The sequence below is a fragment of the Nuphar pumila genome, chromosome 13, assembly GCF_984573655.1.
Source record: "Nuphar pumila chromosome 13, dmNupPumi1.hap1.1, whole genome shotgun sequence".
Classification (NCBI taxonomy): Eukaryota; Viridiplantae; Streptophyta; class Magnoliopsida; order Nymphaeales; family Nymphaeaceae; genus Nuphar; species Nuphar pumila.
This window is the reverse complement of record NC_143261.1, coordinates 92,640,506-92,710,879: the sequence shown is the minus strand read 5'-3', so window position 1 is coordinate 92,710,879 and position 70,374 is coordinate 92,640,506. Positions and strand designations below refer to the sequence as shown.

At 36.2% G+C, this 70,374-nt stretch overlaps 2 protein-coding genes across 4 annotated transcripts in view; both read left to right on the top strand.

Moving 5' to 3' along the window:
* Window positions 1-11,465: 11,465 nt before the first annotated feature.
* Window positions 11,466-58,281, top strand: LOC149819202 (ran guanine nucleotide release factor, putative (Mog1/PsbP/DUF1795-like photosystem II reaction center PsbP family protein)). Of its 3 annotated transcripts, none has more exons than XM_089986441.1 (9): window positions 11,466-11,798; window positions 12,683-12,769; window positions 13,964-14,074; window positions 14,173-14,208; window positions 14,564-14,701; window positions 38,297-38,383; window positions 39,856-39,903; window positions 39,993-40,069; window positions 57,941-58,281. In XM_089986441.1, exons 3-9 carry the CDS (start codon window positions 14,000-14,002, stop codon window positions 58,077-58,079), a joined length of 600 nt encoding a protein of 199 aa, XP_089842567.1. In that variant the 5' UTR covers window positions 11,466-11,798; window positions 12,683-12,769; window positions 13,964-13,999; the 3' UTR covers window positions 58,080-58,281. The 3 variants fall into 3 exon arrangements, with proteins under 3 accessions (XP_089842567.1, XP_089842566.1, XP_089842565.1); XM_089986440.1 differs by having other exon boundaries at window positions 12,623-12,769; XM_089986439.1 differs by lacking the exon at window positions 12,683-12,769.
* Window positions 58,282-70,358: 12,077 nt separating this feature from the next.
* The window catches only part of LOC149819201 (glycine cleavage system H protein, mitochondrial-like), a 2,883-nt gene continuing 2,867 nt past the window's right edge, over window positions 70,359-70,374 (top strand). The window contains exon 1 of the mRNA XM_089984806.1: window positions 70,359-70,374. This exon is cut by the window's right edge and continues 164 nt beyond it. The gene's annotated coding sequence lies outside the window, so the exon portion shown is untranslated.

Here is a 70,374-nt window from a genome sequence, read left to right as displayed (position 1 = left end):
TTTGTCAATTTGTTAAGAATCGACTCTTGCATCGTGTTTTTCCAATGTATGTGGAGTGATTGAAAATCAACTGCTCATATTACACTAAAACTTAGTGCAATGTAAATCAAAATTTATTGTATATATATATATATATATGTATGTGTGTGTGTGATTTGAAGCATGCTTTTAGCCACCTGCAATTATACGCCCTAAAAGTGTTTGGGACGGTTTACAAAATAAGTTGTTTAGGTCTCTCTCTTATGAAAAAACAACTAAAAAATGCAAAAAAAGTGAAACATTTATGTATGCATACATTTGTAGCAAATATTATCCTTATATATATATATATATATATATATATATATATATATATATATATATATATATATATATATATATATATATATATATATATATATATAATTTCTTTTGCAGGGTTCTGGTACTTTTGCAGCATGTAAGTTGGTTTTCCAACAGCTTCAAATTAATGGCACATGATGTACCAAATCTCACAACTCAACAAATGCTTTTTACATTGAAAAATTTCCTAACAAACAAGTAGGGGTGGCAATTTCTGACACGATCGGCCAACCCCCTTCTTAGGCAGGTTCGGGTTCAGCTTAAACGGGTTCATGTCGTAAACGGGTCGACCCACCTAACCCGTTTATTAAACGGGTCGGATTCGTGTTAGGGGTATGCCAACCCGTCTGACCCGTTTAATAAACGGGTTAGGCGGGCAGGTCAACCCGTTTACCCGAACCCGACCCGCCAACCCTTTTACCCATTTACCTTTGGGTCTCTTTTTCTTTTGAATACTTGATTAGGGATTTAGGGTTTCTCTCGGAGAACGGAGGCTAATCCGGCGACGATCATGCCTTTCTTGTGGGCACTCTTCGACTTGATCGGCGGCGACGTCCACTCCGTCACCACCACCCTCATCTAACCACCACCACCGGTGGCATCCTTTCCCTGGTCGAGATTGTAGCTAAAGCGCAACTCGAACTCGTCGGAAAATCTGGTGGTAGAGAGGCCAGAGGGTTTCACGGCGATGGTGGTGCGGCCTTCTTCTCCTCTTCGCCCTGGCTCAGCTTCGTCCACTCGTAGGGGGAGAGCCATTTGGCGCGCATGTACTCGGGCTTCCGCCAGGGTGGGAAGTGGAGCCCATTCCTCTTCAGCGACTGCTTCATGGCCTCGGAGACGATGGTGACGATCTGGTGGAGCCGGTCGGCTTTCCCAACAAAGATGGACGACAGGGACTGGAGCATTGCCCGATAGTGGCTCGTCGACCCATTTTACCCATTTACCCGAACCCGACCCGCCAACCCGTCTGCCAACCCGTTTACCCGACCCCGACCCACCTGCCAACCTGCCCGCCAACCAGTTTACCCGCTTACCCGAAACTGACCCAACAACCCGTTTACCCGACCCGACTCGTTTATTAAACGGGTTAACCGTGTCGTGTTGGGTTACCCGTTTAATAAATGGATCAGGTTCGTGTTTGCCACAGCCGGCCCGTTTAATAAACTGGTCAGGTTCGTGTTGAGGTATGCTGACCTGCCAACCCGTCGTGTCGACCCGTTGCCACCCCTACAAACAAGCCATATTGACTAGATTCAACCTTGTTAAAGTAACTAAAATACTCTTACAAAAATTGTATTTTTGAAAATACATAGTTACTTCTTTTAGCATTATAGGTTTTTTGAATTTGAATGAAATTAAAAAGTCAAACACCTTTTTTCAAACAAATAACTGTATCAATCTATCAAGTTACCTTCTTAACCTCAAAAGGTAATCATGTATTTAAAAACATGTCATTGTTTTAAGGGTATTTTAGTTATTTTAATAAAATTAAATAAATATAATGTTAATCACAACTAGTTCAATGTTAGATTAACCCTATAAATATACATTATATAGGGTTAATGTTTAGTGCACAAAATTATTGAGAATAAATCATATTCTTTTCAGATTTTTTAGATTGTATTTTTTATAGATTGGACCTTATGGATTTGATGTACAAGTTTTGTTTAGTCGAAAATGAGCCTTGAATCATGTGGTTGTGACATACAAGCAGTTTTTTTGAAGGCTCCAAAAGTGAACGGTCTACAATGCACTAAAATTTTATGACTTAAAAAATCATATTTTTTATCAAAATAACACAATCCAATTCTTGATCCTTAGGAAATCAGCCATCTTGAATACATTTATATGGTCAAATTGAGTTGATAAAGCTTTAACCTAAGTTTTTTAGCCCAATAGTTTCATATAATTTGGTGCCCTCAAAGGCACAAAAATATTAACCCATGTATGTATTTTACAAAATAAAAAAATCAATGGCACACAATGCACTAAAATTTCATGACTCAAAATACCATGTTTTTAGTTTGAAATAACACCATCAAGGTTTGAGCCTTAGCAAATAAACCATGTTGAACACATGCAACAAAACCAGCTTTGACTCCAACACCCATCGTGAAAATCAACATGATTTAAGCCTATAACAATTAACAAATTATTCAACTTATTAGACAAAACTCAATTTATTGAAACTCTACCTGGAAAAACCAAACACATTTTGCAACAACCACATGTGGGTTCATACCCCCTAAGACAAGTGAACATAGTGCCAAGACCAGTGTAATCTTCAAGCTCGATGGTTTGACCACCATAACCTATGTGAATTCTTCACAATGGGGGCTCCACTTGTCTGGCAATAGCAATTAGTGCATGTCACCTTGTGTTGGGACATTGCAAGTTTGAATCCCAATGGTATGGTTGTATAACTGTTAGGGGTCTGCCTAACCCCAGCTTTTTCTGTCGAAAAAAAATTGCAAATAAAAATTCCAAACAAAATCAAGGGAGAAATAAGATAGATGCCTTATCCATGTCTTCAAATATTACCAACAGGGGGGTTTGTGTGGTTGGTATGAGATGTTAGGGCACGTCTCCTTGTGGTGGGATGTTGCAGGTTCAAAACCCAATGGTACGTTGAATAATAACTGGTGGGGGTTTGCCAAACCCCATCTTGCCTTTCAAAAAAAAAATCGCCAGATATTAACTCATGTATATTATTTTTACATAGAGAAAACACGATCCAATTTTTTATCCTTAGCAAAAAAACACAATCAAAATTTTTATCCTTAGCAAAAAACATGTTGAATACATCTATGTGGTTAGAATGAGCCTTTTTTTGGATAGTCGTAGGCAACCCCCTATCACCAACTGCACATTAGTTGTCCTCTGGTTGGTAAAACCCTTGAGGTCCCCGAGTAATCCATGGCACTTTTTTAAAATTCCAATATTTGATTCAATTTAATTTAATGATCATTTTAATGAGAATTCATTAATAATAAATGAATTTATATAATTTATATAATTTATATAATAATATTGATTAGTATATCATGTTAAATCATGGAAGTGGACCCTATATTTGATCATAGACCCTTTAGATAGAATTCATAGTCCATGTAGGAGAAGACTTGAACTAGAAAACCCTTTAGAGAGTGTTAAGTTTCTGATAAGAAACTCAACCCTCCTCTATATAAAGGAAGTTGAGTCTCCTTATTAAAAAATAATATTCACATTGTTTTAGAAGGAGAGAGAGAGAGAGAGACACTTTTTGGAGAGAAAGAGAATAAAGGGAGAAGAAGATCGGCCAACCTAGGGAGCGTTGAAACCCTAAGTGAGTTTTCGTTCATTATTTTTCAGTGATTAACCGTAGGAGCCGATCACCCTTTCTTTTTCCTTTTGTTTTGAGTACATGGTCTGATATAGGGTCTGTATATTGGTTTTGGACAAAATTCGCTTTAGTTGAGAGAGAGATCTGCAGTCTCTTTTCGAGATTCTATGATGTTTTGGGTGTTTCTCGTCATGGTTCAATACTCATTCGTGTGTTCATTGTTTTATTCGTTTGTTTACACATTAAGGACATGTTTGATGGCGCATCCTGCATGTCACACAAGACAAAAAGCTTAAATTTGACACGTTTGTTACCAAATGTGGGACACGACAGACGCGCAAAACGCCATCCACCACGTCCACAAAAGCATGATATCCCCTCCCCCCCCCCCCCCCCATTAAGGAATATACGTGGATGGGGGAACAAATAAAAAAAAATGACACTCTCCCTCTCTCTCTCTCTCTCTCTTCCTGCCTTTCTCTCGCCCCTGACACACACTCTCTCTATGTCCCTCAGTAGTCTCTCTCGTTGTCTCTCTTTCCCCGATGTCGGAATGAACTGAAGCAGCCCCTTTCCTCTCATTAGTGGCCTTGCACTTATTTGAACATTCTTTCGGCGATCAACACCCCTTCGGCCTATGTATCTCTCATGTCCTCTCTGTTTTATAGGTGCTCTTCCTTCCTCTCACTCCCTCTCTCATGGAACAAACCCTAACCCTAATCTGATTTCAGGGATAGAGTTTTTTCAATCCAACCTTTAAGGTTTTGGTTTGAACCTGGATTCCAATTTATTGTAGATTAGAGCATAAGGGAGCTACTAATCTTTAACTCCAGATTTGTAGATTTTAGGAATCGAGAGTAATATAAATTGCTTGCTTATGTTTTTTTAAAGAATTGATGTGTTTCTATTTGGTCTTTGAAGTTTGAGTTTGGTTTCTGGTGCAATTTATGGTTTGAGTGTGAAGCTTGTTCTTTAGTTTTGCATTTATCTATAGGATTCTAAAAGAGGGACAAAATGCATTTCTCTCATATCTTTCTTTGTGATTTATGGTTTTTGGTGTAGATCATGGGTAGATTCACTTATTTCCCACTTTTGCAAATAAAATGTTTTCTACTATATCTTATGCATACAGTTAAAGTTTGTCATCTGCTAATGGCTCCTTATAAACCATAATTTAATTAAAGGCCTTAAAACGTTAATAGCTCAGTGAATGACTCTATAGCCACAACAATACTCATGGCTAGAAATAATAATAGGTTCTGAGAATATTTTTCTTTTAAATGTTTGTATTTAGTGTATTCATCTTGTTGTCTTATAGAAAGAGAACATTAGATGTTTCACTTGTTTATTGCAAACAGAGGATACCAAAAATGCATATAAGAATGGGCTAAGAGGAATAATCAGTTCTATTGGAATATCCATCATCGTTGGTTGGGGTTACTTGCTTGGTACTACATTTGTTGTTATCAACATCCCATACCTTTTAATCAGTGAAAATGAGCATTTCCTGTCAACTACTTATTTGGATAGCCAAGTTATTGCTTCAACTCATCTAATCTGTTATAATATTCTCTTTCTACATTCTCCTGATTAAATACTTTACAACTAAAGATAATGCATGAATGACATTATCTTCAACTATATATAATGGTTTCTCATATTAATTATGATCAAAACAATTTTATAATATTGCTAACAATCCCTTTTAATGGTATTCTTTAAAAAATACTAATTGAATAAATTACACAAAAAAGGGCCGACTTATCACCTATTTAAAAAGAGTTGGACTCAGCACCAACAAAAGTTGAAGAAAATGCATGAAACATGCCCAAAAGTGGGACTGTTGGTGGAGAGGCTTCAACTTTGTTCAAGAAAGAGGTGCAATAAATGCAAAATCTCATTAGTTTGAAGCAACTAAAACGCTACATTGAAAAAAATATGAAATAAAGAAAAAAAAGTTGAATTTCTATATAATGCATTTGATTCTTATCATAATTGAAATCTAATCAACCATCTTATTTTTTTGGAAAACTCCCTGTCAAACATGGAATGTGTTTCATGATGATTATTGCTAATTCCTAAACAACTTCAATGATTTGTTTTGTTTTAGTGTTGCTATTCTTTGCCATGTCAATGTGAGAATATAGCCATGATGAAAATATGAACACTTTGATTAAATTTATTTTTGTCTTCATTAGTTTTGTATTGGTCATCACTCACCATAAACATGTTTTAGGAAAAAGGGGTGCATTGAATCATGCTAGGATGAAAAGCATAGAATGTAGTTCTTCCCTCTTGAAATGCTACTAATTATGAATTAGTGTCAAGAGGAGATATATCTCAATAAACATGTTGTAGAAACCACTATGTCCAAGAATGACCCTTACTTGCAATTGAAGCCAAATATGCCACCATGAAAAATGTTCTACCCTTAGGCAAAGTGCATGTTTGGTTGTTAATAAGGTTGGAGCATGTGCATTGGTTACAAGCATCAGCTTGTTAAGACTAAAATCTAGTGGCCATATCAAAGGTTTGAAATGCACTATTGAGATTTTGTAAGCTTCTCATAATTTTGCATGGCTTATGAGCAGTCAAATAAATTGCTCCTTGTAGTAAGAAACTAAGGTGACTTGGTCAGTTACCTTTTCATTCTCCATGGAATGCATTCATTGACATGAATGTGTCATATTTCCTTCCATTATTTTAATTGTTGGCTAGTCTTAGGAGTGATTGTAGCTTGACATCACTGAATGAGGGTTTACTTGGTTAGCTATTCAATCGTCATGTTGCATTTTTAATTCAACCTGACTGTCTTTTTAAAATTTTGTTTTTGATGCAGGATGTGGAAGCACTTGATAGTCCATCTCAACGGGTGAGAATGAGTAGTTTGATGCACTTTTAAAAGGTTTGGTTCGAGATACCATTATTGGGGTTGTGATATGGGCTTTGGAGGATGAGATGTTTACATTGACCTCATAGAAAGATTGAATAAATTGTATAATGTGAGATAAAAACATGATTTTTTTCTTAGCAGTTGTATCATAAATATTCATCAATTGTCATATTGTATTATCTTGCATCTTGCTGATGTTGCAAGTTTAGTAAAGCTTGCCAGTTGATTGCACTTTATTGTCACATATTGATTAAACTTTATTGTTGGATCCGTAAAGTTGCACTGTTTGAATCATGTATGGGATTTCAAACTTGTATTGTTCAGTTTGATGGAGCACAAGCCTCGACCCAACATGTATAAGAAAAATGTACCTATAATGCCCCTATTGTTATGATATATGACACTTCACATGTGCCATCTTCAAGACCAAGCATGCTAAAACAGGTTCTTAATCCCAACCACAATTCTATATTATCATAAATGAATATTCAAGACAAACATCTATATTCGAGGTATATACAATGATTATACACACATGTTTGTATGTTTTGGTATTATCATAAATTAATATTTGAGGCAAAAATCCACAATAAACTTGTGAAAACATGTAAGATGGTGGACATATCGGGTCATACAATTCAAAATGAAGTAATTTGGTACATTATCTATGATTTTTTACATACGTTCGTATTTAGATCCATATTTGATACCAATTATAAGGTCATGTTTTAATATTTGGATCCAATTCAATATCCAAATTCAAAGCAAAAATCCATGATTTTAGACATACTTTCGTAATTGGATCTATATCTAGGCTAAAAATCCATAATAAACTTGTTAAAACATGTAAAATGGTGGATGGATCGGGCCATACAATCCGAAATGAAGTAATCTGACATATTATCCATGATATTTTAAGTTGTCCACACATTGTCATCAAACAATGAACATTTGAAACACAACATCCGAGTATGGTCTAAACATATGTTGGACTTGGTACAATTGTTATGAGAGGAATAGAAACAATGTTCTGTCTTTTTTTTTTCATTTTGTCCAATCCTGGATGAGCCATCAAACATACCCTAAAGATACAACATTTCTCATTATTCAACATGTTTAGGGTTGAGTATAAGTTGATCGAGCATGAAATCATATTCCTACGTTTCTATTTATGTTATATCAATTTTGAAAGCTCTATTTTGCTTTTGATCTAATTGTTTTTAATCATAAGATTAATTTAACCCGTTTATCAAGAAAAAATAATGTAGATTCATGATTAAATGCATGTTTCATGTTATATTTTGTGTTTACAACATGATAGATGTATTTATGTATGATTTAATATGATATTGATAGATTAAAATTTTATTTGGAGGATTTTATAAGCTCGATATCTTTTTCAAAAATCAATTTTGAAAAAAACATATTATCTTATATAGAAACATTAGATCTTATGTTTGATTCATGTTATGAATTAGATCTTTGTGTTTACAATATGCTTGAATATGCGTATACATGATTTGAATGTGTTTCTGATTAATCAAATTCGTTGTATGCATGATCTTAATGTTTTATGAAAAAACTAAAGTTTTTGAAGTAGTTTCTTGAAAACTACATCTTGTCATGTATTTTTATTTTGATTAACTTTAAAAAAAATCACAGTTCTCCAAAACGGTGAGCCCATAAATCTTAAAAATTTAGATGGATGTTTTATACATATAGGAGCAATCTCAGAAAAAAAAATTGGGCTCATTTGAGTTCCTGGTTGAGAGATATTACATATGTAAATCGACTCCAAAATTCTATGCAAGCTATACATTTTTTTAGATTTTACTGCTTTCAAACTATTTAAGATTTATGTCAAATATTTTTATGTCGATTAGATTATATATTGAAGAACACACGATAAAAATCTTGTTCACTAATCCATTATGATTGGAGAATTAAAAATCATGAAATTTTGTTCCAAAACTTAGAATTTTTGGAATAGAGACTGTCCAAGAATAGAAACAGACTATAATGTATGATTTTTAATTCTTTGCCTTGATGAAGTTTAGACATAATTCTTTTTGGATCTTGTATCAGACACTCCAAGCTAATTACAATAAAAGTTATAAAATTTATTTTATTCTATAAAAGTATTGACTGATATTTTTTTTTAAATTTGAACCCAACAATATTGTTCTTTGAATAGAAAACAATCAGTGGTTTCAAAATTTTTATTTCCTGATCGAGAATGAGTTTAGGTTAGGGTTTTTTCCTATAGACAACTAATACGCATATGTATCTACAACAAAAATTTTAAAATTTAATTCATTCGATATGATGCATGACAAAATTGACATTGACAAAAAAATTTGTTTTTACATTTTTGCATGTAATTTGTTTTGGCCTGATTGGATATGATGTATTGAATTGCATGCATGTGAGGGTATTAAGTATGGATCAGATCTTGTTTATGCAATATGATGGTAATATATAGCATGTCGTGATGTTATATATGTGCTTATGATGATCATGTGTAGCATGTGGTTATGATACATGATTTATGAATGACGCATTATGTGAAATGCATGTTCATGTGCATAAAACGATTCAAGTGAGAAACCGATTCTTTTATTGTGGCTTATGGTTGAGCTACATGTGAGCCTAAGTGAGGTTATGTGCTAGTGCATTAATTATATAATGATCACGTAGATGCATTGTCTATGTTGTGTTATGATATATATATGTGATTAATTGCACTTGTTGGTACATGATGGTACATTGTTGTGACTGAGCAAAAATTACCTAATCAGATGATGTATGATGATGTGCATGTTTGAGTCAATATGAAGCTCATGTAGCATAGTGATGCACTATGAATATTGTGGATCTAAATAACTTATGGTTGATGAGAACAATAAATATTTAAGAGGTAAAAGATGCTTAAACAATGTACTTAATTTCTCCTTTGTTGCCCTACGTGTGTCATGGGATCCTTAGAAGGACATTGTTGTGGAGGACAACGTGGTACTAAATTCTGTGGTATTATTATTTTTTAAAAGCTCAATATTGAGGTTCATATTCCCAACCATGGTAGTAGGGGACATTTTCATCATTTTGGCCTCAGAACGGTGAGAGTTGGTTTCAGTTGTTAGCGTATTCGTATACCAAGAAAAGTTATGTCGGAGGGTGTTAATGCCTTTGTCGTTTTGATATCCGGGTATAGATGCCCTAAAGTTCTGGCTAAGATGAGGATGTTCGACGCTAAGCAAGGTACATGTGTGAGACTCAGTTAATAAAATACAATCGTATATGGTTAAGATACCCTATGAACTACCTTGGACTTTGACTTTTTATCAGTAATAATACCCATTGAGAGGTTAAGAGAAAAATTCAATTAATTGCAAGTGAAATAAAAGCAAATGTTAATAATGAGATAAAAGTTACTCATGCAATTTGCATTAGTTTATGCATTATATTTGCAATGGTACATACATCACATACAGATTGATTCTTGTATCATGTGATAATGCAAGTATATTAAAATTTGTTTGTATGCAAACATATCTAAATTGTTGTATATGCATTAATGTTTTCTAAAATATATGTTTGTTTGATTTATGCTTTATCTTTTACTGCTCGGCAATGTGAGATTTTAAACAAGAACAATTAGTTCTCGTTTGTTATATTTAATATTTTTTAGATGATGAGGCTCAGGCTTAGCCGAGCGGCGTGATGGTGGAACTGACTTGCTGAGATTGACAATATTTATGAATTGGTGGTTGGATTCTAAACATTTGAGATGGATTTAAATTTAAACTTGTGAACTTTAAGTTAGAGTTTGTTAAGTTTAATTATGGTTTGAAACTATTTTATTTTAAATTATGTTTGGAAATAAATGGTTGATGTGGTGGATGTTAATCTGTGATGGATCTCATATTCGTGAAATGTTTTTCGTATTTATTTGAAAGTTGCATTTCTGTTTTAACAAAGGGTTCTTGTCTTTTATATTTATTTCATGAACTTAGTTACAGAAGGTTAATATACGCTTGCACTTGCGCTCAGGCGGACTCCTTATTGTTTAATCCGATTAGAGTAGGACCATAAATTAATCATGACATCATTAACTTCTTAAAAAAAAACTCTGTATTTTTTAGGGTAAATTTGAGGGCGTTACACCCCTACCCACCAAGAGTACAACCAGCTTGCACCTTGTGAATTTTGAACTTGTAATGTTTCATCAACTTAGTGACATTTGCAAGTCGCCCTGATGAGCAGAGCCCATGTGGACGTGGTTAGATTGTATTAATAAACCTTTAACTTGTCATTTTTTTGCTTAATACTTCATAAATTTATTTGGACATGACTTTGGTCATGACTAAGTTCATTAACTCTTGAAAGGAAATATGGCTTTTGGGATCTCATCATGTGTATCATACTTTGCTCCTACATAACAAATATATATGATATTTTGAAACACATCAATAAGGATTAACTGGCCAATGAACCCAGGGTGGGAACGGATTCCTTGACTACCATATTAGGGAGGCTCCAAGTAGCATTAAAGATAAATTAATTGGATATAAGGGCAGTCCTAGAGTAGGTCGTAGGCAGTCTCCATATGCGAGTTGCAACCGACGCGCAACTAGCAAGTTGTAAGCCCCATCTCTTTGTTCCGATAGGAGTCCGCCTAACCCCATCTTGCCTTAAAAAAAAAAACACCAGCAAGTAAAAAATCTTGGACATGGGCATTGGACCCGGGCCCAAGATAAAGTCTTTTGAAACGATGAACGTACCCGAAGGAAGCAATGAAAGGCAGCAAGAGGCGATAGAGAACACGCCATCTGGTTTGCAGCGCCGATATTTTATTAAGATTTTTTGAAAAAAACTAGTTTTTTCAAAATCTCTCAAGAAATTCTCGGCCCTAGAAATTCCCATGATCCCTTATAGCATCCGACCACCGGCCATGCCTACTCATGTTACCGGGACAAGTGCCGGAGCAACGTCATCGGTCGGATTCTAGAAGAGGGCCTGACCGGGGAGAGCCCTCGCTTCCTCTGTCCCGCATTATAGTCTTATAGCCATCTTGTATATAAGTACAACCAGCGAACGGTTATATTCAATCCTCACCGCACATCTTATTTGATAGAGGTGTGCGTGGAATCCACGCCCACATCGCAAGCATATCCTGCAACCTCAGGGTTTGAAATCCTTCTTCAATCCAGCGAAGAATCTATTCCCAAACAAGCTCTCAAGGTTGCTGCTAAACTTCTATCAGCTTTTCCATGAAATTTCTGGTTTGGGTATTTTGGATGTATCAGAATAGCTGTTGTTAATTGGAGGAGATGCAGGAATCACGATCTTTGACAGTATAGTGAATCTTGTACTTGGTTGCCTTTTTCTTGCCCTTTACTGGTTTGGATTCTCTGCAGTTCATATGATGGTTTAGTAGCTTTGAGGTATAACATCAACTTGATGGGTGAAAGTTTGGTATACCACTTTAGGCCCATCTAGTGTCAATCCAAGTTCGAGAAAAATGGCAAGTTTTATAAACCAAGCATCTCCACTATGACGTTGGGCCTGGTCTTGCAAACACCATCTTTCCTGAACCTGTTGGACGCTGCTGCCAATAGTAGTAAGAATGAATTAGCAAAATTAGCACCGTTTTTTTCTTTTTTTGTTTTTTCACCGTCGACAGAAACACCTAAGTTCATAGCAATTAGTCATTGTATAGGCACTTAAAGGAACTAGTGATTTGATTGTTTCTGCAAATAGCAAAGTGACCAGTACAGTTAGGTGCTTGTATTGAAAGTTGAAATACTTTCTCAGGGACCAATAGCAAAGTGACCAATACAGTTGGGTGCTTTTATTTTATTTTCTATGATGGTTTGATAATGTAGGTTCCCTATGAATTTCATTGCCCAAAGTTGAGAACATTAAAATGTTGACTCTTGTTTAGTATTGAACTTATTACATGATTAATTTAATTTGAAAATTTGTTTAAATTTTCAGCCATACTTTGTTCCATATCATTCACATTTCATGTAGGATACTTTCATAATGCATACTTTTTATCTAAGGTTTGCACGATGCAAAATGACGAAATAAGACAATACAAATATAATAATCGATCTGCATAGTTAAAGGCCGGGGTGAGGATTCTAAAAGAGAGCCAGAGCGAGGAGGAAAGAAGAGGAGGGAAATTGATCTTCCTTCTTTTCTACTGGGTGCGTTTTTCTTCTGGTTCTCTTTCTTTCTTTTCTTCTGTTGTTTCATGTGTATTGAAGTTCTTTTCTTCTATTCAACATTGTTTGCAAGGACTAGAGGCTCTTGATTGAAACTCTTTCTTCTTTTTTCTGTGTTTGTTCTTGGTGTAGAAAAGGTTCAATTAAGAATAGATGTTAGAAATTTGATATTGGGTTTGCCGATTGTAAATCCATGAACAGAACGTGCAACTGATTGCACTGAAAAGTGCACTTAAAGAATGCTTTTTTGTGGGCGAGTCAATAGTTGATGATCCATTCAACTAGAGAAAAAGATCCTCATATTAGCAAATTACTGAATAATGTGATGAGATAAATACAGGTCAGTGCATGGTTGTCATTGGTTCATGCCCTAAGCTGTTGGGTTAAGTCTCACAACTAGCGCAACCCTTGTGTTTAGTTGCAATGATTGATTTTGGAACCATGAACAGACTGCTGGTGATAAGATGGATGAAGTCATTATTGTCCCTTTGCATTGGATGACACATGTGCTAAGAATGGCCAGGACAAAGGGCAGCAATCTCGCATCCTATGAAAGATGCACTTAAACTTCAAAAAGTTGTTCTTTTGTGAAATCTTATTCTTCATGAAGAAGCATTCAAATTCAACATTAACAAAAGTGATTCGAGAGGTTGATGACTCAGTTCCATCATCTATTGAGGATGTATTTGAAGAGCCGCTACCATAGGGAATTTCCAGTAGAAGCTCTCTTTGATTGCATTTTTCATGGTTACGGTTTTGGTATGGTTATGGATTAAGAATTGAATTTCTCCCATGTCAATTATGGGCATTGGGCTTATGTACAATGTTGAAATCTTTTAACATGTGAGGCAGAACCATTTTATTGAAACAAAACGAAAAGTGATTTTTTTTAGTTTACTATGAAATTTCAAATCAGTAATGGTGTCTTCAATGGCAAAATTCTGTTGTTAATATCTATTGGGTTCTTAGAATGGTGTACCATTGTTGCCTCTAGTTTATGAAAGTGCATTGAGGATGTTGCTACTCTTCATTTTCAATGCCCCACTTTATTGCATAGACTTTCCTTCCCTCCCCCCTCTCCTCCCCCCGAAAGAAATAACGAGTTTGATTTTTTTTTTCACTCATGTTTTTGTTTTCGTGCATTTGTGTGATTCAAATCTCCTCTACATAAACCAGGTTGGTCTCTGTTGTGATTCTTAATCAGCAACAAACATGCCAGCGGATGATTGCTTTGAGCGTCCACTTTTTGGTGGTGCTATATCAAGTGTTTTCCCCATGAGGTTCGAGGTCAGCCATGCTTTCTACTATTTCACAGTTTTAAACTCTCTGTTGGGCATTGAACAATCTAATATGAATTTGATGAAAAATACTCTGTTTGATTGCAGGATGTTAGTAATATTCGTGATGTTCCTGACCATCAGGTTTAATCTGTTCCATTAAATGTATTCCAGTTATTCAAATTTTTATTAGACATTCATTTATCAGGGTTGATCTTTAAGCTTTGGCTCGATTTTACCTGTGTTTATAAGTGTGTGCTATTTCTTCCATTAAATGTAGATCCTGTTATTAGTTTTTTATTAAGTATTCATTTATATTGATTGAACTTTGAGTTTTGATCGATGCTACCTGTGCTTACAAATGCATTCCCCTAGTTTGGAAAGCATGAATATGTGAGATGGTCCATGACTGCATGTATATAAAGCTTTTCTCTGAATTTTATGAAGGTGCATTTCAAAACCTTGTTGCTAATCATTATTTTAAATCTGATGATTAAAGGAGGTGTTTGCAGACTCACGCCGTGATGAAAGCCTTTTCTTTGAGCTGTTGGATCTGAAGCGTGATGTCAATGAAAGTGAAAGTGCTGTGTGGTTTCTCCGAAACCTCGCAAATGAACAAGATGCTGAAGGAAGTTTGGTAAGTTGCATGCCAGATATTTGTCAGTATTACCCAAAAGAACCATAGTGAACAATTTATCACACATATTCTTGTGAGTGTCCTCATGACTCTTATTTAATTCATTTGTAACTCATCATATTGTAATGAAATGGTGATCTTCCACAAAATCTTACAACGGGTGTCTATTGGAGACACTACAAGCACAACACACAAAAGGGTATAAATGGAAGAACACAAGATAAATTAATAAACTTTTATTTCTCATGAGAAATGCTTAAGAAACATTGGATTACAAAGGACGGGGTCATCTCTATTTATACAAGAAAAGAGAGGAGTAGGAAGAGCTCTTCCTAAGAGTCGTTGGACTTAGTCCAACGACTCTATTTATAGCCGTTGGACTGGGTTCAATGACTATTATTAGTGAAGATCTAATTAGATCTTGACTAACTAGTTCAAAATGAACTAGATAAAAAGAAAAAAGAATAAAGAAAAGAAAGAAAATAAAAAATATATTATATTATTATTATTATATTATATATATTACACATTTTGTATTTTTAACACTCTCCTTCAAACTTATGGTACAATGAGCGAAAGTTTGTTTAAGAGGAAATGATATCTAAGAGCAATGAGAGGTTTGGTGAAGAAGTTCGTTAATTGATATTCTGATGTAACATATGGCAGATCAGTGGTTCCATATAGATATTCCTCTCTGACATAGTGACAGTCCATTTCAATATGTTTGGTGCATTCATGAAATGTTCGCTTGTTGACAATATAGATCGTATTCTTGTTAACACAGCACATGCGTAAAGTTTGTGTCACTTCAACTCCCATATCAGATAGCAGACGTTTGAGTCAAACTACTTCCATTGTTGTGGTAGTCATGACTCGATATTTAACTTCGGTGGACGAAAGAGAGACCTTCTGCTGCTTTTTGCATCACCATGAATGTAATGAAAAGAGGCGGAAGCACCAATAGAGCAAAGGCACTCTTTAAGAGTAACCACAAGAGCCAAGAACACAAACACTAAAGGTGTACACACAAAACTCACAAAAGTAGAAAATGACTTAAAGTCATAAGTTGAATATTATTGAAGAAAGAAAGAGAAGGGTGAAAACCCCATGCTTTTACAAGGAGAGAGCCTCCTCTATTTATAGAGGAGGGGAACTAAAAAGGAGACCATAAAGGGGGCTCCCTTCTAGTCGTTGGGAGCCCCAACGGTCATAAATATGATCGTTGGGGCCCCAACGACTAGATGGGTGGGGCCCCTTATGGTCCTCCAAAGTGAAAAATAAGAAATAAAAAAAGAAAAAGAAAAAAGGGGAAAAGAAAGAAAAAAGGAAAAATAAAAAAGGGAAAAATTACATGGTAATTTACCAAAACACCCCTATCGGTTTTTTGGTTGTACAGAAAAAGAAAATAAATTATGTATATATACATATATGTATATATACTTATATATATATACGAATGTATATATATATATATATATAAGTATATGTATATATATATATATATATTAATATATACATAATTTAACACGCCCCCTCAAACTTTACGGGGAGAAGACCGAAAGTTTGCTAAGAAGAAACATAAATCGTGGAGTTATGAGCGCCTTGGTGAAGAAGTCAGCCAGTTGATATTCTGAAGTAACATATGGTAATGTGATAGTTCCTCTGAGATATTCGTCTCGAACATAATGGCAATCCATTTCGATATGCTTGGTCCGCTCATGAAAAGTGTGATTGCTGGCAATGTATATCGCACTTTTGTTATCACAGCAGAGCTTCGTGGGAGTGGAAATGGGGATGCCCATGTCACCAAGGAGACTTCTAAGCCATACGATTTCCATAATTGTCATTGCCATGACCCGATATTCAACTTCAGTGGATGATAGTGAGACCTTCTGCTGCTTCTTGCATCTCCACGAAATGTGAGATTCACCTAAAAAAATACAAAGACCCGTAATTGAGATACAATCATTGAGATTTCCTCCCCAGTCAGCATCAGTAAAAGCAGTTAACTCAAGAGATGAGGAAGATGATAAGAATAGTCCCTTGGAGATGGTATTTTTGACGTATCTCACAATTCTCGTTACGGCTGCCATATGAACCGAAGTGGGTGCATGCTGAAACTGGCTTGCTGCATGAACCGCATGAGCTATATCTAGACGTGTGATGGATAAATAGGTGAAGGATCCAATTAATTGACGGAAGGGGGTTGGATCCTCAAGAAGAACACCATCCTCAAGCCTCAGTTTTGCATTGATAACTTCAGGAGTCTCAACTTTCTTTTCATCAGATATTCCTGACTTGGTACAAATTTCTGCGACTAATTTCATTTGAGATAGGATGTATCCGCGCGCGGAATAAGCTACTTCAATCCCTAAAAAATATCTCAAGTATCCAAGATCAGACATATCAAAAGTTTCTTTTAATATAGACTTTACATCATTTACCCCCTTTTTGTCACTCCCAGTGATGATCATATCATCAACATATAACATAAGCATAACAATGGAGTCACCTGTCTTCTTAACAAAAAGAGCAGTGTCAGTATAGCAAGAAGAAAATCCTAAATTGATTAATACATTACTAAACTTGTCATACCAAGCTTTAGGAGCTTGCTTAAGTCCATATAAGGCCTTTTTTAATTTTAAATTTTTTTCATTTAAATTCATACCTGGAGGAGGTTCCATATAAACTTCTTCATTTAAATTTCCATTCAAAAAGACATTTTTGACATCAAGTTGAAAAATTGGCCATTTTTTAATAGAGGCTATAACAATAAGAGCTCGAACACTAGTCATTTGAGCAACTGGGGCAAAAGTTTCATCATAATCTACCCCATACTCTTGGGCATATCCTTTGGCTACTAACCTAGCCTTATATCTTTCTAATGAACCATTACTCTTAGTTTTTACTTTAAAAACCCATCTACATCCAATGGGTTTCTTGCCATTGGGAGGATCAATTATTTCCCAAGTTTGTGCCTTTTTAAGAGCATTAAGTTCTAGTTCTATAGTTTCATTCCAATGAGCATATTGTTTAGCATCATTGTAATGAGATGGTTCATGAAAGGAGTGAAGAGCAAGTAGACATGCTCGAAAGTTTGGAGAAAAAGAATAATAAGAAACAAATCTATTTGGTACTTTGGAAATACGATTTGATCTTCTTTGAGAGGTTTCTTCGATCGACTCACTTTGAGAGAATTTTTCAAGGGCATAAGGTGGATTTCTTTCATTCCTTCTAGAGTAGACTTGTATTTGTCTTGAAACATTTTCTTCTAAATTTTGATCATCATTTGGATGTTCAAAATGATCTTCAATGAGTGGTTCATTAGGATCAATATGATCATCTATGATGTTTTCTTGAGGCAACAAGTCAAATAAAAAGGAATAATCAATATTTTCATTTGGTTGGTGCGAAAAATCATTTTCTTCTTCTAGGAATGTGACATCTTTTGAGATATAAAGTTTGTTTTTGAGTATGTCAAAACATCGATAACCTTTTTGTTTTTCGCCATATCCTAAGAAAATACATTCAATAGCTCTAGGAGAAAGTTTATCATTTTTGTGAGTTAGAACAAAGCATTTACATCCAAAAAATCTTAGTCTTTTATAATCGGGAGACATATTATAAAGTTTTTCAAATGGAGAAAGATTTTTCAAAGAAGATGAAGGGGTTCTATTGATAAGGTATGTTGAGGTTAGAATCGCTTCGGCCCAAAAGGATTTTGGAATATTTTTTGAAATTAATAACTTCTTGTGGTTTCTATTATGTGTCTATGCTTTCTTTCCGCAAGACCATTTTGTTGCAGAGTGTTGGGACAAGATCGTTGATAAAAAAATCCATTTTCTTTTAAATAGCTTTGAAAATCATTAGACATATATTCGCCTCCCGAATCGGACCTAAGAATAGATAGGTTTCCAAAAAATTGATTTTTAACCATCGCATGAAATTCTTTAAAGAAGGAGAAAACTTCGGATTTGCGACTTAGGAAGTAAATCCATGTAAATCGAGTGAAGTCATCAATAAAGACCACATAGTACGAAAATCCTCCTTTAGACAAAATAGGGGAAGGTCCCCACACATCGGAATGAACAAGTTCAAAAGGCCGAGTGGTGAAGTAACTTCTTTGAGGAAATGGAGTAGCTTTAGATTTCCCAAAAATGCAATCTTTACAAGTCATGTGATTGTCTTTACAAGTATTGTTCAAAAAAGAAAAAAGAGACATTTTTACAAAATTTGGGTGACCAAGTCTCTCATGCCAAATTCCAATACTTTTGTCTTTTACAAGATTGCAAGATGACTTAGATGGAAGAGTCAAAAAATCCATAAAATAGATATCACCCCTTCTATGGCCTTGCCCAATCAGCTTTCCTGACTGGAGATCCTGCACGGTGCAATCTTTAGGTGAGAAAGAGACTTGGCATCCATGATCGGTGATTTGGGAAACGGAAAAAAGATTTAGATTAATTTTTGGAACGATTCTTACTTTAGGAAAGAAAAAGTTTTGAGAATTTTTAAAATCAAGTGTTCCAATACTTTCAATTTTCAAAGATGTTCCATCGGTCGTTGAAACATAAGAGGATATGGGTTCGGAAAAAACATTTGAAAGAGAGTTTTTATGAGATGTCATATGAAAAGAAGCACCGGAGTCTAGTATCCACATACCTGGAGGTGATGAAGAATAGGCGATGGTGGCTCCGGATGTTGAAGAAGAAGTCTTGAGAAGATGTTGGAGAACTTCGGAGATATGATTAAGAGTTTCTTTGATATCTCCCTCTTTGGCACTTTCTTCTTCCTTCTTTGAAGAATTTTCTCCAACCGCGGCTACTTTTCCTTTAAGTTTGGGACAAACCGGTCTAATGTGTCCCGGTTCATTACAATAATGACATATCACTCCTTTTCTAGGCCCATTATTTTTGTTAAAGTGAGGAGGTCTATATGCTTTTACATTTGATCCGGGCCTAGTAACAGCCAAAACTTCATCACTCTTAACGCTTAGGCCAAGTCGAGTTTCTTCTTGACATATTTCGGCAAGGGCGTTTTCAATGGGTAAGGCTTTGCTTCTATGGAGAAGGGATGTCCTAACTTGTTCAAATTCCGGCCGAAGACCATGAAGAAATTGGAAAAAATGTTCTTTTTCAATTTGTTCCCTTCTTAATTCAATATCTTCCGGAGCCACCCATTTAAGCTCAAGAAGAGCAAGTTCATCCCAAAGAGGGGTTAGAGAGCTAAAGTAGTCCTGGACACTCATATCCATTTGTTTGGTGGAACGGATTTTTTCTTGACAAAAAAATTGTCGAGCAAGATCCTTTTGGGTATACATACCCTTAAGGAAAAACCATGCCTCATTGGCCCTTCTAAATTTGGCTATATTAGCACAATTTTTAAGGTCAACATTGTTCATAAACCATGCCAAAATTTTGGCATGGTTACTCTCCCAATCCTCAACTTTGGATTGATGGTCATTGATAGCTTTGATGCTCTCATCGCCATCTAAAGCTTTTTCAACCTCATTTTCGATTTTAGTGAGAACAAAAGAGGGTTCGGGAGTAGTTTCCATAACAAAACCCCAAAGTTTCTTACCTCTTAGATGATTTTCCATAGCGGAGGCCCACATAAGATAGTTGGACCCATTGAGCTTAAAAGAAAGCTCAACTTTAGAATCACGTTTCATCGGCACCAAATATTCTTCCTTTCTTCAAAAAGCTTGAGAGACACACGTCCCAAGATAACAAAGAGAAGCCCAATCACCAACCGAGCTTTGATACCATGTAATAAAAAGAGGCGGAAGCACCAATAGAGCAAAGGCACTCTTTAAGAGTAACCACAAGAGCCAAGAACACAAACACTAAAGGTGTACACACAAAACTCACAAAAGTAGAAAATGACTTAAAGTCATAAGTTGAATATTATTGAATAAAGAAAGAGAAAGGTGAAAACCCCATGCTTTTACAAGGAGAGAGCCTCCTCTATTTATAGAGGAGGGGAACTAAAAAGGAGACCATAAAGGGGGCTCCCTTCTAGTCGTTGGGAGCCCCAACGGTCATAAATATGATCGTTGGGGCCCCAACGACTAGATGGGTGGGGCCCCTTATGGTCCTCCAAAGTGAAAAATAAGAAATAAAAAAAGAAAAAGAAAAAAGTGAAAAAGAAAGAAAAAAGGAAAAATAAAAAAGGGAAAAATTATATGGTAATTTACCAAAACACCCCTATCGGGTTTTTGGTTGTACAGAAAAAGAAAATAAATTATGTATATATACATATATGTATATATATACTAATATATAAGTATATATATATATTAATATATACATAATTTAACAATGAAATCAGGGATTCACCTAAGAAAACACAAAAATCATTGGTTGAGTGTATGTTATTGGGATCACCTCCCCAGTCAGCATCATTATAAGCAATTAAATCTAACGAAGATGAAGCAGACAAGAAGAGGCATCGTGAAGGGGAAGACTTTATGTTTCTAATAATACTCAAAACTGCTCCCATATAAACAAAAGTTAGAGCGTGCTGAAACTGGCTAGCTATGTGTACAACGTGTGTTATATCAGGTCCAGTAATGAAAAGATAGGATAGTGCTCCAATGATCTGTCTGTAAGGAGTGGGATCATCAAGAGGTTCTCCATCATCGATTCTCATTTTGATGTTGAAAACTTCTCGGGTGTCCACTTTCTTATATCATCTGTAATTCTAGATCTGAAAACAATATTAAAAGCAAATTTAGATTGAGATAATAAATGCCCACGAGGGGAATAAGCAACTTCAATTCCTAAGAAATATCTTAATAAACCTAAATCAGTCATTTCAAAATGAGTTTTAAGATGCTTTTTAATGTTTTCAACTCCCTATTTGTCACCTCCGATGATGATTATGTCATCCATATAAAGAATAATAATAATAATCCGTGCATCAAAGTTCTTAATAAAGAAGGCAGTGTCAGTCAAACAAGATCGAAAACTAATATCAAGCATAACATGACTAAACCTGTCATAACAGGCTTTACCAATCATTCTTAAAAAACTGATTACATGACTAAAAAATATATGAGATTAACCAACAAAAATTAAAATATACTAAGAAACTGATTACATAACTGAAATAACTGAAAAATATATGAGATTAACCTACAAAAATCTTATTGATTATGTCTTAGAAATCTTGTTGTACAATTTTTTTTTTGCCTCATGCCTCAGGCTTGCGCCTTGAGGCACATAGGGTCGTGCCTCAAGAAGAGGCGTGCCTTTTGTGCCTCAAGGCGTGTTTTTGATAACACTACTATAAATGGAAGAACACTAGATAAAATAATAAACTTTTATTTCTCATGAGAAATGCTTAAGAAACATTGAATTACAAAGGAAGGGGCCACCCCTATTTATACAAAAAAAGAGAGGAGTGAGAAGAGCTCTTCCTAAGAGTCGTTGGACTATATTATTAGTCAAGATCTAATTAGATCTTGACTAGTTCAAAGTGAACTAGATAAAAAGAAAAAACAATAAAGAAAAGAAAAAAAAATATGTATTGTAGGAGGTAAGGTGAGATGCGCAGAAACCGAGGTAGAGAGAGAGAGAAAGAGAAAGAGAAAGAGAAAGAGAAAGAGAAAGAGACGACTGCACAATAAGAGAACTTGTCAAAAAAATTATTAGGGCTAATCTCTATGTTAAATAGAGAGAGGCCAAAAAGGAGAAATTACATATAAGTCCCTCATTAAACTAAAATATCAAATAACCTTTAATCTAAAAAAAACTTAAAACTTAAAACTTAAAACCTCTTAATCTCAATACTCTCCCTCAAGCTGGAGCATAGATATCAATCATGCTCAGCTTGTCACAACATTTTGAGAAATTTGGTCTCGCTAGGTCTTTGGTAAAAACATCAGCTACTTGATCTTCGAAAGATACCTGATCGGTGCAGATATACCCAGCCTGAACCAAGTCGCGAACATAGTGACAGTCAACTTCAATATGTTTAGTCCTTTCATGAAACACTGGGTTGTTGGCAATATATGTAGCAGCCTTATTGTCACACATCATCAACATAGGTAGGGATACTTTCTCCTGAAGCTCGGTCAAAATTGATTTTACCCACATAATCTCAACTACAGTCTGGGCCATTGCTCGGTATTCAGATTCAGCACTCGACCTGGCTACAACAGTTTGTTTCTTACTCCTCCAGGTAACAAGATTTCCTCCCACAAACACACAAAATCCAGATGTTGACTTCCTATCTTCAACAGATCCTGCATAATCTGCGTAAGTGTAAGCAACAACGTCCAAAGATGGATTTCGTTTAAACAACAGACCTTTACCAGGAGATGCCTTTAAGTACCGAAGAACCATCATAGCTGTATCCCAGTGAACTTTTGTAGGTTTGTCCATGAACTGACTGATTTTACTCACGACTAATGAAATGTCAGGTCTAGTAACAATCACATATAGCAACTTACCCACCAAGGATCTAAAGCTGACACTATCCACACTTCTCATCGAACATGTGAGTTTTAGGATCCATTGGAATATTAGCTGGCTTAGCTCCTAGCATTCCAGTCTCTTTTAATAAGTCCAACACATACTTTCTTTGAGACAACACTAAGCCCTCTTTGTTTCTTGCAACCTCGATACCCAGAAAATATCGAAGGTGACCAAGATCTTTAGTAACAAAGTGTTTCTGAAGATGATCTTTTGTTGCAGAAATATCTTGGGCACTGCTCCCTGTTAATATGATGTCATCGACATATACCACCATAACAATCATTCCAACACTGGTTTTCTTGATAAACAAGGAGTGATCTGAAGCTGACCTGACAAATCCAAAACTCGACATTACCTCAAATAATTTGTGAAACCATGCCCGCGGACTCTGCTTCAGGCCATAAATAGCTTTCTTCAACTTGCACACCTTCTGACACTCTCCCTGAACCTCGAAGCCTGGGGGTTGTTGCATGTAGACAGTTTCATGCAAATCCTCATACAAAAAGGCATTCTTGACATCCAAGTGAAACAGGGGCCATCCATTGTGCACAACAACAGAAAGAACGAGACAAATAGTGCCAAGACGAGCAACTGGGGAGAAAGTTTCAAAAAAGTCAACACCATAAGTCTGAGTGTAGCCTTTTGCAACCAATCGGGCTTTGTACCGTTCAATCGACCCATCCAAGTTATATTTAATGCTATATACCCATTTGCAGCCTACAATATCTGCATCTGTGGGAGGATCAACCAAGTCCCAAGTGCCTCGAGACCATAGGGCATCCATCTCATCACGCATAACCTGCATTCAGTTGGAGTCGACTAGAGCTTGACTGTAATGAAGCGGAACAGAGGAGGCAGACAGAGCAGAAATAAAATTCTTCATAGATGTCCCAAGATTAACTTCTGATACAAATTGCGAGATGGGATAAAGAGTGCACTGTCTCTTTCCCTTGCGCAGAGCAATGTGAAGATCATCATCAGAAGTAGGGACAACAGTATGCTCAGAAATACTTACCTGAGGAGAAGGAGATAATGGCGGCATGGAGGTAGGAGGTACCCTGTGAGTGTTGTTAAAATGTATCTCAAAAACCTTGTTGTAAGTATAAATATATATACTTATATACTTAGAGATACATATACATATAATATATTATATGTATATGTATCTCTATATATATAAATATAAATATATATATATATATATATATATATATATATATATATTTATACATATTTTATTTTCTTACCCGAAAAGGGTATTCTTGTAATCTTGCGCATATTCCACTTTGAAATATGTTGTAATTTATTTTTGTATTTTGCATTTCTTTATTTTTTATTTTTTTCATTTTTAATATTTTTCATAAAGGTGCATTGGGGGTCCCCCAATAGAGTCGTTGGGGGCCCCCAACGGTCACAAATGTGACCGTTGGGGGCTCCCCAACGACTCCTTTGGAGCCCCCCTTTGCACCCTTTTTGCTTTGTATAAATAGGGGTGTTCCCCTTTGTAATTTCCCAAGCTTGAGTCTCAAGCATTTGCTCCTTTTTTATGAAATACATGCATTGTTGCATGTTTATTATTTTTACACTTTTTGCGTATTTTGTTCAAGTGTTGTGAGAGTGTTTTCGTGCACTTCTTTTATAAAGTATTTATGCTTGTATGCGTATTGTCTCTTCATAGACAATTTCACAAGTGTATACTATGGGAGGGTTTCGGAAGCGAGACACACCAGACGATGGAGCCAAGGACTGAGGAGGAAGCGACTCTAACGGAAAGGGAGGAATCAACAGAGGAAGGATATCACCAAGGCTCTCCTGTAATCTTGGAGTAGTACTCGAAAAATAAGGAATAGACTCAAAGAAGGTAACGTCCACACTGACATACTCTTTATGAGATATAGGGTCGTAGCAACGATATCCTTTTTGGTTCTTAGGATACCCAAGGAAAACACATTTAATAGACTGCGCAGCAAGTTTATCTCGATCAGGACCCAGCTTATACACAAAACACACACATCCAAAAACTTTAGGGGGGATAGGGAAGAGAGGAGCCTCTGGATGGAGAATTTGAATTGGGATATAGTCTTCTACAGAGCTTAACGACATGCGATTTATAAGAAAACCGGCTGTCAACACCGCATCGCCTCAGTATGAAGCAGGCATATTAGATTGAATCATAAGGCACCGAGCAACATTGAGGATTTGTCTATGTTTCCTCTCAGCCACCCCATTTTGCTGGGAGGTATGGGGACATGTAAATTGAGGTTGAATCCCATTAGCTTTGGATTTGAACTCAAAAGCATTATCAATGCGAATAATTTTAACACATACATCAAATTGAGTTTTTATCTCCGCAATTAAAGATTTAAGAATGACAGGACCTTGAGACCGATCTTTTAACAGGAACACCCACGATAACCTTGAGAAATCATCAACAATAACTAGATAATAACGACACTGAGACCTATTCGGAATCCTACTTGGACCCCACACATCGACATGAAGAAGATCAAACAATCCTTGACTTGACGGACTCTGACTGGATGGAAAAGAGCTTCGACAATGTTTTCCTAATTGACATGTTTCACATTGAAAAGAAACTGAGGGAGGTATATGAGGAATGACACGACGAAGTTTTGTCACTGGAAGGTGACCCAAACGATGATGCCACAATAGAGGACTTGAGGATGATGTAACAGCAAAATAGGCCGAAACCTCTGGTTGGTGTAGGTAATACAGACCACCTTCCTCATAGCCGCCACCAATCCTTTTCCCCGTCAGCAAGTCCTGAAAGGTGCACCCCATAGGATAAAAAATCACTCTACAATTCAACTCTTTTGTCATTCGACTGACGGATAATAAATTATGTGGAAACGAAAGAGCATGAAGAACATGCGACAATTGAAGAGTAGGGGTAATAGACATGTTTCCTTGCCCTACAATTGGGAAAGAGCTACCATCAGCAAGAAGTGCCCTTTTTTGACCAGTCACAGGTTTTAAACTCAAAAAGTTACTCGAATTTTCGCACAAGTGACCAGAGGCTCCAGAATCAATGATCCACCTACCACCTTAGATAGGCCATCACCTGCCGAGCACACAACCTCCGCAACAGAAGACTTCGAAGTGGATGATCGTAAAGCAAGGAGCTCGTCATATTCAGCCCTGCTAAGAGTTACATAATCATTGGAGGAATCTGCATCTGATTTAACCACTTGAGCCATAATATAAAATAATGGGCTCGATTCACAAAATGAAGGAGCAACCACACGCGCACCCCCACAATCAACTACGAACCCGACTATATCAAGTTTTGACTTCACCAATGAAATCTGAGAAACACGACCTTCGACTGTTCAGATCCAAACTTCAAATATAATTTTAAAGAAACTTGACCAAAACCTTCCACCTCAACCAAGGATGGCTATAGGTTGCAAATTAAGATCACACATCCAACACGATATAGCGTGTGTTACCATCACCCATCAGCCACTACGACAACCAGTAGCAGTACTCAACACAGGATCCCACGACAAAAGAAAAGGTTCCCACAAATAAGATATTTTTCAACACAGCAGAGAATCACGCCTGCTGATTCCACAAAAAAAATTATATTAACATGTTGCTTTCACGCCTGTTGAGGAGGAGTAAAAAAGATCACGACACAGCAGGGAATCACGACTGCTGATATTCATATTCTGAAATCGAACAACCAAATAGGATCTGAGATGAACTCAACACCCAGATGCACGACCAACAATAATATGAGCACGCAGAAACTAGAAATCACGACAGCTGCTCACCAAATAGAATCTGAGCTGAACTCAGCACCCAGATTTACAATCAGCGATAACATGAGCACACAGAGAAAAAAAATTAGAACTCACGACAGCTGCTCCCAGCCATATAAATCATGACATCCAAAACAAAATCAGTTTCACGACTTTTGCACAACACTCGTACTTATCAACATGGATATAGATATTCACGACAGCTGCTCCCAGCCATATAAATCATGACAGCCAAAATAAAATCAGTTTCACGACTTTTGCACAACACTCGTACTTATCAACATGGATATAGATATTCACCGTAACCATTAGATCTGATTACAGATCTGAGTCATGACATTTGTCAGATCTCAGATCTGTTATCAGATCTGTATCACTTATTTCAAAACAAAGATCAATCACACCTTTTCCGTAATCACTCGAACTTGGCGCAGAGCACGAGATCACGCTCCCAAGGTCGACTGCTTTGATACCATGTAGGAGGTAAGGTGAGATGCGCAGAAACCGAGGTAGAGAGAGAGAGAGAGAAAGAGAGAGAGAGAGAGAAAGAGAAAGAGAAAGAGAAAGAGAGAGAGAGAGAGACGGCTGCACAATAAGAGAACTTGTCAAAAAAATTATTAGGGTTAATCTCTATGTTAAATAGAGAGAGGCCAAAAAGGAGAAATTACATATAAGTCCCTCATTAAACTAAAATATCAAATAACCTTTAATCTAAAAAAAACTTAAAACTTAAAACCTCTTAATCTCAACATGTATAAATATATATTATATTATTATTATATTATATATATTACACATTTTGTATTTTTAACACATTATCTGTTTTTGTGAATTGTCTAGCTTAGTATGAACTTTAGTGTGAGATAGTTGTGCCAGCCATCTTTTCAGTCTTCTTCATGAATCAAGTTGCTTGCATTTTCACATATTGCCTTCATGATTTTGTATCTCCAAATGTGACGCTCAAATTTAATAGGAAAATTGGTTCATGAGTTCTAACTGTCCCGAATTTTATTTTATTATCAATAATAAATTCTTCTATGTTTTGGGTTTTCCCTCCATCAAGATAGTGCACTCTATTCAGCAAGGAGCTTGAGCTAGGGCTCATCTCCATTTGGACTGCAGAGTTACTACCTTTATTCTTCTCCAAAAGAATAAAAATAGACTTCTTCATCGAGGAGGCTCCTCAAGACTATTAACACTCGCTTGGTTATCACATAATCTAATGTTCATAGCCGTAGGTGTCCTTATGAGTTTGCAGTTTGCCATCTCAGATCAAGCAAGAAGACCTAGTGTATAATTATGTTGTGTGAGTCTTATCCACTTCTACACCCAAAAATATTTTAACTACACGAAACCCTTGATATGAGATTAATGATTCAGCTTTAATGGGTCATCTTTAGGGATAGTTATATCATCAACATTAAGAGGAACGATAGTGATGCCTCTAGCATCATAATGAACAAATAATGTGTAATTACAATGATTGCAGACAAATCCAAAAGAATAAACTATGCCACTCGAAGCCTTGAACCATGCTCTTGAGGCTTTCTTGCCTACATTAGCCTCAAAACTGTAGCACACACATCATTCTTAGGATACATAAGAGAATGCTTTGTATAAAGTTTCTCATGCAGGTCACCATGTAGGAAGACATTGATGTCACGTTGATGCAATTTTCAATTGTGCGCAGCTGCCAATTTTAACAATAGAAGAAAGAGAGAAGAGAGAGTAAATATGGCAGTCAAGGTCCAGAATCCTCTATGATTGAGTGTGGACACCCAGGAAGAGGTATTTACAATGTGCATCTTGTGTGAGAAGTACAAATATACACTTGGTTAGTTACATGAAATCAGTTGAGAAAGATAAAAACGACAACCATTTGGAGATATTGATAACATATGCAAAATGATATCTATAACTTCTAGAACACCCTTTATCATGTGGCACAACTTTTTCTACATCCTTTTGGATTTGGATTCTATTGTGGATGTGGGTCCAGATATATGTCTTTCCAACACCAATGAGAGAGCAACACTTAGTTCTCATTCGAACCATTGGACTGAACGCCTTATTAAAGTCTAAACCATGCTCTTGCATTTACTGTTCTGCAATGAGATTCACTTTATGCCAGTTTATATTACCTTCTGTTTTATACTTGATTTATAAACCAATTGACATGCTACTACATTGTTTCTTGTAGGCCTGGGAACAACTTCTCAAGTATTGCATTCATGAAGTGTGGATATCCATTTCTGCCCCAAAGCATCTATTTTTAAGCCTTTAACCCTGAAGACTGATCTCTAAGTGTGTTATAAAGCCTAGTTCTATCCATTTCTTCCCAAATCACTTATTTTGTGCTCTTAAACCTCAAAACCTTACCTTGAGAGGTTGATGATGTAATGAAGTAAGCGAAATTACAAATAACAAAGTGTTAAACACTTACAAGTCCAATAATGGACAATTACAAAGAGGATAGACAAGCACTCAAGGGCACACACAAGTCCACTAAGGGACAATGCCAAAAGACTAACATGTAGGGGGGACACTCCTATTTATATACAAAAGTGAGAGAGAGGGATCCTTGGGATCTCCTCATTCATAGAGTCAGTGGGGAGCTCCCAACGACTCCATGAAGTGGGGCCCCAAAGCATACAACAACAACAACAACAACAACAACAACTACGCCTTCATCCCCAAAAAATTGGGATCGGCGATATGAACCAAAAAAGAAAATCATTCTGGGACTTTCACATGAATCCTTCTCCTCCAATCATTTCTATCCAATGCCATGTCCTTGGTGAGGTTCAAAGCATTCATATCCTTTCCTATCATCTCCATCCAAGTCTTCTTAGGCCTCCGACATCTTTTAACTAATATATTTTTTCATTTCTCCATCCTTCTAACTGGAGCATCATTAGGACTTCGCCGAATATGTCCAAACCATCGTAAACGATTCTCTCTCATCTTATTTTCAATGGATGCAACGCCTACCTTCTTACGTATCGCCTCGTTTTGAATCTTATCTTTTATTGTATTTCCACACATTCATCTAAGCATACGCATCTCAGCTACACTCATTTTTTGAATATGATGTCTCTTGGCAGCCCAACATTCCGTACCATATAGTAAAGCGGGCCTAATTGTTGTCCTATAAAACTTTCCCTTCAACCGTAATGGCATTCTACGATCGCACAACACTCCAGTTGCACTTTTCCATTTCATCCACCCAACCTTTATCCTATGATTTACATCTCCATCAATTTCTCCATACTTTTGAATGATAGATCCCAAATATTTGAAACAGTCATCCACCGATATTTCTTGCTCACCAAGCTTCACTACACTCCCATCACCACTTCATTGCTTACTAAACCGACATTCCATATATTCTGTCTTACTCTTACTCAACTTAAAACCTCTTGCTTCCAATGTCTGTCTCCATAATTCTAACTTAGCATTAACCCCAGCTCTAGACTCATCAATCAAAAGAATATCATCAACAAACAACATACACCATGACACATTTTCTTGAATTGATCTCGTAAGCTCATCCATCACTATAGCAAATAGGAAAGGGCTTAATGCAGATCCTTCATGTAACCCAACCGTTATAGGAAAATTGGTTGTCACCCCTCTACAAGTGCAGACATTGGTTACTACTCCTTCGCACATATCTTTAATTATACTAATGTACTTTAGAGAAATACCTTTCTTTATCATTGTCCACCAGAGAACATCCCTAGGTACTCTATCGTATGCCTTCTCCAAATCAATAATAACCATATGCAAATCTTTGTTCCCCTCTCTATATCTCTCAATAAGTTGTCTAAGAAGATGTATAGCTTCCATAATTGATCTTCGAGGCATAAAACCAAATTGATTCTCCGATATCATGACAACCTTCTTCAACCTATACTCAATCACCCTCTTCCAAAGTTTCATAGTATGACTCATGAGTTTTATACCACGATAGTTTGTGCAATCTTGTATATCACCCTTATTCTTATATAGAGGCACCAAAGTAGTCTTCCTCCACTCATTAGGCATCTTATTTGTTCGCCAAATCTTGTTAAAAAGATTTGTCAATCATTCTAAACCTTTCTCACCCAAACATTTCCAAGCCTCGATAGGTATACCATCTGGGCCAACTGCCCTTCTTGATTTCATTTTCTTTAAAGCCTCTGCAATTTCTTTCTTTTGAATCTTGCGCATGAAATCACGATTCATCTCATGAAAAGGAATGGAGAAGTCTCCAAGATCCTGAGCATGACTTCCATTAAATAGCTTATCAAAATAATCTTTTCATCTCTCCTTAATCTCCTCATCTTTGACTAAAACCCTTTGCGTTTCATCTTTGATACATCTAACCATATCCAGATCCCTCGATTTTCTATCTCTCATCTTTAAAATCCTATAAATATCCTTCTCGCCCTCCTTGGTATCGAACTTGTCATAAACCTCCTTATATACCTTATCCCTCGCGTTTCGAACTGCTTTTTTAGCTTCCTTCTTTGCTATCATATACTTCTCCAAATTCTCATTATCACGACTCTTACTTAGATTTCTATAACATTCTCTTTTAACCATAATAGCTAATTTGACATCCTTGTTCCACCATGATGTATCCTTACCTAGCGGTGCACCGCCTTTAGACTCACCCAATACCTCCTTAGCCACCTTTCTCATGCCACCCGCTATCTTATTCCACATTGATTCTGAATCCTCCTCGAGACACCAATCAACTTCCTTAACTACCTGCTCTACAAACATTCCTTGTTTAGATCCTTTCAGTGCCCAACACTTAATTCTAGGATCTATCCTATGTCTATCCCTTTTGCGGCATTTTCTAATTCTAAGATCTAAAATTGAGATTCTATGTTGTGTAGCTACTCTTTCTCCTGGTATAACCTTACAATCGATGCAACAACCCCTATCTCTTTTTCTAAGTAGGAAAAAATCTATCTGACTCGTATTAACCCAACTTTTAAATGTTACTAAGTGAGACTCCCTATTCCTAAACCAAGTGTTTGTTAAGATCATATCATAGGACAAACCAAAATCTAAAATCCTTTCTCCACTTTCGTTTCTTTCTCCTATACCATAGCCTCCATGGATACTCTCAAATCCATCCCTACTAATGCCTACATGTCCATTAAGGTCACCGCCGATGAAAAACGTTTCTCCATAAGATATTCCTTGTACTACTACATCTAAATCTTCCCAAAATTGACCCTTAATGGAATCATCTAAACCTACTTGAGGTGCATAAACACTAATAATATTAATAATATCCGTACCTAATACTAATTTAATAAGTAAAATCCTATCACCCTTCCTACGGACCTCAACTACATTATCTATAAACTCACGACTAGTAACAATCCCTACTCCATTCCTATTCTTATTTATTCCTGTATACCAAATCTTATATCCCCAAGGTTCTATCACTTTTGCTTTCTCACCTACCCATTTAGTCTCTTTTAGACATAAAATATCCATTTTTCTCCTACATATAACATCTACTAACTCTTCCAACTTACCAGTTAAAGACCCTATGTTCCAAGTGGCTAACCTAATTTTATGGTCTTGAATTATCTTCTTTACCCCCACCCGTCCAACAAAGTGAGGGAACCCTTGCCTATTTGACACCACACCCGGGCGCCGGTGTGACGCGTCGCTTCTGAACGATGACCTAGCAACCCTTGCCCATTTATCACTGCCTCCGGGCCTATAGAGTACAACGTGTCGCTCAGTAGGGAACGCCCCAACGAAATTCTCATATTGATTCATATTCATAGGGTGTGACTAAGTTCTTATGTTGGCTGTCACTGGCCTACCGCAACCCTCCTCCTTTATCCGAGCTTCGGACCGACAGTGTATAACTAAACAGTTATACACAGGCGGAGTATGGGGCCCCAAAGCATATAATACAAAAAAGAAAATAAAAAGGAAAAAAAGGAAAAATAAGAAAAGAAGCAAAAAATAGTTGTTTCTAATAAACAACTATTAATACATGTAAAAAGACAAAAATGCCCCTATTAGGCAATACATTAGAATACAAATATATATATATATATATATATATATATATATATATATATATATATATATATTAACACCCCCCTCAAACTTTACGGGGAAAAAACCAAAAGTTTGCTAAGTAGAAAGAGAAAACCAAGAGCAGGAAGAGCTTTGGTAAAGAAATCGGTCAACTGATACTCCGAGGTGACGTACGACAACGTAATAGTTCCTCTTAGATATTCATCACGAACATAATAATAATCCATCTTAATATGCTTAGTGTGTTCATGGAAAGTGTGATTGCTTGCAATATAAATTGCACTCTTATTGTCACAACACATCTTTGATGGTGTTGAGATGATGATACTCATATCACTGAGAAGAATTTTAAACCAATTAAATCTCCATTGTCATTGTAGCCATTGCATGATATTCGACTTCGGTTGAGGATAAAAATATTATTTTTGTTTCTTACACCTTCAAGAAATCAACGAATCTCCTAAAAAAATACAAAAACCAGTAGTTGAGATTCTATCATTTGGATTACCACCTCATTCAGCATCAGTATAAACAGTTAAATCAAAATATGATAAGAAAAACCCTTTTGAAATGGTGTTTTTAATGTATCACACAATCCCTATCATTGCTGCCATATGCACTGTGGTAGGGTCATACTGAAAATGGCCGGCTGCATGAACAATATCAGGTCGAGTGATTGAGAGTTAAGTGAGAGATCCAATTAATTGACGATATAGAGTAGAATCTTCAAGCAATACACCATCTTCGAGTCTTAATTTAACATTTATGACTTCTGGGGTCTCCACCTTCTTTTCATCTGAAACTTCTGACTTAGCACATATGTTAGCAACTAATTTCATTTGAGAGAGAATATATCCTCTAGGTGAGTAGGCAACTTTAATTCCTAAAAAATATCTCAAGAAACCTAAGTCAGACATATCAAAAGTTTTCTTTAAGATTGATTTAATTTCAATAACTCCTTTGTTGTTTTCTGTGATGATCATATCATCAATACCTAGAAGAAGAATCACAATTGTAGTATCTTTGTTCTTGACAAAAAGAGCAATATCAGTATAACAAGCTATAAATCCTAAATTAATCAAAACATTACTAAATTTGTCGTACCAAGCCTTATGAGCTTGTTTAAGACCATACAATGCATTTTTAAGTTTAAAAATTTTTCATTTAAATTAACCCCTGTTAGAGGTTCCATGTAGACTTTCTCACCAAGTTCACCATTTAAAAATGCATTTTTAACATATAATTGGAAAATGAGCCATTTTTTAATAGAGGCAATGGCAATGAGAGCTCAAATACTTGTGATTCGTGCTACTGGAGCAAAGGTTTCCTCATAATCTATTCCATATTCTTGAGTACACCCTTTGGCAACTAACCTTGCTTTATATCTTTCTAATGATCCATTACTTTTGGTTTTAACTTTAAACACCTATCTATATCCTATATTTTTTTTGCCTTTTTAAGAACATTAAGTTCAAATTTCATTGCTTTATTTTAATCAGGGTATTGTTTGGCATCATTATAATGAGATGGTTAATAACAAGAGTGAAGAATTATTAAACATGCTCTAAAGTTTGGAGAGAATGAGTCATATGATGCAAATCTACTTGGAGCACTAGATATACGATTTGATTTTCTAGGTTAGGATTCTTTTAAAGGTATGTTTTGAGAGAACTTGTAGGGCACATGGATGATTACCTTCACCCCGTCTAGTATACACATATGTATCATTTGATATATGTTCATTTAAATTCTCATGTTGATCACTATCCTTATCATCAATTTGATGCTCAATACTAGAGTCATTGTCAAAAGATTCAAATACTTCAATAGAGTTAGACTCATCATTTCTTGGTAATAGATCAAATAAAAATGAATAATCAATTTTTTCTTTAGATTCTTTGCTATCAAACTCATTTTCATTTTCAAGAAAAGTAACGTCTTTTGAAACATAGAGTTTGTTATTTATTGGATCAAAACATCAGTATCCTTTTTTATTTTCTCCATAGCCTAAGAAAACATATTCAATGACTTTTGTGAATAGTTTATCATTTTTATGAGTAAGAACATAACACCTACAACGAAAGATTCTTAGTCTTTTAAGATCAGGAGTCATTTTAAAAAGTTTTTCAAATGAAGAAACATTGTTTAATGTAGACGAATGAGTTCTATTAATTAAGTTAAGGTTAGAATGACTTCGACCCAATTTTTTTTTGGAATCTCCTTTGAAATTAAAAGAGTCATAGTGGTTTTTATTATATGTCTATGCTTTCTTTCTGCTAACCCATTTTGTTGCAAAGTTCTAGGGCAAGACCTTTCATGACAAATTCCATTTTGTTTTAAGTAATTTTGAAAATCATTAGACATGTATTTCTCCTTCCGAATTTGATCTAAGAATAAAAAGGTTGCGTAAGAATTAATTTTTAATCATTATATGAAATTCCTTAAAAAAAGACATCACATCAGATTTATGATTTAGAAAATAAATTTATGTGTATCTAGTAAAATCATCAACACAAATAACATAATATGAGTAACCTCCTTTTGATATGATAGGTGAGGGACCCCATACATCCGAATGTACTAATTCAAAAGGCCGTGTGGAAACAAAAGTTCTTTGAGGAAAGTGAATTGCTTTCATTTTTTCAAAAATGTAATCTTTACAAGATATGTCCTTTTGGTTACATGAATTTCCCAAAAAAGAAAAGCGAGACATCTTCGAAAAGCTAGGGTGGCCAAGTCTCTTATGCCAAGTATCAATACTTTTGACATGCACAAAATGACTTGGTTGGAAAGGACAAAAAATCCATAAAGTAAAGATCGTCTCTCCTATGACCTTGCCCAATCAGCTTTCCTGACTAAAGATCCTGCACCTTGCAATCTTTAGGTGAGAAAGAAATTTTGCAACCATGATCGTAAATTTGAGAGACGAAAAAAAGTTTTAAATTTAATTTTGGAACCACCCTTATTTTTTGAACAAATTTTTTTTGAGAATGTTTTGAATAAGTATTTCAATACTTTCTATTTTTAAAGAAGTTCCATCGGCCGTTGAAACATAAGATGAAGTAAGATTAGTGTAAACTTTGGAAAAAACATTCTTATGAGGTATCATATGAAAGGAAACACCCGAATCAAGAATCCACATACTTGGAGGAAATGAGGAAGATGCAATGACGGCACCCGAAGTGAATGATGATTTGAGAAGTTGTTAAAGTGCCTTCGATATTTGGTTAAGTGTGTCTTTAATATCTCTTCCATTTTTGCTTGCTTCTTCTTTCTTAGGTGTGATTTCTCCAACAGAAGCAATTTTACCTTTAAGCTTTGGACATACTGGTCTAATGTGTTCCAATTCATTACAATGATGCAAGTGACACCTTTCATAATATCCACTATTATAGTTGGGCTCATTACCATAGGTATTTTGATTTACAAAGTGGAATAACTTATAGGTTTTTACATTGGAACCCGACCTAGTAATAGCCAAAACATCATCATTCTTATTGGTCATACCAAGGCGGGCTTTTTCTTGACATACCTTGGCAAGAGCATATTCAAGAGGTATAACTTTCGTTCTATGAAAGAGAGAAGACCTCACTTTATTCAAATTTCGATCTTAGACTATGAAGGAATCGAAAAAAGTGCTCATTCTCAATTTGCTCTCTTCTCATTTCAATATTTTTAGGAGTTACCCATTTAGGCTCAAGAAAAGCTAGTTCATCCTAAAGAGGGGACAAAATGCTAAAGTAATTTCGGACACTCATGTTCCCTTGCTTAGTGGATTTAATTTTGTCTTAGACAACAATATTGTCTAGCAAGATCCCTTTGGGCATACATACCCTTAAGAAAGAACCAAACTTCATTGACTCTTCTAAATTTAGAAATGTTGACACATATTTTTATGACAACATTGTTAATCATGTCAAAATTTGGCATGGTTACTTTCCCAATCCTCTACTTTTATTTGATGTTCATTGATAACTTTAAGACGATCATCCCCAACGAGAGCTTTTTCAACACCTCCTTCAACTTTAGTGAGCTTCAACGATGGTTCAAGAAAGGTTCTCATCACAAAATCCCAAAGTTTCTTCCCTCTAAGATGATTTTCCATGGCCGATGCCCACATCAAGTAGTTGGATCCATTAAGTTTGAAGGAGAGCTTCACTCTTGATTCATGATCCATGATGACAAGATAAAGATAAAGATGAAGAAAGTGATAGCACTTTTGTCATGATCTTCAAACACCACAAGAAATACTTCCAAGATCAAGAAAACCCAAATGACTTTGATACCATGTAATGAAGTAAGCGGAATTATAAATAACAAAGTGTAAAACAATTACAAAGAGGATAGACAAGCACTCAAGTGCACACACAAGTCCATTAAGGGACAATGCCAAAAGACTAACAAAAATTGAGTATTATTGAATAGTGAGAGAAAAGGAATAATATACATGGGGGGACATCCCTATTTATATACAAAAGTGAAAGAGAGGGACCCTTGGGATCTCCCCATTCATAGAGTTGTTGGGGAGCTCCCAACGACCCCATGAATTGGCCCCCCAAAGCACATAATACAAAAAAGAAAATAAAAAGGAAAAAAAGGAAAAATAAGAAAAGAAATAAAAAATAGTTGTTTCTAATAAACAACTATTAATACATGTAAAAAGATAAAAATGCCCCTATCGGGCAATACATTAGAATATATATATATATATATATATATATATATATATATATATATATATATATATATATATATATATATATATATATATAACAGATGAAGGATGGTGGATGTCACCCAAACAATTCAGTATAGAAAGATTGTCAATCGATTGACTTGGGAATGAGTTTGAGAGGAATAGTAAAGTGTAACTTTTGTGGTTTTATAATGCAGGGTGGGTTATATAGATTTAAATGCTATATTATGGGACATAACAACTACGTCATACAATTATGTACTGATTGTATTGCATCTGATATTTGTTTTGAGTTTCTTTTGAGCTTTATAAATGGTGATAAAAGAAAGAGGCAAGCACATGCAACATTTGTTGGAGAAAAGTAGACATAAGTTCTGACATCAATTAAAGCTACAAATTCCAGCATAATTGATTTGGAAGACCTCTATTTTGGAGTTGAAATAGAGGCATCTGTTTCTAGTGAAAAATGGTGACGTTCTGGTGAATTATGTTATCTTATCTAGGTTTTGCTTACTCTGGCATGTTTTGTTTCATGAGTTGTACTGTATTCTGTTTTCTTTGTAATTTTTGCAAGGTGATCGAGAACACTGGCAGTCTTCAGCCAGCAGATTTAGTTGTTAAGGACTTGCCCGCAGTAATCACAACAGCGGTTGGCCACATGGTAATTTCTGATATACTTGGAGGCTCCGTTATCTGAAGGATTCAAACTCATTCATGAGACTTTTTACTGTATTTGTAGACTCATGTTTGATTTCTTATGGTGACTTTGACTTGTCAGTGTGAAACAGCTTCCATGGGGTTATATTTACAACTGTCATTTAGAATAATCATGATATCATGAATGCAGAATTCTCTTGCTGTTCCTTGATTCATAAAACACACTTCCCTTCAAGTGGTCTGATGACTCTGATCAGTATTTATGAGAGTGGTTGTCCTTGAGTTTACCACCTTGTTGACTAGGCAACTATCTAGGTGAGACTGTGATAGTTAGTAGTCATTTGTACTGATCCCTCTAGCTTCAGTTCGGTGATGAGGGGTTATAGTTAATCATCTGGGTGAACTAGGAACTGTTTTTAATGATAAGACATCATACAAATTTAGCTATTTGCACACTGGTTTCTATAGTTACTATCATAGTTTAAAAACCAGTGGATTGATCTTGTCACTTTGAGTCAACTGAGTTGGCCTTCCTACTGGGTTAATCGAGTTTGTTGACCCAATTTACACCCCAGTTTACACATCTATGTTCATGTTTTATTCAATTATGCATGATTAACACCATGTATAGGAATTATGATGGTAGAGATGGATTTTTACTTGCCTTATTTGTGTTCTCATGTTAATTTTCTTAAGATGCAATTCTCTAGTTAGTGTAAATTACTATTATTTAGATTTTTTCTTAATATTAGTCATACTGTTTTACATTGAAAATCTTGATTAATTTAACAATATCTCATTTACAACTAATCTCCTTAAGACAACTGACTGTTGAAGGACAAAAGATCACATAGCTAGATGATTGTGATGCTTAGTACGTTAGTTCAGTGACTTGTAAATATGATGAATCTACTTTCTATGATTCATACTTTATCATAGTAACTAGATGATTGTGGTGCTTGATATGAAATTGTTACTTTTAAATTAATATTTGATGTAATAGACTTCTGTGCTATTGTATACAAAATGTTGCTGTTTATACTATATATTTGTACCATTTTTATTATACAAATCGCTGAGTTACTGGGGCTTTACTTGGCTGAGAAGTAAAAAAAAAGTCACTTGTTACTGGGTATACAAGCATGGCTTTTGTTTAAGTTGTGCATTAATGTTTGGTATTTTTTCTAAAAAGTACTATTTGTTGTACAAAATAGAAGTTAGCAAAACTTGGCTGAGTTACTGGGTTGGCTCAGCCAAATTTAGAGCCCAAACAAAACGAGTCAAGTCACTTTTTACTGGGATTTCTAGCAATGTTTTCTATCTAAATTGCACCTTGTTGCTCAGACTTGAAGTTATTAACAGCATGGAAAACATGAATACTTCCTTTTTGATAGCTCCTATGTGCTTATATTTGTCTATATGCTTTAGAATGAATGTCATGTCCTTTTCTCGGTGTGTTTGTGTAATTGGTGTTAGGCAATTTCTAAAGGAAGACAAGGGAGGGAAGCTCAGAATATAGTGCGGGTATGTTTGTCTTCTTTATTTTATTTTATCTGAACTTTGTGCATCTTGTCAGAAAAATGTTTGTGTTGATTCTTTATCACCTAATGCAGGTATATCTATCAAATTTGCGTCTTAAAGATGTTGGTACTGATGTGCTGATAATTGCATATGAACCGATATTGATAAAGTAAGAATCTGGTCTTTTGATGCTCCGTAAACAAATGGCCCATGATCTATTGAATCTTTTCAATTATATATATTTGGTGATGTTGACCACGTGATCTTTTGGTAATATAGGTGCTTTTGTTTTGATAGTACTTTTTATGAGTAAGCTAAGCATATTGAGTTGGATGTGCTTTATTTCCTGATAGTAATGTCTCTGTTAGAAATCCTTATGTAGACCTTCACTTCCTCAACAAATTGTTGTAGCTTATTCCATGAACTTGATGGGGAATGTTCAGGTCCTTTTGGCCTTTTTTCCACACTGTGTTTGTTTCGGTATTATCAGTTATGTGATTGAGTGCTTGCATATAGGTAAACAAGGTGGTTGTGATTGACTAGGACTTGGAGTAGCCAATTAGATGAGTACCACTGCAAGGCCTGGCCTACTCATATGTGGTTTATCTCACTCTCATAATGACTGGAAAGTACAAGGGGTAACTCCAACCACACCCTTCTACAAAGAAAAAGAAAGGTTTCTTTGCAGCAAGCCAAAGTGTAATCACTTGCTCTTCTCGAGTAACACTTTCTTTCTAAAATCATGTCTTTATCTTTGTTTGGTTGGTAAAGTTGGTCTATTGTTTCTTCACATAATGGATTGACAGTTGAGTGAGTCAAGATTTCAACAATTCCTTTTTTCTGCATTTTTTAATGCAATATTATTTTTTTATCTCACTGGTAATTGGGGAGGTTAGATTGGAGTTTTCAGTAGAATGACTGGTCAACCATAAAATTAGTATGTATTCTCTAGGTCGAACCTGTAGACGTGGATCAATAATTTGTTAAAGTTACGTTTGGATCTGAATTAAATGTGATACTTATAAAACCTTGAATCCAACCATTTTTACCAGATCTGATATTACCATGCAAAAGTTGGATCTGGTTCCAAGCCTGCTTCTTTGAATATATAGTAGGTTGAATCTGGACCCAGATCAACCACAATCTGGCCTATATCCAAACCGTTTTTTATCACTAGTACATGGTGCTGCTATAGTGTTATGACTTTTGTCCATGAAAATGTGTTGATTAAATAAGTCGTTAGCTGAATAACCAAGGGGCCTCAGCCTCTCAGGTTCGAATGACACAGAAATGATCTTCAAACTTGGCTTTAAAAAGAAAAGTTCTATTTATGGTTTGATGTCTATATCATGGGCAATGTTGCATTTTTTGATTAACAAGCTAAATCACCTGGTTGCCCGTAGAGCTGCAGTTGACTAACTTTTATTCATTAAACTGAGAAGACCTCTTCATTGCCATTCTTCTTTATGCTGACAACATTACAATTATGGATAATTCTGTTGATATGATATAAAAGGTCAAGAAGGACCACATGCTAATGAAAATTCCGGGTCTGCTTAAGTATGGATATGGGAGTTGAGCAGAAAAATGGCATTAACTCTTTTCCAACGGTGTGTGCACTGAAACCCTTAGGTTATGTTTGTGTAGCTGGGAAAGCAGATGGTTTTCGTGGAAAGGTGAGGAATTCAAGGCTGTTTCCATGGGCCCAACCCAAGCCTGAAAACGACTTTCTTCAGGGAAAGCAGCTACCAGTATCAATGATAGACACCCCTTTTCTGCAGAAACCCTTCCTATTGGCCAGTGATCAGATCCACTTTCAGCGGAAGGGGGTTTCCGTTTCCACGTGGAACCCCCCTTCCATGACATAAATGCACTCTTAGAAGAACATGCATAAGGAAATGTGCTTACACGATATAAACAACTTTGAATACCATGGATTAAAGAAGCTGTTGGAGAGACTGGAGCACTGAATTATTTAAGATTCACTATGCCTGGTGATTGTAACAATTTTTTTTGAGATTTATTATACTTTGTGCTCTCTCTCTCTCTCTCTCTATATATATATATATATATATATATATATATATATATACCTGGTGGTTGAGTATCCCCCTTTTGGGAAACTACCGGGATTCATCCAAACAGAGATGGCGCATTGGATTACGAATAGATGATGTACGATTCTATCCCGTGAATAGATAGGTCTCACCAATCATACACAATTGCATATAATCTATTTGTAATCCACCGTCACTGTTTGGATGAGTCCCGACAGTTTCTGTAATGACCCCAACTCATACTCCTTGAAAACACAGATTTTTTTTTTCAAGAACCATTACGAAAATAATCCGAGAGACTCGGAGCCTTTACAGTTTCACTCTCAATTGAATAACCAAACACATCACAAGGGATCTTACATTTATCACCTCAAACCATAACAACTCATTATTTAATAATTATGAAAGAAAGAGTGTTTAAATAATAATAGCAAAAGACATATCAGAGTTATTTAAATGACATAAAAGTAAATAAGGAAAAACTGAGCGACGCTGTCTCTCTGTGAACGATCAAGCAAAAGTGTGACTCGTAACTCTCCCAGAAGCTAGTCGTTTCACTGATCCCCTGTGGCTGCGAAAAAACATAGAAGTAGAGGTGTTAGAACCGAAATTCTGAGTACAAGTACCTCTAATGAAACAAATGAGCAAAAAAATACATATAAGAATTCATGCAATATTTTTAGGGAAATGCATTTATGACAAATTCATAATTCGATTAAACGTTCATGCAATAAAGACAATTATTAAGCATGAGAGAACATTTAATAAGTATCAGAGATCATAATTTAAGCAATACAATCATTTAACATGCATTAGGTAACAACATTAAGTATTCACCAACATTTAACAGTTAAGGGAACAGGTAAACATGCATGATCTAATGCATAACAGAAATATGCATGACTTCAGTGCAATGCATGAGTAAATTATCACATCTTATTAGAACTTTCTTTTCATATGCATGTCCCTATTAAATGCACACAATTTAAGAATCTCTTTTTAATTTTCGTTGCCCGTGGATACACCAAACGGGTAAAATCCCCGATGTCAAGTTAGGTTCTTAAGGTAGCTTAACACATAATTTGTATTTTATTACTGAGTTTCAAACTTAGCCCTCGACTGAAACAACCTTCAGAACATTAGACTACTCATCTAATATCGGGGACACCAGAGACCACCCATTCACAAGTGCCACTTTTCTTGGTATACCAAAACAACAACTGTGTCTGCACACCATCCACGGGAAAAGTACTAGACTATCCCTAAAACCGTGACTAGGAGAAAGAACCTCAATATCGGGTTCATGTGTAATCAATAATGCACACAGAGTTTTTGTATCCTCGTGGTCCTCCAAAACCAAATCTCTAAGAGTCCCGTACTCCCGACGAGACATCTTAGAAAGTATATTACTGTAAAGCCCGTTAAAAAAAAATCGGACACGTGCTAGGCACGTGTCGCGGTTTGCCCGTCGTATCGGATCCGACCCGGACCCAGACCCGAGCCCGACCCGGCTTCTCGATTATTCGAGAAGCCTGTGCCTTTTAAAAAGGCACAGGCGCCTTGGGCGAGGGGCAAATGCCCTCGTCCGTTCTCTCTCCTCCTGTCTCCTCTCCCGTCTCCGTCTCATGGCGGCAGGACGCCGACAAAGGAAGCCACCGGCTGCCCCCGAGTTTCGACAACCTCAGCCGTCAGCGACAGTATCGCCGGCCCCTCCGCCACCACCACTGCTCTCCTCCTCTCTAAGTCTGGCAGACCTCGACGACGACGCGAGAACCCCCTCTTCGTCCCCTGTGTCGCAGGATGCCGACGATCGAAGCCGACGGCAGCCTCCGAGTTCGGCGACCTCTTTGCATCTTTGACGGTCGGCGACCGTCGTCGTCGATGATCTCACCGCCGACCTCCGAGCACCGACAACTCTCCTGTCCTTGGCGCCTCTTCTTTATCTGGCTCCTATTTTCCTCTAGCCATCGACCTGCTGCTATCGCTTTCGGCCACCTGACGTCTACAACTGTCGGCGACAGCATCGTCGCTGCTCCCTCTCTGCTGTGTTTCCCGACGATCCCCGCCGTCAGGCACCCTCTCCCCCTCTGAGTCTTTTCGGCAACCTCAGCCATTAGCGACCACCCCCAATTTGTCAGCGCTTGCGAACGACCCCTGACTCCTCTCTTCTCTGGCCTCCTGACACCGGCGAACCCGAGAGCTCCTTCTTCTTCGTTGCTCCCCTTTCTGCGTGTTTGCCCTGACCCATCGCAGTCTTACTCCCTGCGAGTCCCGACGACCTTGTTTCCCTGCGACCATCGATGGCTGTTGTCGATGACAACCTCATCGGTCTTTCCCCATTTCTCTCGTGTTGGGTCGGCACCACCCAACATCGGAGCAACCCTGACGCCGGTGGTTCTCATGTGACCCTGTCGCCACCTTCTCTCTCGCCCTTCAGGAGCCTCCCGTCGTCGATGTCTTCTTGGCTGATGACTCTCGCTGCCTCAGTCCCTCGTCGCCGTGGTCTTCTGAGGTAAACCATCCCCTCTTCTTTTTCTTCTCTATGAGGGGTCGATCGACAGGGGGGTTGAGCCCCTGTCGTTGCCTCTCGTCGACAGGGGGCTCCACACCCCCCCCCTGTCGCTTTTGTTGTTTTTTGGTAGGGGGTTCTGCCCCCTGCCTCCTGTGGTCTTCTGTCAGGGGGCTCTGCCCCCTGCCTTTGCTTTGTTTTTTCGACAGGGGGCTTCGCCTCCTGCCTTCAGTTGTTGTCCCAGCAGGGGGCAGAGCCCCCTGCTCTCATGTTGCTTCTCGGTAGGGGGTTCTGCCCCCCTGCCTCCTGCGTTTTGCCGGCAGGGGGCGAGGCTCCCCCTGCTTCCTTTGGTTTCCCAGTAGGGGGCGAAGCCCCCCTGCCTTCCTGTTTTCGAGCAGGGGCAAAGCCCCCTGCACCTCGTTTGTTCTTCGGCAAGGGGCTATGCCCCCCTGCCTTGATCCTGTTGCGGCAGGGGCAGAGCCCCTACCTATCTCATTTCCAGCAGGGGGCTGCGCCCCCTGTCTTGTCCTATTGTGGCAGATTCGGCAGGGAGCCTCCGCTCCCTCCACTGCCTTCACTGTCCTGGCCTACCGCAACCCTCCTCCTTTATTCGGGCTTGGGACCGACAGTGTATCACTAAACAGTTATACACAGGCGGAATTATGAAAGGAATGGCTGAATGATAAAAAAATCTCGCAATAGCTGAACATAACCTATCTCTAGCTTTTCTATCCAAAGTTGTTTTTATTCCAAGTTGTTTCATTGATGGAGACCCTACCTTCACTTGAACAAAAGCATCAAGATTATGCTTTTGAGCATCATTCATCAATTTTTTTTCTTTTATATATCTTTTCTCAGTAGACTCATCACTTTCATCTGACAAGTCCATATCATTATCATTACTTCAACAAAGGAACCAATCTCATTTACAATATTTTCCTTATAGAATTTGTGTTCCTTAAATGACTCCAAATTTTTATGATTTTTTTTCCTTACGGATTCTTCGACTTTGTCGCATGGTTCCACCTCTCCTTTAATACCAACAAGATGATACTTAAGTCTATTAATGCCACCACTCATCTGTTTTGTACACCAAGTACATTGTACCCTCTTCTTTTTCTTATCAAGAGGTAACCCAAAATCCCACACAGGGTCCTTTCCTTTAGTGAATGTTGTTGGAGTCCTTAAAGATCCTTCTTCTGACATTTCTTTGATGATTTGATAAATCTAGAACTGTTAAATTTGAAAAGTTAAAAACATAGATACGGTTAGTAGATTATGCACAAAGTAATGATTGAAAGAACTAAAAAATTGCCATGATTTATTTGGTCCAACCACTCCTGATTTTCGTTGTAGAGCAGTCCAAACCCACGAAGGAAAGTTGGTCAACCCAATTTTTATTATGGATCAGTCCAAACCTATCAAAGAAAATTAGTGAACTGTACCCTGAAATCGATTGCGGTTCGGTCCACATGAATCCTCAAATCGATTGAGGTTCAGTCCACCTGAACCTTGCAAATAGATTTACAAGTGGGTCAAAACTGCACTTGATCCCAAAAATCGATGCACATATAAAACTATACATGGTACATAATGCACACAAACTGAACACTGTATATGCTCATCAACATAAGCAAGTTATCATTTTTTTTACTATTAACACAAACATACTAAAAACCAATCTACATATGAATCTTCAACCGAATATCAATGCATGAACAACAACAATAAAAAACCATTAGTGCCTACGTCATTCCCCCAAAAAATAATGATACAGGCAGAACCCAAAATCGAAACCAAATCAGAATCCTAAAAATTTGTACTCGTTAAGGTATTCCTTAGATTGTGTGTGTATGACACACACCAAAAGAAATCAGATTTACATGTGTGTGCATAGTACAAACCACTAACCTGATATGCGTGTGCATACAACATACATACCTTCACAAATTTTGCCAAAAAATTACGCGGCGACACACTATTTTGCTGGAGAAGATGTGTCGGATCTGCGACGACGCCTTACTGTTCATCGTCGATGTGCCTTCGTCGGAGTTATTGTTCACGCCAGAAACTCCTTGCAGGCGTCGATGTTCACACCGAAGTTATCGTCGGATGGCTGGAGCTGCAGCCGCACCGCACCTTCTCGGCTTCTTTCTTCCGTTGAGGCTTGAACACTAAAGACCCTTAAGGGTTTTCGTTAAAAGGTAAAACAATAACAATTTCAAAATTGCCATTATCACGAACCAACGAGTCTTCAGTGACTCGGTTCGAGTCCAAGCGATCCCCCCAGTGAGTTTTGTCAAGGCAAAAGTGCCCAACACTCGCTCGAGTCCACCATGACTCGTGACTAGGCCGAGTCAAGCCCGAGTCTTGGCAAACCAAGTTTGCCTTGCCGGGTTGACTCGCTGGAGGGCCGAGCCGAGCCGAGTTAGCCGAGTCACTGAGTTGACTCAACGAGTTTTAAAACCTTGGTTCTCCATCATCAATTCTTATCTTAACGTTGACAACTTCTGGAGTGTCCATTTTCTTGTCATCTGTAATTCTAGACTTTGAAACAATATCAAAAGCAAATTTAGATTGGGACATTAAATACCCACGAGGGGAATAAGCAACTTCAATTCCTAAAAAATATCTTAATAAAACTAAATCAGTCATTTCAAAATGAGTTTTAAGAAGTTTTTTTATGTTTTTAACTCCCTATTTATCGCCTTCGATGATTGATCACGTTATCCACATAGAGAAAAAGCACTATAATCCCTGCATCTGAACTCTTAATAAAAAAAGCAGTGTCAGTCAAATAGGTTTGAAAACCAATATTAAGCATAACCGGACTAAACTTGTAATACTAAGTTTTTTGTGCTTGTTTAAAACTATAAAAAGTTTTTTCTAAATGAAGGGCTTTACCCTTGGGAATACTAATACCAGGTAGGGCTTCCATATACACTTCTTCAACTAACTTACCATTTAGAAATGCATTTTTGACATCCATCCGAAATATGGGTCATTTTCTAATGGAAGCCAAGTCAATTAAGGTTCTAACAGTGGTCATACGAGCAATTAGGGCAAAGGTTTCTTCATAATCGATGCCATATTCTTGGGCATAGCTTTTGGCCACTAATCGGGCTTTATATCTCTCAAGAGTTTCATCACTATTGGTTTTAACTTTGTAAACCCATCGACATCCTATAGGCTTCTTACTTAGAGAAAGATCTTGAATAGTCCAAGTAGAAGCCTTTTTAAGTGCATCTAACTCAGTTTTCATGGCTTCTACCCATTGTGCACAATTTTTGGCTTAAGAGTACGATGATGGTTTCTCATATGAGTGTATTAATGCAATAACTGCCCTATATGTGGGTGAAAATGATTCGTATGACACAAATTTTTCAAGAGGCTTCGAAACTCGGGATGACCTTCTGGTGGATACTTCAAAATATTTTTCTAGTGCACATGGAATATTTGACTCTCTTCGTCTAAAATATTGTAAACTAACATCCCTATGGACTTGTTCTTCATTATCGTCATTGTGTTCAAGATCAATAGTACTTTGATCATTGCCAAAGTCACACTCAAAATCACATTCAGTAGGTTTTGAGGTCAAATCTATTAGGAAAGAATATTTAGCGACTTCCTTAGGTTTTTCAAAATCAAAGAAGCTTTTTTTTTCAAGAAAATATACATTTCTTGATACATATAGTTTTTCATTTTGAAAATCAAAACATCTATAACCTTTTTTATTATCGGCATATCCTAAAAAGGCACAAAGAATCGCACAGGGAGAGAGTTTGTCATTTTTGTTAGTGAAAACAAAGCACTTGCATCCAAACACTCTCAATCTAGAGTAATCCAGAAAAAGATTCACTAGTTTTTCAATTGGAGTTATATTTTTCAAAGAAGAATATGGCATTCGATTAATAAGATAGGTAGCAGTTAGGACCGCTTCTGCCCAAAATTCCTTTGGAACATGATTAGTTATTAATAAAGTCCTAGTTGTTTCAATGATATGGCGATGTTTACGTTCGGCCAGTCCATTTTGTTGTGGTGTGTATGGACAAAACTTTTGATGCGTAATGCCATGTAAACTTAGATAATTTTTGAATTCTTTGAACATAAATTCTCCCCTTGAATCTATGTGAAAAATGAATATATCATTTTGAAATTTGTTTATAACTACGTTATGAAATGTTTGAAAGTACGAAATGACTTCCGATTTATGCTTAAGGAAGTAAATCCAAGTATGTCTAAAAAAATCATCAACAAAAATGACATAATATGCAAATTCACCTTTCGAAATAATTGGTGTAGGACCCCAAACATCTGAATGTACTAATTCAAGTGGTCTGAAAGAAACAAATGTTCTATCATAAAATGGTAATCTTTTTATTTTGCCAAGAATACAATCTTTACAAGTAAAATTTTCAAAATTACAAATTTTTTCAAAATCAAGAAAATGTTGGATTTTGGCCATATGAAGATGACCAAGTCTTTTATGCCACAAATCCAACTCTATTTTCTGAATATTATAACAGAATGCATTCTTAGACAATTCTAAAAAGTTCATGTAATAGAGTATTCCTTCTCTATGGTCTTTCCCAATCAGCTTTCCTGACTGGCGATCATGTACCCAACAACTATGAGACGAAAATGAGACATTACATCCATAATCAGATATTTAAGAAACAGATAAAATATTTAAATTTAGTTTAAAAATATATCTGACTTCTAGATTAATTTTTTTTTAGTTTTATGGACTCTTTCAAAATTTTCTATTTTTTCTATTTCAAAAGATTTCATCAACTGTAAAAACTTTTGACACTTAACTTATTTTTGAAACATTCGGATAAGCTATTGTCATTTGGGGTCATATGAAAAGAAGCACAAGAATCAAGAAGCCAAGGGAAGTTACAAGGATCAGAGAAGGATGAAACAACCGTTTCAGTTTAGGCTTCAGATGAGGAGGAAATTTCTTTGATAAGAGGTTCGAGAATCTCCATTAATTGAGCTATAAAAACTGGTGCATCTTGATCTTTAGGTTCTGATGCAACAGTCGTTGCTCTTTTTTCTCTTAATTCTCTAAGTTTAGGACAATGGGGTCTATAGTGCCTTGGTTTATGACAATTGTGGCAAATGACTTTTCTCTTGTCAAAGTCACCATTTTGTCTATTGAAATGAGGCGGCCTGTAAAAGCACACATGATTACCCGGTCTAGACACAACTGTTAAAATATGTATATATAAATATATATATATATACATATACTTATATATATACATGCGTATATATATAAGTATATCTATAAATATATTTATAATTCAAATACCTGAAAGGGGTATTTGTGTAATTCCCATGTATTTTTTTTTAACTTTTTCTTTTTTCTTTTTGTTTCCCTTTTTTTCTTTTCTTTTACTTTTCCTTTTTTTCCCTTTTTCTTTTTATTGTAAGAGGACCACTAGGGGCCCCACCTTGTAGTCGTTGGGGGCCCCAACGGTCATAAATATGACCGTTGGGGCTCCCAACGACTAGAAGGGAGCCCCTATGTGGTCCCTTCCTCTACCTTTTCTCCTCTATAAAAAGAGGGCCCTTCCTCTTGCATTGTAATGGGTTTTTCACCCTTTTCTTTCTTTCTTCAATAATATTCAACTTAACTTTTAGTCATTTTTCCCTTTAGTGAGTTTTGTATACACTTTTAGTGTTTGTGTTCTTGGCTCTTGGCATCACTCTTCTAAAAGAGTGGTTTGCTTTATTGGTGCTTCCGCCCTTTTCATTACAGAATCAAGAAGCCAAAGAAAGTTACATGGATCAGAGAAGGATGAAACAACCGTTTCAGTTTAGGCTTCAGATGAGGAGGAAACTCCTTTGATAAGAGGTTGGATAATCTCCATTAATTGAGCTATAGAAACTGGTGCATCTTGATCTTTAGGTTTCGATCCAACAGTCGTTGCTCTTTTTTCTCTTAATTCTCTAAGTTTAGGACAATGGGGTCTATAGTGCCCTGGTTCATGACAATTGTGGCAAATGACTTTTCTCTTGTCAAAGTCATCATTTTGTCTATTGAAATGAGGTGGCCTGTAAGAGCACACATGATTACCCGATCTAGACACAGCTAGAATGGAATCATCTTCTAGTTTTAGAATATTTTTTTTAATTATGTTTTTCTCCATAGTTAGTTTCTCTATAGTATCAACGATAGAAGGAACTTTTCCTCGATGAAGAAGAGCCGATTTAATTGACTCCTTTCTTCAAACGAATCTTTTTGAGCCAACAAGGTGATGAAACACCTTTTGCAAGTGAGGCACAAAAATTGAGGCAGAAGCTCTTCAAGATCTAAGGTCTTCACGGCTTTGATACCATGTAATAAAATGATGGTCTTCCACAAATACACGAAGAACTCACAAAAAAGTGTCTAATGGAGACACTAAAAGCATAACCCTATAAAGGGTATAAATGTAAGAACACTCAAAATAAATACTATTTTTATTCATATACAAAATGCTTAAGAAGCATTGATACATGAGAGAGGAGAATCACTCTTATTTATACACATGACAGAAGAGGAGGAGACTCCATAGAGTCGTTGGACTAGGTCCAACGACTCTAAATAGAGCCGTTGGACTAGGATCCAATGACTGTCTAGTCAAGTCTTAACTAAGACTTGACTAGTTTATTCAAACTAGTTCTATTTGAACTAGATAATAAAATTATAAAAACAGAAAAATAGAGAAGAAAAATATAAAAAATACAATATATATATATATATAATAATATAATATATTATTATTATTACATATATATATATATATATATATATTACATTTTAACATATAGCACTGGCTAATCAAGGTAGAGACGATATATAGAAGAAGCTAGAACTTTGAAGGGCCTTGCAGGAGAGAAATAGTTTAGGTACAAAGCTAGTGATAACAATGTCATTCAAATACAAGAGATGCCTATTCAACAACGCCATAAGTTTCAGTATTTAAGTTCTATATTACGAAAAATAGGCGATTTGAAGAAGATATCTCTAACTGGATTAAGTGGAGACAAGCTAGTGGTGTGCTATGTGATAAAAAAGTACCTTTACGACTGAAATGATGTTTCGATGTTTCTATAAGACTGCTATAAGACCAACACTATTATATGGAGTTGAATGTTGGGTGACTAAAAAACAAGAAGAAATACTGCATGCTGTAGAGATGTATATGTTAGATGGATGTCTGGGGTTACGAGAAAGGATAAAATTAGAAATGAATCTATTAGAATGTGTCAATGCGCCTAGGAGTCAGACCAATAAAAGATGAAATAAGTGAATGTCGTTTAAGATAGTTTGGACATGTTGCACATGTAAAGAAGCGGCTTTGAATATATTGGGTTCAATAATGAACCAATACACATGCACATGAAGTGCGAATATACCCACTAAAGGGAAAACACAAGCACATAATGTGCTAACACATAAACCCACAAAGGGGCAAAAATGCCTATAAGGCATAAGTTAATATCATTGAAGAAAATAAGGGTGTAACACCCATTACATGGAGCAAAAGCTCCTTATTGGAGTGAAGAATACAAAGGGGAAAGCCCCTATTTATAAGCACAAAAAGGGACCACCTTGGGGTCTCCCAACGTCTCTATTGGGAGGCCCCCAATATGGTACGAATACGAAAAAAAAAATAAAAAAACAGAAAATAAAAGAAATATTACAATGCATATTCCAATTGGAATATGCGTAAAATGACAAATTACAAGAATACCCTTGAGGGTATTTTAGGAAGAGAATATATATATATATATATATTTATATATATATAAAGATACGTATACATATATATATATATATATGTATACGTATCTTTATATATATATAAATATATATATATATATGTACATTTAAGGATTATATTTCAACATACATATATGTGTACGAGTACACATATTTTAACACCCCCCTCAATCTTTGCGGGGAAAAGAAAAGATTGAAAAAATGGCAAGACTCCAAGAGGCTTTGGTAAGGATGCTATTGAAACTTGAAAATGCCTTCCTCCAATTGCCTTCTAATGGTGAACACATTTTCCGATCCATCCATGGTACTTCTTTTTATCCTATCTCCAAGATCCTGTGGAATAACAACAAAGACCAAGTAAAAAATATCTTTGCACTTTACTCAAATGGAACATTCCTAACAAGGTGCAAAATTATAACTTATGCATAGAAATTTGAAGCACAGGATAGGATAATTACTTTAGCATGAAAAGAAAATTTAGAAAACCAAGGTTTCAAAATCATATATCATGTTAAATAGTGGGCGGAAACAAATTGCAAAAATGCATAACGCATTCATAAGGTCCAACATTGGACAAACACAACCCCATAATGGGGAATAACACAATGGTCCACTAAGGGACACCACAAAAAGCCTACGAAGAGGCATAAGTTATATAAACTTCATTGAATGAGGGCCTAAAAGGCCAAAATGAGCATATGCATATACTATCATGAAATAAATCAACACTTAAAAGAAACATTAATGAACATGCTCCAAACATATAGAAAGACAAGGGTTATTGATTTTAGCAATTCCTTTGAAAGCGATTTCAAGAGGGAAATGCTTCAAAAGCATAAAAAGAGTGTATGAAGCACAAGATTTCAAAAAGATTTTAAATCCATTTAAGAGGCAAAATAATGAGTGTTATTTGAGTAGAGAACCTCACACTTTTAGGAAAATCTCACTCAAATGACAAAAAAAACTCATTTTGCATATCAAAAAGTGGCCAAAAAACCATAAACACTTAATATATAGATTAAATGCCAAAATATTGATTTGATTTTAAAATATGCATATCAAAGATATGATTCACTTGTAAAAAGAAAGCAAAAAATGAATGTAATTTCATAACTTTCAACAATAGTTCATCCACTACAAGCAACTACCTCATTAGTCCTCCAAACCCCATAAATCAAGTGTATAAGGTACTAGATCAAGAATATAAATATAATGCCATTAAAGGCCAAATGACACACACAAAGGTGTGCAAAAGAACCTCTTGTCTACATGTAATAATACTTGAAATGAGTGCATCAACGATAAGAACAAGAGAATACACGCCAACATGGACCAAAAGCATCTCTTGTTTACGTAAAAATACACTCAAGACCAAGTATGTTCAACTACTAGAACAAGAGTATCAAGCCAACCATGGGCTAAAAACACAATACATCTCTTGTCTACATAAAATGACGCTTGAATTGAGTGAAAGAAGCCAACCATGAGCATACATCTCAGCGACTAGAACAAGGACACAAATGCCAACATGGACTAAAATCACACACCATGGTGTGAATCAACGTGCCTTGTCTACATATAATAACACTCAAGACAAGTGTGTTCAACTACTAGACCAAAAGAACAAAAGCCAACAAAGGGCTACCAACACACAAAGGTGTAATAAAATTCTTGTCTACATATGATGACACTTAGATATGAGTTATAAAAGGAGAAGACTTTTGAGGCAATAAAACTTGTAATGACAAACATATAAATAAAACCTTGAATCAATAGAACAATATTTAAAAAAAAAAAATACTCATATTTTGGAATAAACTATGTAAAAGTATCTTCAACAAGATACTACAACCGATAGAACAATATTCTTGAGAATAAATGTGTGAACATACGCACACCAAGAACACTTGTGCACAAAAGCACGAAATCACAAATGTGCAAATGCACTCATAAGTTTCATAAACAATAAAAGGTTGGGCAATAATCCCTAAAACCTTGATTTTAATATACCTTAAAACATTTAAGGTTTCAAAACACCATATTTCCATCACATATATAAATAAGAGCATCCATAAGATCAATGGCCAAAATCAAACGAGTGACACACTCATAATTAGAGATCATATACCAAATCATTCTAGAGTCCCAAGGTGCCCATAACTCACCTCAACCACCATCTATAATATGGCAAGTGGACAATCTAAAATGACATAACACAAGGTGCCCATAACTCACCTTAACAATTATCTCTAATATAACAATAGGGCCATAAAAAAAGATTGATGCATCATATACCTTGTGATGGATAGAAGATAAATGTCATAAAAGGGCAATGAACTCTTAGGGAAAACATTTTCCAAATATGTGATTTTACAAAAAGGGCCGACTCAAAGGTCCAACATAATTAATCACAACAATATGCCATATAACAATAATGTTGCATATATACGAAATTATGTTCAATCATGATCATTATAAAAAGACTTAATAAACACAATATAAAATATTTAAGCTATGTCATGTGTGTGAAAGGAATTGGAATAATCCAAGAAACAAATCAAGCTTTTATAATTTGCAATTATATGTATACCAAGATGTAAAATGACAATAATCTTAAATGTGCAAATTTAGGACAACATATACCAAGATATTGCAGAAGCATTTATAATGATAAAACAAACAATCTTACAAGTCCATTAAGGGATAAAAACAAACACAAGCCCTAAAGAAGGCAATAAAAACATCTCTTTATTGAAAAGAGAGTACCATGTGAAAATGTCTATGAATAGACAATACGCATATAAGCATAAATATTTTATAAAAGAAGTGTACGAAGACACTCTCACAATCACTTGAACAAAATACGCAAAAAGCGTAATAAAGGCAAACATGCAATAATGCATGTATTTCATAAAAAGGAACAAATGCTTGAGTCTCTCAAGCTTTAATTATGCAATTATATGCTTGATAAATGCAATTTAAGACAAAGAAGACCATATTATGGACAATGTAGGCATCCTTAGAGATACAATCAAGAGGTTTTGAAACCTTATGTGAAAAATACAAACAAACATGTTTATAAAGTTGCATCATTAGAAGAAAAATAAAAAATTAATGAAATCTTTTATACCAAAGGATGCAATAGATACACTATGCATTCTATATAGTGTGAGAAGATTTTTAAAAGATCTTTCCTAATGAACACAATAGTTCATACAACATATTTATCACAAATAATTTTTCAAAATTCTTTAAATAAACCAAAACCATTGAGAGACTTTTAGGAGTTCATAAATATTTATCATTAACAAGAACTACTTAGGGTTCATAAAAAAGTAAACTACAAAGATTTAGATGTGAGAAATTCTCATACAAGAATTATATCAAAAATTTAGCAAAGATCATTAACTTATACAAGAATTATATAAGTTATCACAAAAAAATGCACTAAAAACCATACACAAGAGTTTTTAAGCAAAGATCATTAATTTAGCAAGAAATTATATAAAAAGTTAACTTATAGGTTAATCACGAAATTCTTATGAAAAAATCATAAATCTCACATAATTGAAAAACAATTTTGCAAAACATAAATTACTATTATATGTGATGAGGAATCGATAAATATATAACCAAGAATTATAATAAACAAATTTACCAAATTTAAAAGGAGATATTTTAAAATATACGAACACGCGAAATGTGAAAGGAAATGATTCAACTATCAAAAACACTAAATGTGCAAGAAAAATAGTTTCATAATGCATAATATGTTAAGAAAAGAGATACATACCGAAAACTTCTAAAAAGGAGAGGAACAATGAATACTTCACCATTTCTTGAGCACCACGCTTTCCGCTGCACCGAGAGACAACCCCATCGTAACCTTGCTCTGATACCATGTAAAGAAGCGGCTTTGAATATATTGGGTTCAATAATGAACCAATACACATGCACATGAAGTGCGAATATACCCACTAAAGGGAAAACACAAGCACATAATGTGCTAACACATAAACCCACAAAGGGGCAAAAATGCCTATAAGGCATAAGTTAATATCATTGAAGAAAATAAGGGTGTAACACCCATTACATGGAGCAAAAGCTCCTTATTGGAGTGAAGAATACAAAGGGGAAAGCCCCTATTTATAAGCACAAAAAGGGACCACCTTGGGGGCTCCCAAAGGAGACGTTGGAGAGCCCCCAACGGTCACATTTGTGACCGTTGGGGGCTCCCCGTCTCTATTGGGAGGCCCCCAATATGGTACAATACGAAAAACAAAAATAAAAAAACAGAAAATAAAAGAAATATTACAATGCATATTCCAATTGGAATATGCGTAAAATGACAAATTACAAGAATACCCTTAAGGGTATTTTAGGAAGAGAAAATATATATATTTATATATATATATATAAATAGAGATACGTATACATATATATATATACGTATCTTTATATATATATAAATATATATGTACATTTAAGGATTATATTTCAACATACATATATGTGTACGAGTACACATATTTTAACAGCACAAAGATCTGTCACGGCGCCTGTGAGAAAGATTGACATGGTATAAGTAGTAGGAGTTAGGAAAAGAGAAAGACCAATGAAGACTTGGAAAGAGGCAGTTAGAGGTGACATAAAAGATTGTAAAGTCACCGAAGTTTTAGCTCTAGATAGACAAGAATGGAGAAACAGGACTCGTAAAGCAGACCCCATGTAGTTGGGATAAGGCTTGAGATGATGACGATGAGATGTGTTCTTTTTGGTAAAGGATAGCGAGTTATGAAAATTACTTTTTTTATCATGAAAAGCTGAAAATAGGGAGTGGGACATACTGTATCTCAAAAACAGAACAGCAACTGCTGATGTATTTACAAATTTACATTATTGACATATTTCGGCAAATGACATTAGTTCTACTGTAAGGGGGATGGTGCTTTCCATCTTGTTTCTATTAGAAATTCCTATATTGGATATTGTACAGAATTGGGGATGATGGTACCTGCGAGTGCACCAACTTTCATAGTGGCCGAGGTAGTCTTTTTTCCTTGTTTTCCTTCATCTTCTCACTAAAGAGTTGATATAGCACAATATCTGACAGAATTGGGAGGCATCTTTTTAATTATCTCAATAGTTTTTTTTTTGAGGCAAGTTAATTCGATAGAGATAAAGATGTTGATATTGAGATTAATAACTCTAACAACTGCATGTCCGGAAAGGACATCACCTGCTGTTGTCTGATTCTTCGCGTAAAAACCTTTTGTTGGATCTGCTTGTCAGTTTTTGGCTTTGAATTACATTTTTCATGAACACCCTTTTTGCATATGTAGTGGGTTAATTTCTTCTGATGAGACTCATTGTAACTCAAAACTTCAGTTTTGTGCATTACTCTGATTTTGGGCGATTGGATCTAGAAACACACATTGATTAATTCATTGGTTTTCACCCTCTAAATTGAACAGCTTGATCTCTTGCTAGATGCATTTTTTTGTGTTGACTTCTGTGACTTGGTGCCCTTTTATTGTGTTTGACTTCTGTGACATGGTGCCGGTAACTGGAATTGTAAAATACTGAGAAATTGTGAAAGTGAAACTTGGCTGGTTTTGTTCATTTCTTAATGTTATTTAGTGATAGCAGTATGGGTTCCCAATTAAAATGACCTAATGGCTCTTGTATCATTTGCAGCGCTTTGAGCGAAAGTGCATGGTCAGTAGGGGCAGGGCTGGCAACCCCTGCTGCACAATCTGGACTTCTTCCAGTTTCGGAGGTGTTCAAATTTGCGGTATTAAGCTTCAAAGTCCATGACTGGAACCTCTTTGGTTGAGTTGCAGGTCAAGCTGGTTGAGGCCCTACCCTCAGATTCCCTAGAGACAGTACATTAAAAGTGTGGTCATTGCATATGTTAGAACCCTTTTATGTTCATGACTCATGAGAGTCCTTGTGGTAGGGTACTTCCTGGGTGAGCTATCATTTCTGTTAAATCTTTTTCAGTTACTCTGAGATGTAGCAAACAATTGTCCGAGACCTACCCAAGTTAGTCAAGTCGCTTGAGCTCCCCTGTGGACTGTGATTAACCTAGGTGTAGGGATGTCACTGGCTTGGGCTTGACCCACACCCGACCCGTACAAAACCCTATAGGGTAAGGAGGTTGGATTAGAATCCGAGACAGACTCAAAGGGTCTGGCTAATATATGGAGCCGGGTATGATTTGTGAAATTTTGTACCAGACCCGGGTCTGTAATTTTTCAATGTAAAAAAGATTAACAAAATTATTTTATCAGGTATGGTCCGGGTCTGGTTCATGTTATTCTTATAGAATCTGGGCATGGTTTCTCATATGATGGGTCTGATTGGACCCAGGTCTCGAAGCGGTACCAGCATCTCAAATTAGATCTAGGTTTGGGTCCACCTGGGTCTGAACCAAACCTGACCCATTGACATCCCTACCTGGTGGCCTGAGACGTTGAGTCAGGTTGTTCTGGCTAGGGCTGTCAGTTGGGTATCCCACCCATTAGAGTGCATCCAATCCCACCCAGATAACATATAGTTGGGTTCATGTTATGTAGGGGATCAAGAATATCAGAGCCCAAACCTTACCTGTATAATTGAAAGAATTATTTCAAATATATATTTTTACTTAAAATACATTGAAATATTTGGTTAGGACAATAACAGGTGTCCAACAGAAATCATAGCTCAATGACCTAGATGTTATCAAGTTGGGTTATGGTCGACCCTAAGGTTCAGGTTCCGGTTGGTTTGAAATTTGTACTGATTGTTTCATATATCCATTCATTAGAATCGATTGTATCAACTGCCAATGGAATTGACTCCCGTTGATAAATGATAAATAAGATAAAAAAAAGAAAGATAAAAGAAAATATTTCTATCTCAGTCTATTCAGATTATACCATATACATACCTACCATCGTGATACATTTAATAACAATAACCATAAATTCATTATATTAAAAACCAATTTTGGATGGTCTAATTATGATGTGTGATCTGATAGAATTTTCCCTTAGACCCCTTGAGATAGGTTCAGGCCATTTGCCCACCATGACTTCGCTCATCTAGTAGGGGCAAATCTTTTTTTTTAAAGGCAAGTTAGGCAGACCCTACCAGTTATACAATGACATTGGGATTTGAACTTACAACGTTCCAACCCAAGGTGATGTGCACTAACTGCTCCTACCAGACAAGCGGAGCCCCGGTTGGTAGGGGCTGGTAGGGGCAACTCATGATCGTCACCAAGCTGAAGAGGTGTCACTATTTTCAAGCTTGCCTCTTGCTGCAAGGCTGAAGGTATACTTTGGTAGGCATAGGAGAGCTGAGGTTTTTAAAACAATGAGCCTGCAAGTGTTGGTGTTAGTCTTCCCCAGTTATATAAAAGGAAAAAAGGCTTCTTTCTCAAAAAAGAAAGGGGAAAAATGTTAAGGTACTGTTTGGAATCTAGGCGTTAATGATAGTTGGGGAAGGAAGTATGTGTTGAGAAAAATGCGCAAACCGATTGAACCCAGATGGCAAATGAAGGCGACAACAATAAAGAACCTGAAAAAGAATCACTTTTATGTCTTGCACATATCACATATAACAACTCCTTCCACCCAAGCTCCAAAATAAAACCCTTATCATCCAAGGGATACTACAAAATATATATATTTCGATGCACATGAGTAAAAGATAATAAAGAATACAATAAGAGAGATGCACACATCAAATTTAATGTGAAAACTTCTCTAAAAAAAAAGGTAAAAGCTACGAGGTTGAGAACAACCCAACAACAACTCTACTATGTGATATAAAGAATGATTATAAAGAAGCATATACAATGCCTATACTCTAATAAGCCCACAAATCATCACAATAAAAAAATAACAATGTAAACAAAGAGGTAGAAGTGAAAGAATATCACCTAATAAGAAGTGATGACCTTCTCATAACAAAAGCCCTCTTTTCCTTGCCCTAATCTCCACAAAACAAAAAGAGAATTTGGATAAGATGAAGAATACAACAAAGCCAAGCTTCTCTTCCTTCTTTTTCTTCCTCTCCTACAATCTCTCTTTTTCTTTCTCACAATCTTTTGGAAGCCACACACACAAAGAGAGGAAGAAAAACCCTCTTCCCTCTCTTTCTTCTAAGAGCAACCAGACACACCACAAAAGGGCTACCGTGCCCTCCTTTTCTTTTTCTCTCATAATAAAAAAAAATGCACCACTCAAAAGTGAGTATCCTTTCACTTCCCAAGTTGACCGGGTCCTTCACATGGAGGAGACCCGATCCAACAGATCTCCCCCTCACCAACTATGTCAAGGAATTTGCCAAACCGACGATGGAGAAATATATTTTAAGCTTACCACGAGGCAAAAACTTGATCATCATATTTGCACCATTGTCATCAGTATGAATCTTCTCAACCTCAAGTAGCTTTGCATCCAACACATCACATATCTAATGATACCTTACATCAATATGCTTCGACCTTGCATGAAATGTAGAATTCTTGCCAAGATGAATCACACTCTAACTGTCACAATACAAAACATACTTCTCTTGAGTAAAACCGAGTTCCTACATAAACTTCTTCATCCACAGTAACTCTTTACTTGCTTTTGCCATTGCAATGAACTATGTCTCTGTGGTAGATAGTGCCACACACTTATAAAGTCTCGATTGCCAAGACATTGCACCACCTACTGAAGTAATCAAATATCTAGAGATAAACTTTCTAGAATCAACATCACCTGCCATATCTAAATTTGAATAACCTACCAAAATAGGCTTCTGCGCACCAAAACAAAGATACACTTCTTATACCTCAAAGATATCTCAAAATTCATTTTACAACATTTGAATGCTCTTTACCAGGATTTAAGAAAAATCTGTTGAAAACCCCAACTGAGTGGGTTATATCTCGCCTCATACACACTATTGCATACATCAAATTGCTAATTGTTGAAGCATAAGGAATCTTTTGCATGTCCTATTTCTCTTTATCTATAAAAGGACTCTACTTCACACTTAACTTAAACTGTGCTCCAAGTGGCATACTCACTGCATTTGCCTTGTCCATATTGAATCTTTGAAGTACTTTCTCCATGTACTTCTCTTGTGATAGCCACAACTTCTTTGCCTTTCTATCACGAATAATCTTCATGCTTAAAATCTGACTTGCGACTCCCAAGTCCTTCATGGCAAACAATTTGTTCAACTCTTTCTTTAAGCTAGCAATTCTCGAAGTATTCTTACCTACAATGAGCATGTCATCAACATAGAGCAACAATATAACAAAATCATCATTTGAAAACTTTTTAACAAAAACACAATGGTCTGAAGTAGTCTTCTTGTAACCATGCTCCTCCATAAAAGACTCAAACTTCTTGTACCACTGTTTAGGAGCTTGCTTTAAACCATACAAACTCTTTCTCAACCTGCAAACATAGTCTTCCTTTCCTTTCTTCTCAAACCCTTCAGGTTGTACCATGTATATTTCTTCCTCAAGATTACCATGGAGAAAGGCGGTCTTCACATCCATCTGCTGAATTTCTAAATCAAGACTTGTTGTCAAGCTCATGACAACTCTGATAGAAGATATTTTAACAACTAGCGAGAAGATCTCTTCAAAGTCAATACTTTTCTTTTGACTAAAGCCTTTTACAACCAACCTAGCTTTATATCGTGGGTAGTTCTCATCTTACTTCACTCTAAAAATCCAACAATTCTTCAAAGCCCTTTTACCTTTAGGCAACAGTACAAGCTCAAAGGTATGATTTTCATAAAGAGATTGCATCTCATCCTTCATGGCTTCAATCCATTTCTCTTTCTGCACATCTTGTATAACCTCTACATGGCTCTTAGACTCTCCACCATCAGTCAACAAAACATACTCATGTGCAGGATATCTAGTGGATGGTTGTCTCTTTCTAGTAGATCTACAAGGTGGCTCTTTAGCTGAAGAAGAATCAGCCTCATGTTGCTCAACATCACTATTAGACATATCTGACCTGTCAACATTCTACTATAAAATTTCAACATCTTCATGTGTGTCATCTTCAATTGAATTTGGAAAATATGACAAAGGAACAAGATCTGTATCAACCAAGTTGTCACTGCACTGAGATTTTTCTTTCACCACTTTCTCAATGTCTTCAATGGTCTGATCTTCAACAAAGACAACATCTCTACTTTTGATAAGATTCTTCTCAATAGGATCATACAACCTGTACCCAAACTCATCCTGACCATATCCCAAAAATATACACTGTTGTGTTTTTGCTTCTAACTTTGTCATTTCATCCTTAGGAACATGCACAAAAGCTTTGCACCCAAAAACACACAAATGGTCATAGAAAATATCTTTTTATGTACCAATTCATATGCAGCGTGAGGTTTGAGCCACAAGAAGTGATTTGAGAAATTAAGAAGTCACTAGTTCAGCATCATTCATGACCGATTGTTCAACGAAAAGAGTACCCGAAGGAGGTGCTGGACAAATCATGGTCCTCATTCATGGTATATAATCATTTATCATAGCTAATGCGTTTCATATTTAATTTTTTATTATGGTCATGTGTACTATCTTTCTAAAATTATTTGTAAGCTTCCAATCGCTTCACGACTGCGAAGGAAGAGTAGAACATGAGGCTAGTGTGGTAGAAGTTGGCTGCCAATCGATTTGCTGACATGCTTCACAATATAAAGACTACAACAATAAAAGCAACTGGTGGGATAGATGATTCACTGCAGTGAAAAGGCCATGACCCTTCTACTATTATGATAAATTATTGGGATGCAATGTGCGACAAGTGGGCGAGCCATGAATTTCGAAACCGTTTAGCAAAGGCTGCACAGAACCGAGCGAAGATGTCCGATGCCCATCTACACACAGGTGGTTCTAAGACTTTTGAGAGCCAACAGAGGAAAATGGTAACTCATATATATATATATATATATATATATATATATATATATATATATATGTGTGTGTGTGTGTGTGTGTGTGTGTGTGTGTATTGTCAAATTTATAAGTATTTTTGCATACTTTCTAATTGATTTTTTTATCATTTAACCTTGCAGGAAGCCGAAAAAAGAGGCTATGTGCCTTACAAGGATGTGTTTGTTGAAACACATAAACGTAAGAGCACGAGAAAATTCGTATTAGAGAAGGCGAGAGCGACAATGGTATGTATTTATTGCATTAATAAACATTGTAATATACAAGTTACCATGAATTACATTATCATAAACATTGTAATTCTTAATTATTAATTTATACTGTAATCATTACTTTGTAGGAGTCATACGAGCAACAGATGGTAGAGCGATATGGTGATGACTTCACTCAGCATCCATCTTTTGATCATGCAGCATGGGTAACTGCAACCGATCAACCCAAAAAAGGTTGTGTGTTCGGGTTTGGGAGTAATATGAACACCACACCAGTCATTGCCTTCTCCAGCCAAGGCTCTCAGAGTTCTCCCGCCATCACCAACTCTCAATGTCTGATTGACCTTGCTATTTCTTGGGATGGTGTCTGCCAGCTTTTTCAGGACACAATGCATGACTTTTTACATGAAGTCATTTCCAACCTTGTCCATAATGAGTTGTGCAACTTTTTTTGGGACCGGGAAACTTCGTCTGCTTTCAACATGAGCTCTCGTGCCTGTCAGGTACGTATAACGTTTATTTCAATACATATCTAAAGTTTTATGTTATTAGTTTCATGTCATTAGATTTCAATACGTATATGACTATCAACTCAGAACCTCAACACATATATGCATTATTGAATCACTATTAAATTTATTTGACAGCTTTAAAACACATGTATGCATGATTGAATCACTATATTTTTTTTTGACAATATTGGAATACATATATGCATGATTGAATCACTATAAAATTTTACTGATAGCATTAGAACACATGTATGCATGATTGAATCACTATAAAAAAATTTGACAGCCTTAGAACACATATATGCATGATTGAATCACTATGATTTTTTTTTACAGCCTTAGAACATATATATAAATGATTGAATCAATATAATTTTTTTTGACAACCTTAGAACACATATATGCATGATTGAATCACTATGAAATTTTTTGATTGCCTTATAACACATATATGCATGATTGAATCACTATGAAAGTTTTTTGACAACCTTAGAACACATATAAGCATGATTTCATCACTATGAAATTTTTATGACAATCTTAGAACACATATATGCATGATTGAATCACTACAAATTTTTTTTGACAGCATTAAAACATATATATGCATGATTGAATCACTATAAATTTTTTTTGATAACCTTAGAATACATATATGCATGATTGAATTACTATGATTTTTTTTGACAACCTTAGAACACATATATGCATGATTGAATCACTATAAAATTTATTTGACAGCCTTAAAAAACATATATGCATGCTTGAATCACTATGACATTTTTTTGACAACCTTAGAACACATATCTGCATGATTGAATCACTATGATTTTTTTTTGTCAGCCTTAGAACAAATATATGAATGATTGAATCAATATGGTTTTTTTTTATAACCTTAGAACACATATATGCATGATTGAATCACTATAATTTTTTTTGACAACCTTAGACCACATATATGTATGATTGAATCACTATAATCTTTATTTGACAACCTTAGAACACATATATACATGATTGAATCACTATAAATTTTTTTGACACCTTTAGAACACATATATGCATGATTGAATCACTATACAATTTTTATTACAGCCTTAGAGCACACATATGCATGATTGAATCACTATGATTTTTTTTTGACAACCTTAGAACACATATATGCATGATTGAACCACTATAAATTTTTTTGACAACCTTAGAACACATATATGCATGAAGGAATCACTATAAAATTTTTTGACACCTTTTGAACTACATGATTGAATCACTATAAAATTTTTATGACACCCTTAGAACATATATATGCATGATTGAATCACTATGTTTTTTTTTTACAACCTTAGAACACATATATGCATGATTGAATCACTATGTAATTTTTTTGACAACCTTAGAACACATATATGCATGATCGAATCACTATAAACTTTTATTGACAACCTTAGAACACATATATGCATGATTGAATCACAATGAAATTGATTTGACAGCCTTAAAAAACATATATCCATGCTTGAATCACTATGACATTTTTTTGACAACCTTAGAACACATATCTGCATGAGTGAATCACTATGAATTTTTTTGTCAGCCTTAGAACAGATATATAAACGATTGAATCAGTATGAGTTTTTTTGATAACCTTAGAACACATATATGCATGATTGAATCACTATGAAATCTTTTTGACAACCTTAGACCACATATATGTATGATTGAATCACTATAAATTTTATTTGACAACCTTAGAACACATATATGCATGATTGAATCACTATAAATTTTTTTGAAACATTTAAAATACATATATGCATGATTGAATCACTGTACAATTTTTATAACAGCCTTAGAACACATATATGCATGATTGAATCACTATGATTTTTTTTTACAACCTTAGAACACATATATGCATGATTGAATCATTGAATTTTTTTTTACAACCTTAGAACACATATATGCATGATTAAATCACTATAATTTTTTTTGACACCTTTTGAACACATATATGCATGATTGAATCACTATAAAATTTTTATGACACCCTTAGAACACATATATGCATGATTGAATCACTATAATTTTTTTTTGACAACCTTAGAACACATATATGCATGATTGAATCACTATGTAATTTTTTTGACAACTTTAGAACACATATGCATTTCTAAATGGTAAGTTAGTTAAAGAAGTGTATATGGAAGCCCTACCTGCTATTAGTATTCTCAAGGGTAAAGCCCTTCATTTAGAAAAAAACTTTTTATAGTCTTAAACAAGCACAAAAAATTTGGTATTACAAGTTTAGTCCAGTTATGCTTAATATTGGTTTTCAAACCTATTTGACTGACACTGCTTTTTTTATTAAGAGTTCAGATGCAGGGATTATAGTGTTTTTTCTCTATGTGGATAACATGATCATCATCGAAGGCGATAAATAGGGAGTTGAAAACATAAAAAAACTTCTTAAAACTCATTTTGAAATGACTGATTTAGTTTATTAAGATATTTTTTAGGAATTGAAGTTGCTTATTCCCCTCGTGGGTATTTAATGTCCCAATCTAAATTTGCTTTTGATATTGTTTCCAATCTAGAATTACAGATGACAAGAAAATGGACACTCCAGAAGTTGTCAACGTTAAGATGAGAATTAATAATGGAGAACCAAGGTTTTAAAACTCGCCGAGTCAACTCAGTGACTCGGCTAACTCAGCTCGGCTCGGCCCTTCAGCGAGTCTACTCGGCAAGGCAAACTTGGTTTGCCAAGACTCGGGCTTGACTCAGCCTGACTCGATCGAGTCACGAGTCATGGTGGACTCGAGCGAGTGTTGGGCACTTTTGCCTTGACAAAACTCATTGGGGGGATCGCTTGGACTCGAACCGAGTCACGAGTCACTGAAGACTCGCTGGTTCGTGATAATGGCAATTTTGAAATTGTTATTGTTTTACCTTTTAACGAAAACCCTTAAGGGTCTTTAGGGTCTTCAACTCTTCAGTGTTCAAGCCTCAACGAAAGAGAGAAGTCGAGAAGGTGCGGTGCGGCTGCAGCTCCAGCCATCCGACGATAACTTCGGCGTGAACATCGACGCCTGCAAGGAGTTTCTGGCGTGAACAGTAACTCCGACGAAGGCACATCGACGATGAATAGTAAGGCGTCGTCGCAGATCCGACACATCTTCTCCAGCAAAATAGTGTGTCGCCGCGTAATTTTTTGGCAAAATTTGTGAAGGTATGTATGTTGTATGCACACGCATATCAGGTTAGTGGTTTGTACTATGCACACACATGTAAATCTGATTTCTTTTGGTGTGTGTCATACACACACAATCTAAAGAATACCTTAACGGGTACAAATTTTTAGGATTCTGATTTGGTTTCGATTTTGGGTTCTGCCTGTATCATTATTTTTTTTGGGAATGACGTAGGCACTAATGGTTTTTTATTGTTGTTGTTCATGCATTGATATTCGGTTGAAGATTCATATGTAGATTGGTTTTTAGTATGTTTGTGTTAATAGTAAAAAAAATGATAACTTGCTTATGTTGATGAGCATATACAGTGTTCAGTTTGTGTGCATTATGTACCATGTATAGTTTTATATGTGCATCGATTTTTGGGATCAAGTGCAGTTTTGACCCACTTGTAAATCTATTTGCAAGGTTCAGGTGGACTGAACCTCAATCGATTTGAGGATTCATGTGGACCGAACCGCAATCGATTTCAGGGTACAGTTCACTAATTTTCTTTGATAGGTTTGGACTGATCCATAATAAAAATTGGGTTGACCAACTTTCCTTCGTGGGTTTGGACTGCTCTACAACGAAAATCAGGAGTGGTTGGACCAAATAAATCATGGCATTTTTTTAGTTCTTTCAATCATTACTTTGTGCATAATCTACTAACCGTATCTATGTTTTTAACTTTTCAAATTTAATAGTTCTAGATTTATCAAATCATCAAAGAAATGTCAGAAGAAGGATCTTTAAGGACTCCAACAACATTCACTAAAGGAAAGGACCCTGTGTGGGATTTTGGGTTACCTCTTGATAAGAAAAAGAAGAGGGTACAATGTACTTGGTGTACAAAACAGATGAGTGGTGGCATTAATAGACTTAAGTATCATCTTGTTGGTATTAAAGGAGAGGTGGAACCATGCGACAAAGTCGAAGAATCCGTAAGGAAAAAAAATCATAAAAATTTGGAGTCATTTAAGGAACACAAATTCTATAAGGAAAATATTGTAAATGAGATTGGTTCCTTTGTTGAAGTAAATGATAATGATAATGATAATGATATAGACTTGTCAGATGAAAGTGATGAGTCTACTAAGAAAAGATATATAAAAGAAAAAAATTGATGAATGATGCCCAAAAGCATAATTTTGATGCTTTTGTTCAAGTGAAGGTAGGGTCTCCATCAATGAAACAACTTGGAATAAAAGCAGCTTTGGATAGAAAAGCTAGAGATAGGTTATGTTCAGCTATTGCGAGATTTTTTTTTATCATTCAGCCATTCCTTTCATAACTCTGCCTGTGTATAACTGTTTAGTTATACACTGCCGGTCCCAAGCCCGAATAAAGGAGGAGGGTTGCGGTAGGCCAGTCACAGCCAACATAAAAACTTAGTCACACCCTATGAATATGAACCAATATGAGAATTTCGTTGGGGTGTTCCCTACTGAGTGACGCGTTGTACTCTATAAGCCCGGAGGGAGTGATAAATGGGCAAGGGTTGCTAGGTCGTCGCCCAGAAGCGACGTGTCACACCGGCGCCCGGGTGTGGTGTCAAATAGGCAAGGGTTCCCTCACTTTGTTGGACGGGTGGGGGTAAAGAAAATAGTTAAAGACCACAAAATTAGGTTAGCCACTTGGAACATAGGGTATTTAGATGTTATATGTAGGAGAAAGATTGAGGGGGAGATTCACCCACCTTGTGATAGGAGTAAAGGGGGACGACGGCTTCGTTCCGGCACAAGATGGCTCGGGAATCACTGCAGTTAGCGACGACGATCTCGCTCACCGTCACCACAGTGTCCACCACCGTCGAGCCGACGGCCTCATGGTGGGGCGTTTCGATCTCGCAGCAGCACGCGTTTTCGGTGGGCACCTAACCGGAGACCTCCTTGTCCATGTGCAAGAAGCTCCGCTCGAACACCTCCTTCCATCTCGAAAAATCACAACCATTCTCGGCTACCGATGGCGGCGAACCGAGCTCTTCCGCTACAAATTGGTGCATCCATTCCTTGCACGACAAGGCTACCTGGAGCAAGAGGAACACTAAATCTGCCTAATCCAGAGAAAATTGGCCCCTAATTGGGAAAATTTTAACCGCAAACATAGGTTTCTGGCACTAAGGCAATGAAAGAACTCTCCATTATGAACAAATTTATATTCTCTAGTTTCCCCCACTCTCTGTGCGAGAGCCTACTTACATGAGAGCAACCGTGGTCGTCGAAGACGCCGAAGAAACGAAATCTGGCTACCGAATTGCAGTCTGATTGCCGAAAGAACGCCGGAATTGTCGATAGAGCGTCTTCCATTTTCCTTCTCTGACTACAAGCTGTCGATGTTCCGAACCTAGGGCGCTTGTCGTCAACCTCCAGCGGACTGGCAGGATTTCTCCCGGTGCCCGTCGTCTCCTTTCTGTTAATCGTTACGGTGTTCGTCCTCTTCTCACCGGAAACAACATCTGCGTCCTTCCTCCCTCGGCAGGGTGCCCTCATCGGGGCCGATCTTCCAGCAGCTCCACTCATCATCGTTCGTTGGAAATCCAGTTGTCCGCACATCGCCATCAAACAACGCACATTTGGAACATAACATCTGAGTCCTGTCCAAACAAATGTTGGACTTGGAACAGCTGTTACGGAACGAACAGAACTAATGTTCTGTTCCGTCTTTTTTGTTCATTTCGTCCAACCCTGGACAAGCCATCAAACATACCCTTAAAGCCAGCGAAAAAAGTCAGATCCTCAATTCAAACTAGGATTACAAACGGCTCAGATTCAGGATGGGACTTTGCAAATTTTAGCTGTTCAGGATTGGACCCGATCTGACTCTCAATGTATTTTGTGATCCGAAATCTCAACCGTTTGCATCCCTAATTCAAACCCAGACTCAGGGCCAATGATCTGGGTGAGCAAGGCTGTTTTTCCTTGGTTAAAAAAATGAACTTGATGAGTGACTGCTTTTAAATACTGTCAATTTATTATAAAATAAAAACGTTAATAAAAAAAAGAAAACAAGAGATCCAAGGAATCTCCGACTGGAAAGATTTGCATAAAACAAAAACGAGGTTAGTCACGAGAGAGAGAGAGAGAGAGAGGATGGAGATATTTGAGGATGAGGCAGTTGATGCCCACCAACCATCCAAGCCAAAAGCCAAACACACAAATTTGAAATCTCAAATCTCTTTGTGGCCATCTATCTCAATTCTTTTGCT

Excerpts from the sequence above, each read along its gene's own strand:
- LOC149819202 (XM_089986439.1), top strand. The coding sequence starts at position 14,000 with ATGCCAGCGGATGATTGCTTTGAGCGTCCACTTTTTGGTGGTGCTATA. Across the intron at positions 14,075-14,172 it reads TTTTCCCCATGAGGTTCGAG|GATGTTAGTAATATTCGTGA; the intron begins GTCAGCCATGCT and ends GTTTGATTGCAG. Across the intron at positions 14,209-14,563 it reads GTGATGTTCCTGACCATCAG|GAGGTGTTTGCAGACTCACG; the intron begins GTTTAATCTGTT and ends TGATGATTAAAG.